The following is a 72,089-nucleotide window of genomic DNA, read 5'->3' as shown; positions in this document are numbered from 1 at the left end:
AAATCCCCCCTTCGAGCAAGAGCATCGGCGCATTTATTCGCCTCACAATAGCAATGCTGAATTTGGACCATAGGAATGGCCCTTAATTCGGACTTATAGTCACTAGCTAAGGCATCAATATAATTTTGGTGACTATCCTCTTTCTGCAAAAGATCCACAATTATCTTAGCGTCGAGCTCAATAATCATGGCAGGTAACTTCAGGGCAGAGCACAACCTAAGACAATCACGAAGAGCCCACAATTCTGCAGCTGCATTGGTGGTATGATCGATGTTTCTCGCATACCCTTTAATCCACACTCCCTTATCATCGCGAATTAGCCCACCACCACCAGCCCGGCCTGGATTACCCATTGACGATCCATCCAAGTTGAGCGTATACCAACTCAGTGGAGGCTTTATCCATCTAACTTGGATGTTTCTACAATTGCAAGCCTGATTCCCATTAATGCCAATATACGCAAACTCCACGACCTTAGAAATGACTTTGGGTTTAAAATTTTTCTGTGCTTTCTCATTCCAAAACAGCACACCATTCCTATCCAGCCAAAGAGACCAAATACCAAAGGAGAAAATAATTCCCCATTTGATGCCCGATGTAGTGTGGTTGTTCATCTTGTAGCAGTTCAAACGTAGCCAGTCATTCAAGTGTAAACCAAAGAACAAAGAGGCAGACATGGGAGGAAGCAGAAAAATCCAAAGGTTTCGTGCAATATGACAATCTCGTAACACATGTAAAATTGATTTAGTGCTTCCCTCACAGAGATGGCACAGTGGAGTGATATGCATCCCTCTAGCAGCAAGTGTGGATCAGACCGAGATGCTATTGTGGTGGCATTTCCACAAAAAGCGTTTAATTTTTGGGATTGTTGGCACCTTCCAAATCTAATCACCATCAAAGTTGCTATTTTACACTCCTTCCACCTCCAAAGCAACTAATTTATAAGCTTCCTTCATGTCAAAATTTCCACTCGGCGAAGAATATCAAGTAATGCGGTCAGAGTTTTGAGCAGAGAAGGTTATAAGAGTGGCCTTGATTTCTGAAAGCAGCCTCTAAGGGAAGGAGAAAGAGCATCCTTGCCAAACCCAACCCGAAAACCCCATCACTTCCTTCAAAGTAACAGCCTCTTCCCTTCCTATTCAGAGGTCCCTCAATTAGCCCCCTAAGAGGTCCTTTATCCATCCATTTATCATACCAGAGAGACAATTCTCTTTCCTTCCAAACAATCCATTTAGAACCTTTTTAAAAAATAACCTCACCTTTGCGAATTGCAGTCTAGGTAATTAAACACATCCTAATGTGAGGGCAAGGACTAAAAGCCCTCTTAGGATTACGGTACTTATGGGAAAGCACTTTGGCCCATAAAGAGGAGGGCTCAGATTGAAGGCACCAATTCAACTTAGCAAGATTGGCAATGTTCTTTGCCTTCGTAGCTTAAATACCTAAACCACCATATCTCTTTGGCTTCTCAATTTTCTTCCAATTCACTAAGTGGATTTTCTTCTTGCTTTCTGTGGAACCCCAAAGGAAATTGCGGCTCAATCTGTCAACACTTTTCAGAATCTTGGTGGGAAGCGCAACACATTGCATGGCATAATTAGGAATAGTGGTGGTCACAGCTTGGGTCAAAACAAGTCTTCCCGCAAAGTAAAGCAAGTTCGCTTCTTGGGGTATGGCCGAGTGTTTGATTGGAAATCCCAAGTATTTCCCCAGGGATGGAGTAGACCGAAACCCCAAGGCATCACACATCTCACTTCTTGCATCAGGTGGTACATTAGGGGAGAAGAAGACTCAGGATTTTTCTTGGCTAACTTTTTGGCCTGATATGTTGCAAAAAGAATCAAGCACTTCTCTGATTGCCACACAATTCTTGCGGTCTGCTCTTGCAAACAAAACTAAGTCATCTACAAAGAACAGATGAGAGAAGGCTAGGCCACCCCGAGAAGCCTTGATAGGGTTTCAAAGTTTGGCATTGCATTTGTCTGAAATGAAAGCACCCAAAACTTCCATACATAAAATGAAAAGGTAAGGGGAAAGGGGTTCCCCTTGCCTTATGCCTCTAGACGGAAGAAAATGCTCCAAGGCACCTCTATTGAAAATGATGGAAATGGAGGACGAAGACACACAACTCATAATAAGCGCGATCAACCGGCTAGGGAATTTGAAAAAAGTTAAAGTATCTTTGATAAAACTCCACTCCTAACAGTCGTAAGCTTTTTTCAAGTCAATCATAATTGCCATGCTCTCACCTCTCCCCCTTTTCCTAGACATGGAGTAGATAATTTCTTGCACAATAATGGCGTTGTCAACATCTTTGTACCCGGGCACAAAGGCGGTCTGGAGAAGAGAAAACAAGCCAGGGAGAAGAGGTCTTAATCTCGCTACAAGAATCTTGGAGACAATTTTATAAACCGTATTGCATAAACTAATTGGCCGATAGTGATTGAAAGCTTCAGGGTTCTTGCATTTGGGAATAAAGATGATAATTGTCTGGTTCATGTATTCAGGTATCTTCCCTGAGGAAAAAAATAATTTTCACTTCGTCTCTCACTGAGTCACCCACCAACAACCAAAAACAATGGAAAAATCTTGCATGAAGGCCATCGGGACTCGGGGCTTTGAAAGCCTTAAGAGACCAAAGCCCAGCTTTGATATCTTCATCAGAGATTGGGAGAGTAAGCTTTTCAGCTTCTGAATGAGCAATATAATTATGCCAAAAAGGCGGATCCCAGTTGGAGCGGATAGCATGGCTCTGGCTAGAGGAAAATAAATCAGCATATCCATTTCTAATAAACTCCGCTATTGCACTTTCCCCTTGATCCAATTACCTACTCTATCTTTCATATAAGTGATCCGATTTTTTCTTCGACGGACCAAGGCCAATGTATGATAGAAACCTGTATTCCTATCCCCTTCCACCATCTAGGTTATTTGGGATTTCATGGTCCAATAATCCTCCTCAGGCTTGGAGATTTCTTGAAATTCAGCTTGTAAATTTTTCTCCCAATCCATTAGGAAGTCATTAGGATTAATGGACAAAGCCATTTGAATACCTTGCAGTCTAGCCAAAACCCTTTTCTTTCATTGAAACAGGTTCCCAGAAACATCCTTGTTCCAAACGTTGGCTTTATCAACAAACTTCAAAGTGGCAGTACATAAGGAAGTAGGACTAGACTAAGCCTCTCTCACAACAATTGGGAACTCAGGGTGGGACAGTCACATCGGTTGAAATCTAAAGTGCGAGGGAGCTTAATATCTTGGTGACGGTCCAAACTTAACAACACAAGACAATGGTCAGAATGAGCCCTTTCAAGGTGTTGAACCGAGGCATCAGGAAATAGACCATTCCACTCCGCATTGACAAAAACTTGATCAATTCTCTCTTGGACGAGGTAAATTAGAGGTCTATGATTGGACTAGGTAAAGCGAGTCCCAGAAAAGCCAATATTAATCATTCTGCAAGTATCAAGATAGTCTTGAAATTAAAAAGCATGACTAATGTTCACAGGCCTCCCCCCATATTTATCCTCCCCCATAAAAATCTCATTAAAGTCCACTGCAATCACCCAAGGGAGAGAGTGGAGCTCGGAGACCGCCATCAAATTTTCCCAAAGTAGGCGCCTTTCAACAAGCCTTGGGCTGGCATAGATTGCGGATAGCAACCACAGAGAATTTGAGTAATTAGGGGTGACCATAGCATGAATTTCCTGTTCCATGGATGACAGCTCAGCTATATCCACCCAAGAGCTATCCCACAACAGCCGTAAACCACCAGATAACCCAATTGTGTTGGCGAAAATTGCCCCATCAAATGGCAACCTATCGGCAATCCTTTTCGCCCTATCCCCAATAGCTTTGGTCTCAATTAAAATTAAAATCGTAGGGGAGTACATGCGAACCAATTCAATAACATTATTACAAAAGGTGGGGTTAAGAGTACCCCTACAATTCCAAATAAGTAAATTCATATTTACAAATAAAGGAAAGAAAGTACCAGCAAATTAGAAGGGATTAGGAGCATTCCCTCCTTCATCAAATTGCATGTCCTTAGCAGGCACTTCAGGTGTCTCCAATGGATCGTAGGGAAGCTCATCACCGGTTTGATCCCCCTCATCCTCCTTACCCAAGCTTTCTAATCAAAGAGAGGCATCAACTCGCTTTAAAGGGCAATTTGAAATATTCGCCGAGATGCTTTCAATGGAGGTAGCCAGTCTTCCATTAGAAACTTGTTGATTAGAGATTTCCATCAGAGGGTGTCGCACCATACATGAGGCCAAAGGCACCTCAGCACCTACTACGCTTTCATCTTCCTTCATAAAAGATTCCACCATCTGATTACCTTGGGCATCACCATCCATCATATTCAACTCTTCCCCATTAGCGCTCGAGCTCGATGCTTTCTCCATAGTAGCAGTGGATCCCCCGGCTTTAAACTCTCTAAAATCAACCATGTCAGAATTTGGTGAGCTCAGAGAGCTCAGCTTTGAACCACACACCAGTGATGTAACAAATAGGTTAGCCACCACTTCTTTCCAAAAGGGGATAGTCTTTTTGCTTGTGTTTTTTCTCCCAAAAGCTTCACAAGATTTCTTTCTATGCTTAGCAGGTTTCGAGCCTAGCTCACTGCCTTTCGCTCCCATCACTTTCACCCCAGGCGTAGGATTGCTCGAGGTCTTGGGCTCTATAGAGTGGTCAGTCCGTTTTACACTCAATTCCAAATTAAAAATGGGCTTTTGTTTTCCCCTAAAATTGTTTTCACCAACTTTATCTGAGCCCAAGGTAGGTCTGTAAGGGCTAGAGACAGCCTGGCTACTTGGGCTTTGGTCAGAAGCCCCTAAAGTGGAAAGTTGAACCTTGTCTTTCATTAGTTTTTTATTGGGCTGTCGTTTTCGTGAAACAAGCACCCAGGGTCCAAAAGCATCACTTGCTTCCTCTGATGGTTTTTGTCCTAATGTTTCCTGGCTTTTCCCACCTCCTTCTCCGCTCCACCTGTCATCAGAGTGTTGATTTTGTAAGGGCAATTCTCCACCTTATGACCCACACGACCACATGCAAAACACAAAGAATGAATCCCCTTATATTGGACTGACTGGTCTATACCCCCCATTTTCAAAAGTTTGATAATAGGCCCATTAAAATTTACTTAGACGCATAACGTCGCAAACCTTCCTCGAGATTCTGCCACCATGTGAGCATCAATCTTGAGGACAAGTCCGATAGCTTCCCCAATCTCCCTTAATGACGAAGGCTCGTAGTACTCTATAGACAGTTCTGGGAGCCGAATCTAGACCACCACAGAAGACAAGTTTGCTGTTGAAGATTTAAGTTAGGCTCCCAACACCTGATGGATAAATAATGGCCGTCGACGAACCATGGGCCTTCTCTAAGAACCTTTGCGTGATCCTCCTTGAGCTGGAATTTAATAAGGAAAAAATCGTTGCCTAAGTCGACACAATCCATCTTTCCTATTGGTTTCCAAAGACTGAGGACACTAGAGTGTAGACAAATGGTAACCCACAGTCTTGCCGAACACCTTGACAATCAACGCATTCACCCATGGTGCTCTAATTTTCGTTTTCATGGTTCCGAAAAATCTCACCACGTTCTCACTGAGTGGTAACTCAGGAAAGTCATCGTCTGAATCCGCTTCTGTATCCATGTTGAACCCAAAGTTGAAAGCTTGCTCAAAAACCCCAGGGATTACCCTGAGCAGCTTTTATTTGTAGGAAATATTTCCTTCCTATGAGGACTGTGGGAGTTCAGCATGGGGGGAACCTAAACTATGGTTTTCTTTTACCTTTTTGGTGCTCCGTTGGAGCTCTTCATCCTCTTCCTTGATCTAATCGCTGTCTCACTCATGGAGAGAAAAAAAGAGGACACCGTTGGCTCTCGTCTAACTTTTAAGTTTTTATATTCTTAAGTTCTTTAGACTATCCAATTTTCAAAATGGGGAAACCTAAGGAACATGGTTGAATCTTAAGAATGGAAACTAAGGAGCATCACCTAAGGTGTTGTACGTAAGTTTTGTCATTCTTCTAATTTCCTATTTTTAGGATCTTACTAGTAAAAAGTTATATATATATATATATATATATATATATATATATATATATCAACTATGATAAAAGAGAAGCAATTGGGGAAAATAATTGTCAATTAATTTACTTGGTACTTATCAATCACCATGGTTCTTGTGTGGCACAAGTTGATTTTTCTGCCCCCTTTGCTAAACAAACTACTCTCTTTTTTTCCCCTTGTGAAATAATAGAATAATTCCTCATATTAGATATTCAATGCTCATGGGTTGAATTTGAATCTTATTCTTCTAGATTTTTTAAAAATAAAACAAATACAGCCAAACTAATATTTTAGTCTGTTTATAAATAACAACTTCAATTTGAAAAATACTAGTAGTTTTTAGAATCTCTAGAAATATATAGTTTAGTAACATAATTCTCTTCAACGGTATGGATCACATCAACCAACAATATAGTTAGGAAAATATGACTATCGAAGGTTTTTAAAAAAAAAAAAAATTTATTTATGGGAATTGTCAAAGGCATAATTCATTCTAGAACCAAAAAGTTAATCGAAATAGCAATTCTTTTCAAATCAAATGTTTGAATTCTTTTCGTGAGAGGCTGTTTTGTCAAGATGCTGAAAAAGAGTGTCTCAGATTTTCATATTTCTTCTAAAGTATCAATCTTGAAACCTAATGTACGTGCTATTGACTGATGTCCTTTCAAGAGGAGGAAAATAAGGTTGGATGGGGAAAAAGACTGAAACTACTATCCAACGAAATTCCTTGGTATAACAAAATTTTTGAGTAATGTTCATTTTCTTTGGTCTAGTATATAAAAGCAATCGGTGCTTCTTTTTTTCTTCTTTTTTTTTTTTATTATAAAAAAAAGATATGTGTTGTGTTTGTAACTTTGTATTGCGTCTAATGCATTGGAGACTACTCTAGTAAATATTAGATAAAAAATAAAAGCAATCGGTGCTTTATTTTATTTTTTTAGATGTTGTCTGTGTTGAATCTAATATATTGGAGATTAGATGCAAGTCAAATTAATTTCTAATTTCTCACTTTTTTTAAGGTATATAGAAATTGTAAAATTTTACAAAAATAAATTGTACAAAATATGTAACAAATTTATAATTGAGTGAGATTTTCAGAGGAATGTAGACTATATATATATATCAACTATAGAGAATAGAGATAAAAGATAAAGACAAATTATATGTGTGATTTACTTAGGCTTGTTTCAAATCAATGACTTGTGAATTGTGATATGACTGTAAGATAACGTGTTGTTGCATCAAACCCATTAACATCTAGCCGCAGACAATTTGGTTCGACTGGGGCCGCCATGTCTTTAATTACTTTTTGAGAAATAATGTCCACCGTCAATGATATCATGTTTATAAATTTAACAAATAATATTAACCTAACTTGAGTGCAATATAGATTTGGTATGTATATCTTAAAAATCGACCGTACTGAATTTTGGATTTTTTTTTTGAAAAAAATTTAAGAGGGGGCTTATTGAGTTATACATTTTTTTGGTTTATCTAGTTTTATTTGTGTGTGTGTGTTTTTTTTTTTTTGGCGAAAAACTAAACAAGTTGGGAATTAGTGAAATGGTCATGTGATTTGTGATTTGTGATTTGTTAGCGAGGGAGAAAAAAAAATGATGGAAAGATGGATGACCAAGGAAAGAAGTTATTAAAAAATTTCTTTATTTTTTTAAGAGACAAAAAAGTAATAAAAATAATATTTAAAAATAAATAGGAGAAAAAAAAACTAAGAATTTGATTTAGTTGTACTTAAAGAAAGGAAATGTTTGAATTCTTTTCGTGAGAGGCTGTTTTGTCAAGATGCTGAAAAAGAATGTCTCAGACTTTCATATTTCTTCCAAAGTATCAATCTTGAAACCTAATGGATGTGCTATTGGCTGATGTCCTTTGAAGAGAAAGAAAATGAGGTTGGATGGGAAAAAAGCCTGAAACTACTATCCAACGAAATTTCTTGGTATAACAAAAATTTTGAGTAATTTTCATTTTCTTTGGTCTAGTCGAGTGAATATTGGATAAGATATAAAAGCAATGGGTGATTTTTTTAAAGATATGTGTTGTGTTTGTATCACGTCTAATGTATTAGAAACTAGTCTAATAAATACCGAATAACATACAAAAGCAATCAATTAGACGTATATTTTGTCACTTTTTAATGTTGGATCAAATATATTAGAGATTAGATGCAAGTCAAATCAAATTTTAATTTCTCACTTTTTTTTTTTTAAGTATATAGAAATTGTAAAATTCTACAAAATTAAATTGTACAATATAAGTAACAAATTTATAAATGAGTGAGATTTTTGGATGAATGTAGACTATAGAGATAGAGATAATTAGCAAAAAAAAAAAAAATTCAACCAAGGAGACAAAAGATAAAGACAAAATAAAAAAGTAGATGTACTTAGTCTTGTTTCAAAACAATGACTTGTCATATGACTGTAAAATAAACGTGGTGTTCCATCCAATCCATTAACATCTAGCCGAAGACAGTTTGATTCGACTGGGGCCGCCATATCTTTAATTACTTTTTGAGATATGGAGAGGGTTTGGATAGACATTATTTTTTCTACGTTTACTCTTTTTTCTTTCTTTTTTTTTTTTTTTTTCGTTTGCTGCTGCGGGGGGACAAATGTACTGTGCACACACTATGCGTGTTGCACTGTTTATGTACTTTTTTTAGCAATTTTTTTTATTAAAAATAGGTTTCGCAATACTATTTACACATTTAAAAATTATTTTGTTACAGTGTTTTCAGTTTTCAGTAATAAGTTCTATCCAAACGGATCCATCACGTCCACCATCGACGAATTAAATCATGTACTTTGTACTTTTATCAGTATCTAGCGTTATCACACGCGAGTCGTGCATGCAACAAAACTTGGTTTTTTTTTTTTTTTAGTAGTTCTATTTTATACCGAAAGAAATGTGTTTTTATTTTATATATAATTTTATATATATAATTTTTATTTTAAAATTTTAATTTATAAGTGGATAAAGTAATTTAAAAACCAACATGAAGGTGTTTCTATTTTTTAGGCAATATTTTAGTAAAATTTAAAGTTGTATTTTTGCCGGATTGTCCTTTAGTTTTGTCTCTACTTAAACCAGTATCGGAGTTAGAATTTTAGTCTAGAGGGGGCAAAATTAAAAGACGACATTAAAAGTGAAATTTATCTAAAAAACATTAATCAACAATAATAACAAAATAAATAAACAATTGTAAGTAAATAGTTACTAAAAAATTTACAACTGATGGAGTAAAAATATGATTAGTGTTACTTAAAAAATATAATGAATAAATGTTTGAAATTATTTTTTGTGATTGGTGACATGCCAATTTATAAGACATAAGTAGTAAAATTTCTAATATCTTTAACATCATTCAAAGATAAAATCCTATGAAAAGTATCATAAATAGTAAAAATTGTGTAAATAATGATATAAAAAAAAATAGTGAAATAGGTGGTTTAGTCACTTTCAAGTTTCAACATGTAGAAGTTTTTTTTTTTTACTTCCTCCATGTAACTACTAATAAAAAAAAAAAAAAAAAAAAAAAAAAAAAAAAAGGAGTCAGGGGCAGGTGCCCCCCTCTGGCTCCGCCAATAACTTAAACATAGGGATGTAGGGGCATTTTAAAACCATGAAAATGAGGAATACAAACAGTTGAAACCCTTAAATAGTAGTATAGATATTAACATTCGGGTTCTAATTAGCTCAATTGATAAAGTTATTGATTGTTCAATAAGAGATTTGAGATTCAATTCTCACCTATACTAAAACCGATTGGTATCCTGGCTGGTGTGATAATAAAGAATTATTATTAGGAGCGAACGGTAAACTCCATAAATTGAAATTATCTATAAAAAAACAATAATATTAACTTTAACTTTTTTTTTTATAAACTAAAATAAACCTAACTTTTTTTTTTTTTTTTAAGAAACAAAATAAACCTAACTTGAGTGTAAGATAGATCTGGTATATATATCTTAAAGATTCTACTGATTTTGGATACTTTTTGTTTTTAAATACTTTAAGAGGTGTTAATTGAGTTATAAAAATATGGATAAAATTTAGTTACAAAATTTGTTGTAGTCTAAAGTTACAAACTTACTCAATAAATAAATATTACAATATATTTTGAAAATCTAACTGTTGAATTGCATGTCATTTATGCTTTTAAAACACATGTCAAATTTTGTATCAATCAAATATTATATACTATATTATCTATAAGTTTATATTTTATGCATAATTTTAAACTACAAAAACTTGCAATTTAAACAATTTATTAGTGACATAGTTATTGATCTTTAATTTTCTAAAATTTTTGCAAGTATGAAAAATATAAAAAGAAGATGTAATCCAATAATAGATTTGTCAAAATTTACTTCCAATAAAAATTTATTGAGTAAAGCTACAATCTATTTTGTTGCTAAATTTTATCCAAAAAATATTTGGTTTATCTAATTTTATTTGTGTTTTTTTTTTGTTTGTTGGTGAAAAACTGAACAAGTTGGGAATGAGTGAAATGGTAATGTGATTTGTTGGCGAGGGAGAAAAAAATGATGAAAAGATGGAAAGAAGTAGTTAAAAAAATTCTTTATTTTTTTAAGAGAGAAAAAATAATAAAAATAGTATTTAAAAATAAATAGCAGAAAAAAAAAACTAAGAGTTTGATTTAGTTGTACGTAAAGAATGGATTAACTACAATCGAAAAAATGGCCTTTTATCTACAATTAGACTAAAAAACTGTTTCAACTGATGTGAGTGCTCAATGTTGCACCAGTTTAAAACCCCCAGATATGTATTTTATTGAGTATTGACCGTAGGTTTGTATCATGGATTCTTTTTTTTTTTTTATAAACAGCATATGCTGAACTTCAAAAAAACAGAAATTAGGTATCATGGATTCATGGGATTGGCATCCATCAATATTAACTGGTACTTTAGATGACTTCATTGCTCTATTTATTTATTATTATTATTATTATTATATAGAAGAACTACTTGATTCTGATAGAATGACAGAATATCTATCTAATAAATTTTGAAATTTTATATGGCTTGATTGCATAATTCAGGCTATACTGTCTACTGAAAAATATTAATTGCTAGTTAATTATAACTAGTGGAAATTTCACTTGGTGTTGTTTTATTCCTTATAATTCCTCTTCGATCTATTTCAACTTATCGTGGATTCACGTTTGTAATAAGCTATTTATTAATTTACAATGGCGATGAAATGGGTTTTACTTATATTATCCAAAATTTAAATAAAAAGCTTACCTTTTTGGGTTTGGAGAACGAGAAGATGAGGAAAATCAAGAGGACAAGAAATCATAGGCCCAACTAGACATACAGATGAGCATGGGCCTAGATTGATCAAGGTTTTTAACTAGGCTTAAAATTGTTGATCTAGTGTGGGTTGCACAAAGTGTTGTCCAAAAATGACCCCAAAAGAAAGGATTGACAATTTGACATACTTATGGGTCCCTTTCCAATGTTTTTATTTTACAAGTTTTCTTCCAATTTCCTACTTTTGGGATCTTACTGGTAAGGAATTATGGGTCTGTTTGATACATGTATTTAAATAATATTACATGTATTTTTATACATTTTTCACCTACATGTATTTCAAAAAAAATACAAATAATATTACTGGAACAACGTTACCAAACGGCACCAATATTTTTGTTTTTTTTTTTTTTCCCTTAAAAAATCTATGATGAAAGAGAAGCAATTGGGAAAAATAAATGTCTAGTTTACTTGGTAAAATATCAATCACCATGGTTCTTGTGTGACACAAGTTGAATTTTCTGCACTTTTTTTTTATAAAAAATTTATAGATAATATAGATAGAAGATATAGGGGAGGGAGAAAGAGAGAGTGACATTTTTTTGCACCTTGGCTAAACAAACTACTCTTTTTTTATACCCTGCGTGAAATACTATAATAATTCCTAATATTAGATATTAAACGCTCATGATTGAATTTGAATCTTATTCTTCTAAAGTTTTTTAAAAGGTAAACAAATTAATACAGCCAAATTAAGTTTTTAGTCTTTTTAAATAAACTTCAATTTGTAAAATACTAGTTTTTAGAATCTCTAGAAATATATAGTTTGGTAACATAATTCTCTTCAACGGTATATGGATCACACCAACCAACAATATAGTTAGGAAACTATGATTGTCAAAGGTTTATTTATTTATTTAAAATGTTATTTATAAAAGGTATCATTCATTCTAGCTAGAACCAAAAAGTTGATTGAAATAGCAATTTCTTTTCAAATCAAACGCGGGAAGACTTTTCATCAGAGGCTGTTTTGTCAAGATGCTGAAAAAGAGGGTATAAGACTTTCATATTTCTTCTAATTAATGTATTAATCTTTAAACCTAGATGTGTTATTGGGTAAGGTCATTTCAAAAGGAGGAAAAAAAGGTAGGGTGGGGAAGAGACTGAAACTATCCAATGAAATTCTTTGGTATAACAAAAACTTTGGGTCATTTTCATTTTCTTAACTTGGTCTAATCTAATAAATACTAGATAAAACACAAGAGCGGTATGTGTTTTTTTTTTTTTTTTTTTTTTTTAAACATGTATTGTGCCTGTGTTGCGACCAATGCATTGGAGACTAGTCGCAACTCGCAAGTCAAATCAATTTTTAATATCTCATGATTTTAAGTATATATAAATTATAAAATACTACAAAAATAAATTGTACTAAATAAGTAATAAATTTATAAATGAGTGAGATTTTCGGATGATATAGACTATATATGTAGTGTCTATCAACTATAGAGATAAAAGACAAAATAAAGAAAAGTAGATTTACTTAGTCGTTGTTTCAAATCAATGACTTTGTTATATGACGGTAAGATAATGTGTTGCATCAAACCCATTAACATCTAGCTAGAAGACAATCGATTCAACTGGGGCCGCCTTATCTTTAATTACTTTTCTACGGAGATATATTATATGTCCACTGACAAGGAAGTCATGTTTACACCTTTAACAATAATATAACCTTCATAGTTGCCGTTGATTTAGTGTGTAAAGTCTTCAATAGTTGAATAAAAAAGCTGAGGTTCAATTTTTTTGTTTACATTAAAAATTAACTGATTAATGTATGTTTTATAAAAATTTTGTTTTTTTAAAAAAAAATTCATAAATTTTTTTAAAAACAATTTACTAACATATGCCTTGCACCACAAATCGACGGGTTAATGTATGTTTTTTTTAAAAAAATTTCATAAATTGTTTTCTAAAATAATTTACTAATATATGCCGTAGTAAAACCCATACCTTAAAAATCAATCATACTTGAATTTTGGATACTTTTTTTGAAAATATTTTAAGAGACATGCCAATTGAGTTATAAAATTATTAGCTTATCTAATTTTGTTTGTGTTATTTTTTAGTGAAAAAGTGTGGAAAAATTGAACTAGTTAGGAATTAGTGAAATGGTCATGTGATTTGTGACTGGTTGGCGAGCTAGAAAAAACGATGTAAAGATGGATGGCCAAGAGGAAAGAAGTAATTAAAAAAAATAAAGAAGAGAGAAAAAATAATAAAAATAATATTTAAAAATAAATAGAAGAAAAGAAAAAAAAAAAACTGAGAGTTTGACTTAGTTGTACGTAAAAAATGGATTAACTACAATCGAAATTGTGGTCTTTCAACTACAATTAGACTAAAAAATTGTTTCAATTGATGTGAGTGCTCGATGTTGCAGTTGCACTAATTTAGAACCCCCAAATATGTATTTTATTGAGTAATGACCATAGGTTTTGTATCATGGGATGGGCAATATATCCATCAATATTAACTTTAGATGACTTCATTGCTCCATTTTTTTTTAAAAATTTTTTAGAAGAACTTCATTGCTCTATTTGATTGTGATAGAATGACAGAATTAATATTTATCTAATTGGCTTGACTGCATAATTCAGGTTATACTATCTACTGATAATATTAATTACTAGTAGCTTATAACTAGTGGAAATTCATTTGGTGTTGTTTTATTTCTTTTAATTCCTCTTCTGTTTCAACTTGTTAACATGGATTCACGTTTGTAATAAGCTATTTATTAATTTACGTACAATCACGATGAACAACAGGACCAATGGAAAAGCTATACATGCAGTTTGCACCTCACCATGAAACTGTGTAAAAGGGATCGTTGATTATAGTACTATATAGTGCATATTCCTCGAATAAACTTTGGTTTTGTTGCAATTCTTATCTATGAACTATACAATGGTGCATTTGGCAGCTACTTTAGCATGCGAACTTTGTAGGTAAGTTAGGTCACGATGCTGCGTCATATGATTGAGAATGTTCACACCGATATATCATAGTCAAGATAACTTATATTTAAATACATTTGTTCTGCAATTTATAAAGTATTCAAGTCTAATACTGCAATCATAATCATCAAGAATCCATCTTTATTACCTAGGTCAAATGTAGATTGAAGTTTTTTTTTTGTTAGATTATATTAGGATATTATTATACGTGGATGTATTACCATAAATATCATATAACATATACCATATTTTATAAAATATCATGAATTATTGTTATATTCAAATTAGAATTAATCATTAATATTGGGTTATTCATCATAAAACAAACCATTAATTATATAGTCACTTGATAACTTTTTAACTATAGATGTAGGTCATCAAATCAAATCACGTACTTTTACTCTCCTACATCATTTTATTTTCTTATTTCTATTTTACCAATGTGAACTTTTATACTTTTAGATTAAAAATTATTATGACAAGAAATACATGAATAATCGATATATTTGATTTTTTTTAATTATTTTTTAGAAGAGATATATTTAAATCTAAAGAATGTAAAACTTAAAGATAACTCTTATTGAACGTGGCATTCTTATCTGCATAACCCATCAGTACTGCATGCAGAAAGTTATGTACCAGTTTTTGGATATTCCATTGTTGCAGCTTTTCCAGTTTGTGGTTGAGCAAGTTTTGTCGGATTGATATAGTGTTTCACATTAACCATGCACATTTTCATGCATGCAACACAAATTGCCAATGTATGTAGGGTATATGATTTTGCATGATTAGCTTTAAAAACTGGGAATTAAATAGTAGGGTCATCTATGCTTGTCCAAAAAAAGAAAATTCCGAATAGAAACAAAATGATATTGGTTGATGAAGATGAAAATCGTATGGTGTATTATTTCCAATATGGAAACGTGTCTTTATTCCATTTAAACCTTATCTTTAGGAGGACCTACTCACTTCAAAATAAAATCGTCTCAGATCTAAGTAGGACCGAAAAATAAATTGGTATTTAATTTAATTGGGTCTAACAATTAATACATAGTTTAACAAGATAGAAAATGAAACACCCAGACATAGCTGTTGAAAGGAAAGCTCTAAGAAATGGCTTAGCTGAAAACTAGTCGTGGATAAGTATTTTGGATATATATATAAAGAGAAATTGCAAACTAGTTTCTTTACACGACAATTCAAAGGACCTAAGTCATGTTGTTATTAGTTGTTAATATGTTATATATACTAGTTGAAAATTATAAAGTGATAGCGCATGCAGAGGAATGTTATTTGGCATTAATTTGTTTTTGAGATATCGGCAAATATTTTAGGTGGCAATCAATTTGTGATTATTTTATTAGTTCAATAATTTTTTTTAATATATGCTTTTCAATATATCAACCAATAAATCCTATATATTACCCCATAATTTTCATGTTTTTGTATTTTTTTTTTTGTTGATAAATTAGGCAGTGATGAAGAGGCTGCTCAAGTGATATATTTCTGAAACATATTTAAAATGTCAATATTCATTCTTATGCTCAATTAGATTGAAATATCTCTCACAATACCTAGCTAAGATTTAAAACCACATAGGATTCAACAATCAAACTTCTTTCTATATTTCTAAGCACAAAGACAATTGGGATGAAACTTTCAGCAATGAAACAAGTTGGTGATGGGACTCATTGATGTTAAAGAAGAGGGTGACATAATAACCAACCATTACGCTTTTTCGTTACTTTTCTATCTCATACTAAATCTGTGCCACACAATACAAATTATAGTGCTGTCAATTCAACATTAAAAATTTAGGCTTGGATATTTGTGACAAACTAATCCATTGAAAAGTTCCATTTAAATACAATTTGGCATGAGAATTAAGAAGCCACCACCACCATGGATGCAAGTTTCTGATAAAATAGGTGCTTGGTGTGCTGCGAAAAATTATGCAATTTTTTTTTTATTGATATGCAAGTCGGAGTAAGTCCCTTTCAAAAAAAAAAAAAAGTCGGAGTAAGTAAACTACAGAAAAGACATGTACGGACCACGTTCACTTGGTGCCAAATTAATACAAGCTGTCATGAAATAAAGAGTTGAAGGACACGTCTGATATTTTATTGATTGATAAGCAGCCAAAATAGAAGAAAAGATGCTTTGTCGGTAAACAGTAATTACGTGCATAATTTAAAAAAAAGTAATTTAAAAAAATTAATTACAGTTGTTTGGGTGGAGAGAAAATTATTAGATAGTCTCCAGGATAATTGATGTGATATATATAGAGAGTGCTATAGTCCGTAGTTTATTTGAAAACAATTTATTTAATTTTTTGTTAAAAATATGTTAAAGTATATTTGTACTTTTAAAAAATTAAGAAAAAAATGTGAAATTTAAAAAAAACTATACATAAAAACTGAGCTTATAAGTTGATATTAAATACAACTTAAGTGTATTACTTTTTTTCTTAATAGATACAAATGATGATGCAATTTTAGTTTATGACATTTAATTTATAATAATTAATTTTTATAATCAAACCAAAATGTCAAACAGTTTCTTTTTCATGTAGGTGAGATTCGATCTTAGATACTTTATTTGACAATAAAACATTTATTAGTTAAACTAATTAAAAGTCACACATTATATGGTGTTCTAAATGATTCAATCTTGTAGCTATGCTGGCCAAGAAACCAAGTAATTGAATTCAATTAGTAAGGTAACATAAGAAAGTGCAGCTAAGTTTTGCTGTTTCTCTTATATTATTATTATTTTTTATAAATCTAAAAATAACGATAAATTTAGAAACGTGAATTTAACAGTGGTTTATTTTTCTCTTTGGAGAAAGTAATAGTTGCAACTTGCACTTGCATTGTTCCAAATAAACTTAAATCATCTCATAGAAACAGATCGCAGCTCTCTTTGTCTCTCCCTTAAAATTTTCTTTTGTTTTGCAATTTCAGTGCTTGTTATAGTGGTTTATTATCCTTTAAAAAAAATTTACAAAAATATAAAAGTAATTTTAAAAATAAGCTAAAAATAAACTTTACAAATTGAGCCGTAAAATAACTTTTTTTTTTTAAATTACTGTTTAGAATAGATAAACGAAATATTACCTAAAAATTTGATAACTGCACGTACTTTTCAAAGAAAAATAGATCATGTGCTATTATGCTCACCGCTGTTTGTCGTCTTTTATATGATCGCACCCACAATATCTTATGTATAGCATCTTATTGAAATGTAGTATTTTATATATAAGCCACTCTCATATCGATTAATCAATCTAGTGGTGGTCATATGTTTCTATAATCTATAGTAGTCTATGTCTCCTAGCTTTGTTTTTAAATTCTGTCATTTTTGTAAAATAATTTTTTTTAAAAAGTCTGTGTCATAATGTCATTTTGCTCACATTAATACATCATTACTTCTTCACTAGACCTGTACATGCAGAAGGAAAAAAACACTCACATAGACATAAAATCTTCTTTATTAAATTGGAGAAACTTTGATACCATTTGGCTCTAGGGATTTGTAAATCTGAATTTCTCCAATTTAATAAATAAGATTATATATATAATATTAAATACACCAAATTATTTCATAATATCAATGATAGTTCATGGGTCGGATGTAGAAAGGTGACAAATAGATGACACAATTCAAAATCAATTGACTTGTGATAAGTAAGGCCAAGCTATTTGAGTATGGAAATTTAGATCTAGGGCCCATTTGGTAATGTTGTTCTAGTTACGTTGTTTGTATTTTTTGTAAATATGTATGAGTGAAAGAGTATGTAGAAATACGTATAATATTATTTAAGAACTGAAAACATATGTTTAAACACATATACTAAACGGCTCCCTAGTCTCCAGCCACACGTACTTGCTTCATGGCTAAGAAGGAAGAACGTGTAAATCAAAAGTCTCAAATCACATGGAACGTTCATGTATTTTTTTTTTTTTTTAAAGTGGGAAATAGAAAACTATAAGGACCAAGTGATATATAATTGTATTTGTTGTTTTATCTGTTGATTCAACTCTATTATCTTAATTTTTAATCTATTTTTTGTTGTTTGAATGATTTGCAATTTTAGAATTTCGATGATTACAATGGAAAATATTTGAATTCATGAAGTATTTGTTTAAAATAAGGAAGTTAATATCATACTGGAGGCCGTACCAGTTTGGCCAGCTGTACGATATATTTTGGGTATCGGTCAATACCGGTGTACCGTTTCGAGTTTACCGCTATTATATATATTACACACACACACACACACACAAAATCTCTTGAGCTATGTTTACAAGATTATCCACTATTCTTTTTCCCCAAGAAGTATAGGAATTACAACACAAAGGAACAACTTTGCCGAGGCAATCCATCATTAGAGAAAAGTTATAAATGTACAACAAGTATAAATTGGTCTCATTTTTCTTTAGTGGAATTAAATAAATATAATGCTGAAATTGCATTTCGTAATGAACTTGTGAAATGGTCTCTCCAAGGAAAGAAACAACCCCCCTTATAACAAATGAAAGTAAACCAAAATTAATTAAAAAAAAACACACAAAAATAAATTTCAAAGTATAGAAACTAAAAAAAAGCAAAAAAACTGAAAAAGAAAATAAATAAATTATATGTTTTGCATCAAGAAATTCTGAAGAATGACATGATGGAACAATTGCAAGATACTCGTATAAAAATGCCAATTTCTAAAACCTTATGCAAAACTTATATTATACAATGACAACGATTTTCAAATTTGATTAAGGCAAAATTGTACCTGAGAGTAAGAAATCGAAACCCAAGACAGAGAATGAAAAACCGAGACATCGCAGAGGGAGAAGTCGAGTCAGAGCAGAGTGAGAGACAGAGAAGCCAAGAGATGAGAGACACAAAGTAGCTGAGAGAGAGCGTGAGAGAAAGAAAGAAAGAAAAAGGGCTGTGCGGCTGGGACTTAGGGGTAGAATTAGGTTTAGCACAATTAACATATTGCCCTTGAAAATTTGTCAAAATTACAAAAAAAAAAAAAAAAAAAAAGTGGCTTGGAGTGTTTTGGCCTAGTACGCGTCTGGTATGGCCAGATTTCACCGGTATGGCCGGTACACGTTCGGTACAACCGGTATATTTTCCGGTACGAAATAGAGGAGTACCTGTTTGTGCACTGGCTGGTACGGTATTTACCGGCCAATACAGCCATACGGTACAGTATTTGCTTCACTGGTTTAAAATATTAGAATATGTCAACTAGTTAAACTACAAATTTTTTATAAATTTCTATAAAAATCAATAGAGAGAAATTACAAATTTTCTTTAATTTTCTATAGAAATCAATCGAGAGAAGAATTTAACAAATATATGTTTCAACAACTTATCACTCATATGGCATCTACGGAGTCATGTGCTCGATCACCAGTACTGCATTGCTCTACTTAAGTTTTATTTATTTTAACAATTTTCAATTCTAATAATTCAGAGTAATTAATTATTAAATTTTCATTTAGTGTTAAACCAAGATTCAATGAAACAGATCCTCCCAAAAAAATAAAAACAAAGATTCAATGAAACATGCAGGACATGTGATAAATTATTTAATAATTAAAGAATTTACTGAATAAGCAGTAGCTAGCACACATCGAAGCCCACTTCAAAAAGTGTAGTATAAAATATTTCCTTTTTGTTTTTTATTAGAGCATGTTGGGGTTTTTTTATAGAGGGAAAAAAAAAATAGTTTGAGACATAAGCAGGCAGGACATGTGATAACTCATAAAAAAGAATTTTCTTGCAAGATTCTGTGAAACAGATATTTCCAAAAAAAAGAAAAATGAAATCAATGAAACATAATGTACTTCTTGGAAAAAGAAAACATGCAGGACATGTGATAAATTATTTAATAATTAAAGAAAATACTGCATAACCAGCACACATTCAGGCCACTGCAATAAATATGAGAACATTGAAAGAAAAATTGTTCACAACATTTTTATAAGTTGAAACCATTTAAAAAAAAAAAAAAAAATCCAAGGTGCTTCCCCAAAATTAAAAAAACATTGTAACTTTTCGAAATAAATATTATATATATATATTTTTAAATGAGTGTATTTATTTTGACAAGTTAAAAAAAAGTGAGTGCTTTGAAAAGTAAAAGAAATAAATGAATAAATAATATTTAAAATAGAGGATAAGTAATCGACATTTTGGAAAGTAGTTAGATAAAATAATAATTATAATAAAAAAAATTAGATTTTTACTGTAAAATAAATAGGAAATTTTGCTAAAACCAATGCAAATGCATAACCATATCATATACTCTCTCTTTTCTTTCTCATTCTTTTTTTTCCCTTGGAATCTACGCATAAAACGTTCACATGATCATTACGTCCAAAACTGTAGTTAGTCCCATATGCATTATTTACCTAGGTTCCAAATCAACTGTCTTGATTTTATCATATTTTTGTATTCAGATTATTATATCAAATGGAAAAGAACTATATGGTTACTAGCTAGTACCATTATTTATCAACAAGTTGAAGAAAGCTTCTTGTTCTAGTTGAAATTCACTTGATATCTCTTTAAGAAAAAAAAAAAATTAGCCACAAAATAATACATGGTCATAAGGTCACCGTTTTTAATTTCACCCATTTTGCATTATGATTATAAGTGCGAAAACAAACAACTAGACATGGATTCTATATTAAGCACTTGACATATCTTGTTTTGAAACTCAAGAAAAGAAATAATAATCATTGTCATGTTATGCCCAATATCAATATTTTTCTTCTTCCTTTTGCTAGCACTATAATTAGTGGGTAGACTTAACTATACATTTTAAAAGAGTAAAGCTTACGTTTTTAAATATAGTAACTTAAATTTTCAAATATTATATGATATATTAAAATGAAACCTCAATAAAAAAAAAGTTCACATTAGATTCTAATTGTACTCCAATTTTGTAACAAGTCTTTTACAATTGAATCAAAATCTGATGTCGAAACTCGAAAGTGTCTTTTGAAATTCAATTTACTCCATGTTCATGCTAAGTATCCTTACAATTATATACAAATATTAAAGTCAAAGCACAATCAAAATTCCAATTAAATCCAAATTAACTTCTAATTGTGGTCAATTTTGCTCGAAGTATTCATTTTAATTTTCTTAAAATTTGAGACTCAGTGATACATTCATAATACTCAACACAAAAGCCAACTTTACTCACCTAGGAAAGAGTAAGATCACTTTATGATATAACAAGTAAGTTGTGTTGTGTTTTGTAAGTCCTTTGGCTAATATATATATATAATTGTTCATATGAACCATGCATATATATTTTCATGCATGCAACACAAATGGCTAATGTAGGGTATATGATTTGCTTGATTAGCTTTAAACCTGGGAACCAGTAGAGTCATCCTTACATGTCCAAAAAGAAAAATCCAAATAGAAACAAAATAATATTGCTTGATGGTCATGAAAATCTTGTGGTAGATATTTTCCAATAAGGAAACGTGATTTTATTCCGTTTTGGAGGACCTACTCACTTCAAAATAAAATCATCCCGGATTTAATTAGGACCGTATATTAGTTTGATTAATTAGTATAGTCGTCAAATCTGAACCATTTTGTGTCACAACTCTTATACATGTGACGGATTGTGAGTAATAGATTCAACTTCAAAACTTGCTAGACCCCGCTTACCTACATGACTATACATACTTGTACATACTTGAACCAGTACTCCAAATGTCATAGATGTTTACACTTAGGGTATGTTTGTATACCGCTTATTTTAGTGAAAATTGAAAATTAAAAATATTATAGTAAAATAATTTTTAAATGGGTAAATAGTACCGAGAGACCCATTTTCAATAAAAATTTTGTTAAAAAAAGAGATTTGTAAGTCCCGTAAATAATACACAGAACTCACTGAAGAGTGCAATTTCAATAAAAATTTTGCTGTCAAACAAATAGTAGGTGTCATGCACAGTACATTTAACCCGCTGACAAACAACCTCTCGCGTGATGGATACAGCTTATTGCTGAAAACTGAAAACTGAAAACTGAAAACACTGTACCAAAATAATTTTTAAATGTGTGAATAGTGCCGTGGGTCCCATTTTTAATTTAAAAAAAATCTGAAAAGTGAAGTTTGTGGGTCCCGTGAACAGTACACGGGACCCACAAATGTGCTGAAAAGTCAGCAAAAGCGGGCTACTGTTCATGCACAGTGCATGAACAGTAGCCGCTGTCCCCCTGACCCGTGCATCAGCAGAAGAAAAAAAAAAAAAAAAAAAAAACGCAGAAATTTTTCATCAAAACGCAAACGCCAAGTTATCCAAACACACGCTTATTGTGGTGCAATGTGCATTACCATTAAAAAGTTTTTCTTTTTTCTTTAATTGTCGGCATTCAACCATTATTAATGATCATACTACTACCTATTCAAAAGTAGTGCTAGGGGATTTGCCTAGAATATTATTAGTTCATAATTTCTATTTTTTAAAAAGTTTATTATTTATAAAATATGATACGATTTTATTACTTCTAGAATTTACTTTTCTATAAAATTAAATTTATTAGTTTTTTTAGAACCAATTTATTAGTTGGTTTAATTATATATTAATTAATTAACTTTTTTTTTTGAAAAACACACACATATACATTAATTAATTAAATAATTAATGTATAGTCAATCAATAAACCATTAGTTGAACCAATAGACCAATAAATTATTGTCAACCTCTATTTTGGTTTTGATAACTATTTTATAGTTAAACAAGAAAAAGAAACTGGCAAACATAAATGTTGAAAGCAAAGCTCTAGGAAATGGCTTAGCTTAAAAACTAGCCGCAAAAAATATTTTGGATATGTAAGTTAAAATTGCAAGCTAGTTTCATTAGATGGCAATTAGAAATATTTCTGCTTTCTTCAATTCTTTGTGTGTTGTTAGTTGTTACTACTAATTTTTTTTATTTAATTTCTATTAAAGGGATATTTATAATTATAAACTGATCACAGCGCATGCAGGGGAATATTCTTGAGCATTAATTTATTTTCAGATATCGACAAATATTTTTCATGGAAATCAGTATGAGATTATTTTTTTTGTTCAGTATATAATTGATATAGATTTTTTTAATATATTCCAATATTTCAACAAATAAATCCTATTATATATCACCCTATAATTTTTCATGTTTTTGAATTTGATTATTTTGCAATTATTTTTGGTATTTTATTAAAATTTTATGACACATTAAGTAATACATTTCTGAGACATATTTAAAATGTTAAATATTCCTTCTTACACTTAAATTGAATCATATATGGATTTCAATTGGAATGTAAATTGCAATATTGCACCAATAAACTTTTTTCTTTTTTGAGAGTAGCAGTGAACCAAGTTGGTGATGGGACTTATTGATGCTAAAACTAGAAAGTTCGTATAAAGTAGGCTGGAAAATAAGCAGCCATTGGCCTTGTTCATTACTTTTCCATCTCGTAATCCGCATGTGTTAGAATAAAAATTATAGAGCCTTGAATTCAACAATTCAGCCTTGAATTTTGTGATAAAGCCATTGAAAATTTGACCTTTTGCTGCTGCAAGTAGTCTGCTTAATTTGTGCCGCATAAAATGATGCATTTTTTTTTTTTTTTTCTTTCTGTTTTTTGATAAGTTGCAAGTTGGACTAAACAGACTACAAATAGACATGTACGGACCACGTTCACATGGTGCCTCTGCCAATTACTATAGAAAAGTGGAACAACATCTGATAGTTCATTGATTGATATACAGCCAAAATAGAAAAATAAAATAAAAAAAAGTGTTTTGTTGGAAAACAATATTACGTGCATAATTTAAACAAGTAATTTTTTTTAAAAAAAAGAAGTTAATTTGCAGTTGTTTGGGTGGTGGGAAAATTAGTACCACAGTATAACTACACTGAACAAAATCAGTTTTATGACTTGCTTTTATTAAAATGGAGTCCAATATGACCGAACTTCAAATGTATTTATTTCTTTTATTAAAAAAAAAACAGAAGATAAATTTTTAGGATCTAACTTACCTCTAATAATATTTTAACTATAAATTTCGTTAATTTCTCTTGAAAATAGAATGATGTGTTCAATTAATCTCTACCAAAAGTTTAGTTAATAGGTGATATGGCAGTTTCTCGTTAAAATAAAATTAGGTGTTCAATTAAAAAAACTACTTGTAGCAAACAAGGTCCAACATTTGATCTATGGTGTACTTACTCTATAATAATTGGTTTTTACTACCAAAGCAAACTATCAAATAGTTTCTTTTTAGTGTAGATAGATTTGATTCTAAGTTCCTTATTTGATAACAAGTTATACTTGTTACCTTAATGGTTAGGTTTTTTAATTATTTAATTCATGTTGCTATATTGACCAAGAAACTAGGTAGTTAGTTCAATTCAATTACGAAGTAAACTAAGAAAGTAGCTAAGTTTTGCTATTTTTGAAAAAAAACCTTCTAAAAATGACAATAAATTTAGAATTGTAAATTTATAACGGTTTAATTGTTTTGATTACATAAAGAACAAGTTGTATTGTTTCAAACAAACTCAAGTCATCTCTTAGAAACAGATTGTCTCTCTCTCCCTCCTTTAAAACTTTCTTTTGTTTTTGTAATTTTAATGGTTTATATATTAAACTGTACCAAAATGATATCTAAAAGAAAATATAATGTTTTAAAAATATTGCACATAAATCAAATAAGTTAAATAAGCTAAATAAACTTTTCAAATAGAGCTTAAAAAAAAAAAAAAAAAACTGTTTGAGAGGCTGTCAACTTGTATTATCTAAAACTTCGATAACTACAACTGCTTTTCGAGGAAGTGCAGATCATGTGGGCTGCATATTTCTTTGATTCCATTCGTACAAACTTTTTGTTTATCGTTTTTATATTACGACAGGCTGTACAATAACCGTACCAACTATATCTTATGACAGGCTGTCAACTTGCTTTGTTTTAAAAATCTCTGTCATACTCATCATGTCAATTTGGTCACATTATTACATTATTAATTCTTGATTAGACCTGCTTAGTTATAGTTTTTTTTTTTTTTTTTTAATTTAAATTTTCCACGACTTGGTAAAAGATAAAGGGAATTTTTTTTTTTTTTGGTGTGTGGAAAGAGTTAGTGTGATTTAAGATTTTCTTAAAAAATGTTATTCTTTAACAAAAATTAGTTTTATAATTTTTTTTGAAGAGAATTAATTCAATAATTTAAAATATAATTATATCTAAAAAAATAATTTAAAAGTTAGGTATATATAAAATAAGAATGAACATAAACAAATATTGTAAATTAGAACAAAAGGGCCTTTAATCAAATTTATAGCCTTTAAGGTGATCTTAAAATTTTTAAGATTTTTATTTAATCAATTAATTAATTAATTAAATATATATATAGGGGGTAGGGGAAGAGGGTTTTAATTTAACACTATTTTTCATCCGAATACAAAAGACATCTAACATGTAATTAGGAAGGCTCCATGTATTTAACGTGGAATTTCATATATATACAAATCTTGCATGTTGAATTAAATGTTTTATACATTTTTAACATGCACACTAAGTTTTCCTCAAAAAAATAAAATAAAGATATGCATACTAAATTTTGTGTCAATTGAATACTATTTATTATTTGATAAAAAATCATATTTTTTATATAATTTTAAAGAAAAAGTTAACAGATATCTTAAGCGCATTTTTTAGCAAATATTTTTAGAAATTTGTTATGAAAAAAAAAAATACTATAATTGAATTTTTGATAGTTTCTTTTCACATTTCTCATAGAAATGGTATAAAAAAAAAATTTCTAAAATAATCAATTAACAAATACCCTAAGAGCATCTGTTAACAGGAGTCTAATTTAAAATACAAAAATTTGAAATTTAAAGAATTGATTAAGACATAGTTATTGATCTCAAATCATTTTGAAATTTTGCAATCATGTAGAGTATTAGAAGAATGATGAAATTTTGCAATCATAAAATTTTGAATTAAATATCTAATTCAACAATGGATTTTAAATTCATATTCAATAAAAATATATTGAGATGTGTAACATTACTTAAAGTTACAAATAATGTAACTTGAACCCCAACCCTATATATATATATATATATATATATATATATATATATATATATATATATATATATATATATTGAAAGACCAAAAATCATATAACAAACTTAACAACCACAACAACGTTTTATGACTAAAGATTCGGATACAATGAATTTGTAGAGAGGGTAGCAACAACAAAGCTTTTCGTCCGTCACCCCATTTCTTTGTCTTTCATCTCTTATTTATACCTGATAGGGTGCTGATTTAGCCTATCTCCAAGTCGTCCATAAAGGTCGTCCATAACCCGGCTACCATCGTAAACACCCTCAGGAACTTACCCAGAATTACCTCGTCCTTGTAAGAAGAGTTCTGGACGAGGTAAGCATCACCAGAAGGATACACTCGTCCAGAACGCCAATAACCTCGTCCTGAAGGAATTCGTCGGTTAGACGAAACTGCCCCTGCGCATACCAGCACACATTCAAGGTGTCCCAGGACGAGGGTACTATACTTCGGCCAGGACGAGGGTACCATACTTAGGAAAATCTCCGAGCATGGCGTGACAATCCCTTATCCCACGCATAACGCGGGTATCCAGTTTGAGCAACAGAAGCATAACTCCCAAACGGTTATGCAAGTTACACTTGATTCCTACCTCTCCTCGAATCTAGGAGAAGTTCCAATCTTGATAACCGCTTGTAAGAACACTATAAAAGGGGTTGTCTCAGACAAGGCCAAGGTACGTTCATTTTGACACCAAGAAAGTTGGAACTCATAACATGGAGAGAAAAACTAACTTCACCATCGGAGGGCTTTCGGCCGGCAGCCCCGGTCGCCTTTGATTTGCTTTTCTTTCTTTTTTCAGGCCGCAGAAAGAACCAGTAGTCCTTTCAAGTCCGAAGCATCCAGCCTTCGCATCATCAATACCCTTTGCCCTTATCATCTCAGCCCTACACCTCTCCATCTACTCTACCCCCTTCTATTGACACCTGTCCATTTCTTTGTAGTCGGTAATGGAGAGAAACTTTAGCTCTGTGCGTTGTACTGTTCAGGTCATTTCTGCATTAATGCAGCGGACAAAGCTGGTACTCCCTATTCAATACGGCCAGAATGGTTGGTACAGGACATTTAATGCGACGCTCATAGTTATCCAGCCACACTTAGATATTTGCAATATGTCTCCTACATCATCAATCTCTTTTTCTTCCTTTACCCGCCCATTCCACTTCATCCTCGGGCCTATTTCTTTATTCTCCTCTGCTCATTAGACCTTTCAGTATGTCTCCGGGTCTTCGGCTCTTTGGACTCTCGGGTCTTCGGATCTTCGGCACCTCACAACAAGGACTAAGGTCAGTTTAACACTTGTATTGGTATAAGTTGTTAATTTCTCTTAGACTTGTGGCCCGAGGAGCCGAACATGATCTAAGAGAAATTAACAACTTATACCAATACAAGTGTTAAACTGACCTTAGTCCTTATTCGGCTCCTCGGGCCACAAGTCTAAGAGAAATTAACAACTTATACCAATACAAGTGTTAAACTGACCTTAGTCCTTGTTTGGCTCCTCGGGCCACAAGTCTAAGAGAAATTAACAACTTATACCAATATAAGTGTTAAACTGACCTTAGATCTTGTTCAGCTCCTTGGGCCACAAGTCTAAGAGAAATTAACAACTTAATAAACAATTCACGTACGGCTCCTGAAGTTATAAGCCTAAAGGCTAATAGCCTCCCAAAAGAAAAGATAAGTGTTGACTTAACGCAGTCTAGGTTTTTCTTTAGGTGTGTTAAGTTAATCTTGCTTCCTACTTTGTTTCTCAAAATTATAAGTATAAAAACAAACACCCTTTACTGGTGGCTTATATTACAACTTTGGTTGGTATGATCCAATATATGGACGTATGAGAATTTAACATTTGAATGGCAAGGCATGATGTTTGACAAATGCATAATAATAAAATAGATATTGGATTCTTGTAATATATTCACAACAAGCAAAAAAGTACAGCATGGCTGTCCCTCATGTCCATTCCGTTATAAAAAAATAAAAAAAATAAAAAGAGAGAAAAAGAAAACAACAAAACTAACCACGAAAACAACAAAGAAATAAGTGAAACAAAAAAAAACAACGAGACTAAGCACTTGGTTGCTTGTCTTTCTTCTTCTCCGGTTCTTTCTCTTTCTTTTTCTTCTTTGCCGGTCCTCCTTCATCAAGGTTGGCTCCTCCTTCATCAAGGTTGGCTTCAGTTACTTCATCCATGGGCTTGGCTGGAGGAGAGGGTCTTTCAGTTATTTGCACACCAGACGAATCAGGATCTAGAATGGGCGCAGCTGAATCACTTGTAGGTTTGGGGGGAGCAAGAGCTAAATGCAAGGCAACAGGGTAGTAAACACTGTCAGGAGCCCGAAGCTTAGAGTCAATGGATACCCTAGTGGCATCTAAAGCCCGACCCCACACCTCTAAACAGAATGCTCTGGCGACCCCTTTGAGTTGGGCGGTCAAGCTGTCAACTGCCTTCTTCATCCCGGCGTCATATGCTGCTTGCTCAGCATCAGCCTTTTCCTGTTCCTTAGAAGCTAGCTCCCTATGTGCTTGTTTAAGCTCAACAACAGTAAGAGCAAGTCTGTTTTGAGCCTGCTTCTAGGCCTCAAGAGCAAGATTCGCCTGCGATTCATAACTCTGCAAGGTAGATTCGGCATTTTTATGAGCTTTTTCTACCTCGGCTAAGCGAATGAGGGTCTCCTTCAAGTTTTGCTCAGCTTCGTTCTGAGCCCTCACAGCCACCTCGGCATTATGTTCAGCTTTCCTAGCTAAGTCCAATGAATGGTCCACCCATTCCTCAACCATGAATGAAGCCTGGACCGCCTATAAAGAATATGAATTAAGAGAGTTAGATAAATTATGCTTTTCATCAAAATAAAGATAGAATGTTAAAGACTTTGGAAAATACCTTAGCTAAATCCTGTTTCAGGGACAGGAAGACTTCTCTTTTACGGAAAGACCGCAATTCAGCCATATCCTCGAGAAGACATAGAGCCTTCTCCAAGCACTCAGCCACCAAGCTTGAGCTTCCCTTCTTCGGGTCCTTAAGATTGGCGTCATCCAGAATGGGGCTGCCTGAACTAAGGGTGAAGTTGGGTCGCCAAATGGATGCCTTCCTTAGTGGCTCACTACTGGTGTCCTTGGAGGGTCCAGTGTGACTAGGTTTCTTGGAAAGGGCTTTCCCAGCCCTAGTATCTTTAGAAGAAGGGTCGGGGTTCTCCCCTTCTTCGATTTCTATGATGTTTTTGCTGCTTTGACCCCTCTTTCTTTTTTTATCCATGACCTCGGAGGAAGGCGTACGGGTCACGGCTGGGGTGATTGGATGAGGAGGGACAATCACCGCAGGGGAAGAATCGCCTGCATGTGCTTGTAGCAAGGCCAGTAGGTCGGGTTCTTTCTCTTGGAAACCGATTGTGCTGGTTGAAGGATGCGAGCTAAAAGGAGTGTCTTTGCGGTAAAAAACTTCGAAGTCTTTTTCCGTCACCTCGGGATGATTAGGCTCGGGAGTTGAGGATTTTTCTTCTTCTACCACAAGATTAGCAGATTGCTCTGGGGGGTAAAGTAATCTGGCTGTAAGAGAGGCGGGAAGTTGTGCGTCCTGAGTTCCTGCGGGAGGAGGTGTAGGTAGTACAAAACCAGGAACTGCAACGTCGATCCGCGCTAGCCGAAGATCCTTGGCTCGGATTATGTTCTTTGGACTTTGAAATCGTTTGGTAGAAGGGGTGTAGCCGAGGATGACATGGGCTGCTCGGAGTTGTCCGTCTCTGTGTAAGAATATTTATGATCGAAGAATCCTGTTTAAATCTTGACGATTCACAGCGGCTAGATTTGGAGCAGTGTGGTAGTTGTCTGCAATAAGGAGTAAAATCGTTAGAAAGAGTTAATCAATGTTAAGGACATAAACGGAAGACGGTTATTCCTAAATATTTTGTCGGTCCTCGGGAACCCTACCTGACACCCCATCTTGGGTAGGGCAATGTAAGCCGTCATGCCAATTCCCCGATATGATGAGGTAGTCCCTTCCATTCCTTTGCTTGAGTTAGGTAAGTAGGAGATCAGCCTAACGGCGGGGACCCTACACTTCATATAGTATTTGGTTCTATCCCCTTTTTGGCAGTTGTACACCCAGTTTACATCATGCCAAGTTAAATTGGTTCCCATTTTTTGATTAAGGGCATCTACGCATCCTAAAATCCTAAGGACATTGGGGGAATATTGTGCTGGGGTAAGCTTATAGTTTATAAGAAAATCCCGAGTCACTCTACCCATGGGAATTTCCATTCTGCTTCGATAAAAGCAATCATGAGAATTAAAACTGACTCGGGTGGCCGTGATATGAGTAGACACTCTTCTTCCTTGCAATACTGAATGTCTACATCGTCAGGGATCCTATATTGTGTTTTAAAGGCGGCCTTCGCCTCATCCGTTTTTACTAACTTAGCGTATCTACCCATTAACCCTTACGACAGGAGGAGAAAAATAAACAAGCAGAAAGAAGCAAAAAGAGAGCGGACACACCTCTGCTTAAAATTGTTCCTCGGGAGCTCTCTTTTCCTTTAATCCTTCAAAACGCCAAAATGAACTTCAGCCAGCCTGAAGGTTTGCTTTTATAGGGGTGGGAAAACAAAAATAATGGTGGAAGGGCGGTAACTTTCCCGCTCATAATTAAGATCGCCATCTGAGCTATACGATATTCATCCAACCGTAGAACGTGCGCAGGAAAGGAGCTGCCTGACACCATAAATGCTCCATCGTGGACTACGAGGCGCCAGAAGCGGGTCATGGGCAACGAAAAGACGTCTGCACGTGTGAAAGCAGAAGGCACGTAAGAAGCGTGCCCGAGAAGTTAAATCTAAGGCGTCCGTACATGTGGAAGCAGAATGCACGTAAGAAGCATGCCCGAGAAGTTAAAACTTGGTTATTAATTCATGGTTAATAACTCAAGTGTTGAGGGGTTTGTTGTGAGGTGCCGAAGATCCAAAGACCCGAGAATCCAAAGAGCCGAAGACCCTGAGACATACTGAAAGGTCTAATGAGCAGAGGGGAATAAAGAAATAGGCCCAAGGATGAAGTGGAATGGGCGGGTAAAGGAAGAAAAAGAGATTGATGATGTAGGAGACATATTGCAAATATCTGGGTATGGCTGGATAACTATGAGCGTCGCATTAAATGTCCTGTACCAACCATTCTGGCCGCATTGAATAGGGAGTACTAGCTTTGTCCGCTGCATTAATGCAGAAATGACCTAAACAGTACAACGCACAAAGCTAAAACTTCTCTCCATTACCGACTACAAAGAAATGGACAGGTGTCAATAGAAGTGGGTAGAGTAGATGGAGATGTGTAGGGCTGAGATGATAAGGGCAAATGGTATAAATAAGAGTGGAAAGACACAGAAATGGGGGACGGACGAAAAGCTTTGTTGTTGCTACCCTCTCTACAAATTCATTGTATCTGGATCTTTAGTCATAAAACGTTGTTGTGGTTGTTAAGTTTGTTATATGATTTTTGGTCCTTACATATATATATATAATTTTAAGGAAAAAATGTAAATTTGCATCTTCTAAATTTGATCAAAATTATTTTTAGATATTTAACTTTATTTTTATTCAATTGAGTTACTTAAGTTTCAAGTTTATTCAATTAAAACATCTCTCTCAACTTCTGTTAAATGTTACAAATTATGTGTCTATTTGTTTTCCAAAATTTTTAATTAAAAATCCAATTAATTATTACAAAAATATTTTCTAAAAAAAAGAGCATTAAAGCATTGAAAGCTCTGTTTGTTTTTAAAATGATTTTTTTTTTTTTTGATAACATTGTTTTCAAATGATTGATACGTAGGCAATTCATCTGCAATAATCATGTACCATCATTGGGTAGGAAATAACATCAGTACTTAACCCCTTTCAACCACAACATAAAAAAGACTGGTCTTTTGTCATATCTCCAGCCTCACAAAGAGCAGCTAAAGACTTCATACTGAAGATTATTTTGCCTGGTTTTACTGAATAGTTCTGCACATTATTTTTATTTTTTAATAAATTAAAACCCCTTGCTTTGACACTCTAAGAAAAATTTGGACACTTAATAACAATATTTAACAAAAAATGATGAAAAAATCTTAATTAAATAAACTTACAACTTAAAAATTTTAATTGAATGAAAATAAAGTTAGAATCTTAAAATTAATTTTGGTCATCATTAGAAAGTACAAGGTACATTTTTTCCTAGTTTTAAATAAATCTTTCTTGAGGTGGTCGCATTTAAAAAAAAAAAAAAAAAGAACTTCTGGAGATATATCACATAATGTTTCTCAACAATTTATTACTCAATTTTGAACAACCTATCATTCATGAAATCTGAGATCATGATCTCCCGGTGGCTAAACGCTTCTCAAAAAAACTACTTAATTTTCAACAATTTACTATTCAATCATGTACGCACCACTGCACTGCATTCCTTTGCTCTACTTTTATTTATTTTAATAAATATATAATTCTAAAATTAAATTTCTTATTTTCTCTAAATGAAATCTGAAGCTATGGTTTTAAAATAGGACCGGACTGGTTGGTTTAACTGGTTCAATCGGGAATTGAGTATTAATTCGGTCTAGTAAAAATGCTCAAAACCAGTCAAAAACTGGCCATAATTGGTCAAAAACTGGAAAAATCGGAAAGTAGACGCAAAATATTTTGCTCCTGGTCCGATTTTAAAAATCATGTTCGAAGCTACAATTTCCATTTAAATAAAAAAATTCTAAGGTACACTGAAACATTCAGTGCATGTGATGAATTAAAAAAAAGAAAAAAAGAATTTACCACATAAGCACACATCCAAGCCCACATCAAGAAGTGAACTGTAGAAAGTGTTTAAATTTTGGTTTTTGTGTCAATTTTTTTATTATAAATAATCTAATTTAGATTTTAATTTTTTTTCGAACATTTAATATAAAAATTACAAAAATTATATCTTTTGGTAAACATTATACAGATAAGTTATCAAAAATTGTGAGGCACCTAAGCGATTGTATATCTATGCTTAACCTCTTATTTATTTATTACTCTATTCGTCCTAATTTGTTTGTCCTCTATCCATTTTAGGATCTCCCAAAATATTGTCATATTTCTAAAAATAAAAGTTATTAATTACTAATGTTCCTATTATACCCCTATTTTATTTTCAAAACTATTTTTTGATAAATTTATTTAAGGGTAATTTTGGAAACTTATACATGTTTATAAAGCAGTCAAGACAATAAATGATGTTCCCTTAAAAAGTTTGACTTTTCAAACAGGACAAACAGAGTGAGACGGAGGTAGTAATAAATTGTAACGAATCTCAGAGCAACCTAACTTCACGCCTTTATCCAATTCTTTATACGGCACTATGGCAGCACTCATTACAAAAAAAACGTTCTATAGCCGCGTTTTAAAAATGCGGCTATAGCTTAGAAAAACGTGGCTATAGCCTGATTTGGCCTAAAGCTGCGTTTTTTTAGGCCGCGTTTTCAACCATGGCCTCAAATCCGTAACTATAGGCCTGAGGGGTCTACGGCCACATTTTTTCAAACGCGGCTATAGGACCGGCCCAATGGCCGCGTTTTTATAAATGTGGCTATAGACCCGCGTGTTTTGTAGTGACTATGCCTGTATGTATTTATTTTTTGTCTAATAAGCCACGAAAGAAATCAGTTGATAAATTTTATAAATTCTGATGTCAAAGCCCACATCCAAATAAAATAGTCAAATTAATGGGTGCTCTTTAGTTTGTAAATTTGTTAATCCATTTTAAAAAAGTTTTAATACTATTTTTATAAAAAATATAAAAAGCTATTAAAAGAGTTGGTTACTGTATTTTTTTTCCTTATAATTAAAAAAAAAAAAAAAAACTTCCTAAATCAATAGCTTTAGCCTTTCGATTATCTTTTCCCTGAAATAAATATTCTAATTTGAGTGTCGTTTGACTTTGAACACTTCATATGCATAGGAATCATCTTCATTGCATGACATCTCAATATCTCATATACCATTTTTCTTTTGGTATATACGCATCATATCATATATTATCCAAAAAAGTTACCATTCGCATGAATTGCATCCAATTCCTCGTTAGTCATATGAATAATTTACAAGTGGAAAATAATGGTTACTGGCGCCATTATTTATTTTATCTTTATATTCAGATATTATATCAATTAATCAACAAGTTGAAGAAAGATTCTTACGCCAATTGAAATTCACATCATATCTCTTTAAAAACAAATCAAACAAAAAAAATACTCTGTCATATATAACTCATAAGGCCCACCAGTTAATTTTTTTCATCCCATTGCAATATGATTATTTTTTTTTTGGACAGAAATTGCAATATGATTGTAAGTGCGGAAAAGACTTGACAAGGATTCTTATATAATGTTTCGCACTTGAGAATTCTGTTTTTAAATTCAAGTGTGTGTGTGTGTATATATATATATATATATATATATATATATATATATATATATATATATATATATATTTATGATGCCGAAAAGATTACCAGTAAGCTGCATGCACTCCCAAATCGAAACAACACCTACAAAACGAAAAAAGAAGACCTAACAGAGAGCATCGGTGTAGTGTTGGCCAAAAACCCTCCGAATATCAAGTTAGAGCTTTTCACAACCTAAAGTGACAGAGTTGAGTCAATTATGCGTACCTCGATTTATGAGAGTTTTTAAGGTATTTATAGTAGTGTAGGGTTTTAACTTTCGTGCTTTGTTCATGAAATCCTTTCCTTGTAGAATTAGAACTCTTTCCTTTTACACACCTCCCAGAATTCTTTTCCTTGTAGGAGTCCCTTGATCAAGGCTAAAACGTGTGACGTAAGGATTATTCTTATGCATGTTTTCGCAGAGACCAAGCAAAACCATACCAGATTTAGTCGTAAAGTAAAAACCCTATTCTAGAATTAATGGAACCAATGGCTAATGTGTTATATCTATCCGTCCACTGTGGATCCGAGCTCCTTTGCTGTTGACCATCAATCCATCATCCTCATGTCGTTACATCCACCACGTAGACCCGTCGCGTTCATTTTTATTCCTCTTCAATATATATATATATATATATATATATATATATATATATATATATATATATATATATTTATAGCTTGGTCCTAGTTATTCTTTTTCTTCTCGTTTTCTCCCTTATTATTCAAACTTATCATATTTGTTTTATGATAATTGCCTTTTATTATTAAGTTAATAAAATTTTCTTTTGCAAGATTTAAATTTATACCCCTTATTTAAAATATATATATAAAAAACTTTATCATAGGAGCCACACTAAATAGTAACAATTAGAGGGGTATGCAACAAACTATATGAGCTTGACTCATCATTACTTTTTGTTTTCATTCATATTATTGTGAGGTGAGGAGAGGATTAACTCTAGTACTTGTGCATTAAATTTATTAAAATGTGAACACATGACAAATGTTTGATGCGAGTTTGCAGTTTGCATTCATACGATACACCCAAGTTGGTTTCTATGTCTTCCAAATGACATGACCTGTGAGTCTGTGACCCTCACCCAATGCAAAACTTGAAAATAGGAGTTGTTTCTATTATGGAAAATCTTAACGGCAACCATACCGACACGCCGTCTTTGATGCCGTTAAGCTACGTTATGCACACAAGACAAGCCCCAAAAAAGAAAAAAAACTACAGCTTGTTTGCTACATCACGCGAAATGGCCGCCCTACTTTCCTTGTAATATCCATCACTTTTATTTTGGTTCTTGCTTTTGCTTTCTTGTCATACCTTTTTCCCGAAAAACAGTTTCCGGGAAATAGGATGGAATACATAGAGTATCGAAAGACCTTTTGCTCATACCAAAAATAAAAAAAAGTAGAATAAAAGAATTTGTAATGTGCACGCGGCGTCGGCATGCCTACCCTTCTTGCCAATCCAATTTTCGTAATTCATGCAAAAGTGAAGAGGTGCCTCATCACACGTGCAAAAGGAGTTGATACTTGATAGATAAATAATTATTCTTTTAATGTTGTATTTGGATAATGGATTTTGAGATGAGATTATTCAAAGTCGTAAATTGGGAATTCCCAAGTTTATTTTCTTTGTTTTGGTGAATGAGTGAGTGAATTCAAAAATTAGGTGAAATTTGAACTAGAATTACGCGATCAGAGAAGTTCAAGCTACTTCATGGGTTGCGAAGCAAAGGAGAGACCTCAATACTATCATTCGGGAATTTTCATTAAATTTTTTTGTCAAATAAGGGTTTGACACCTAATAAGGAATATATATATATATACACACACATATAGTGGCAATTTTAGTTTAGGAGGGGCAAGATCCAAAGACAATAATAAAAAAATAACCTAACATTATTAATTGATATTTGTAAGTGCACAATTGCACCTGGCCCCAAGAACAGTTACGGGCTCAGGCCCAATGAGCCTTAAACAATGTAATTTGTAGAGTGTGGGCTTGAAACCCAGGTTAGAAGTGTTTGAGGATTAAATGACAAGCCAAAGATTATAAACACTTGAAAACAACAATGAATACTACAAATCAACCTGCTCGACGTGCAGAACTGTTCTTATATTATTTCTCTCTCTCTTTTTCTTTTTCCTTTAGATTACAAAGAAGGGATCCCCCTTTCTGTTCTAAGTTGCTCCTTAAATACTACTCTTCTTTTTGATGCCCTGTACACGTGTTGCCCCAAACTCCCCCTTAGCCTAGATATTTCTTTTCTCAGTGCCTTTGAATAGTAACCAGAAGTTTCCCTTCCACTGTTCAGGTGTCACTTCCCCATTAATGCGGCCAGGGTGGTAGGTGCAGGGTCTTTAATGTGGAGGTGACAGCCTTTATCCTTGGTGTTTCTCTTACATCGGTGCTTCCAGGATATTCAAGGGTTTACCCCTTTTATCCACTGGTTTTAACCATGTCATTGCCTAACGTTTATCATGAAGTCCCAGGTTCTCCGGTGTCCGTCCGAAGAGAAATTCACCCTCAGCTGGATCCTCGGATCCTCGGCGTATGGGCCGACCCGTAGTACTAACAAGTTCTAAACCCAAGAGCAAGTCGGCCTTCCCTAGCATGGCCCAAAGGCCCACATCCCCATCAGGGTCTTTTTACTCCCCACAATAGCCCCTCAAAACACTAATTTTCAACGTCCGAGGAGAAAAATAGGGTTTTGATCTGACAAGAACCTACTCCACACACTTTGTGAGTGATGGCATGCGCGGAAATCGTTTAGCGTCCCAGAAGATGCCACTTGGCGGTTTTATTTTAAAAAACGTGCGCATTTATTACTGCAAGTTACACTTTGTCCCCCACGTTCAACGGCGAGATGGGCATCCAACGGCTCTTGTTACTCCACGAAAATTTGGGCGGGACAAATATAATTTCGAGACCGCTTTTCCGCACGCAGTGACGCTTCGGGAACCTGCGCCTTCATTTAATTCACCAGGGGTTAATCCCATCAAAACATCAGCCATCATACTTTACCTGCAGAAAACCGTGGAAATTTGCACACCTTTATCTTTGTAAGTTCTTGCTCTCTCTCTCTTTAACCTTTTCTCCTCGGATATAGTCCTCGGCTATCCTTGTAGACATTCTCCCTTTTAGAGTTTAGCCTTTCGTTCTTTTATGATGGGTAGATTTAAGTGTCTAGTTGATACCGCCACTGGAATGGAAGGCTTTAGAGCCAAGTATCACATTCCCGGCGATGTAGGTTTGAAATACTGCCCGGCAGAAGCCGTGGCCGGTTCTAGAAAGGAGGGAGAGGTTATCATCCCAATGATAGCCTTTATAGAGGGTGGGATGACCCTCCCAATGAGGCCTGTAACTAGGGAGTACCTTCGCAACCACCGTTTGTGCCCCGATCAATGCCTCCCAAACGTTTTTAGAGTTTTGGGTAGTGTCGATGCTCTAAACGAGCAGATGGGTTTAAACCTCACCTGGCACGATGTTGTCTTTCTGTACGAGTCCCATAAACTTTCCAAAGTAGGTTATTACATTAAGTCTCGCTCCAGTGTCGTTAGGCTAATCTCCTGTCTGCCCAAATCCAACAAAGGCATGAAGGATGACTACTCCTGTCGTCTCGGAACCGGCACGACGGCCTCCATCGCCCCGCCGGGAGTGGGGAGATCCAGGTGCGACACCTTAGGATTAGCCTTCCTTACCCCGCACAAACTCCTCTAATATTTATAAAAATACACACTCACATGCATTCACGTTTATTTAGGTTCATCAGGTATTGCATGAATCTGACCATATTAGTCTGATTTGGTGTCTTCCTTCGCAGATAAGCGACACGTGCGCCCACGCTTAAGCCACTGCAACGTTGCATCTTAATCCGGCATCGCGCTCCGAGGTGTTTGTCGGGCCGAGGACCTACAACTCGCAGCGGCTCATCGATCTTAGGGTACACTCCCATCTCCTCGGACTTCCAGGAGATAGAAAACGCCATAGTAGCCGGTGACCGAAGGCGAAGGAAGATAAACGTAGCCCGGCCCCATTTTTTGGATGACCACGATCTTCCTGACACCCCTGACACCGTTCTATACGGACAGCCCATTGCGGCAACCCCCCTCGCTGTGCATTCTCAGGCGACTGTTGTTCCAGAAGAGCAGGTGTCTTCTTCGCACACGCTAGACGAAGAGATAGATCAATTCCAACTAGAAGACACCGAAAGACCTCAAGGGACTCAGTTCGTCGTACTTTCTGACGAGGAGGAAGAAGCCACCGAGGCCTCTGGAATTGCGGGTTCATAGTTGCCCGACCAGAAGACGCATCCGAGGAAGATATGGATAGGATGCAGGATCTTCTAACCAAGAGAGGTGCGAAGGTCGCCGGGAAGAAGACGGGGGCGTCCCAAGTTCCCCCATCTTTGCCACCTCCCCCTCCTCCAACTGAGCCAAAACTTCCAGCCGAGGATCCCAAGAAGAAGAGAAAAGGGGATACTGAGGGGACGATCGCCAAAGGACCCCAAAAAACCACGACAACACACCCCAACGGGCTCGCAGCAAGGTCGGACAAAGGCAAGGGTAGGTGCTCCGAGTGGAGAGTGGGGAGATCAGGGATGAGGCCGAAGTGCGCCGAGCACCGGTCACCTGGTCCCCTGACTTAAGATTGGACGGTGCTTCCATCTCCTGCCAATCCAGTATAAGGGCGGTTCAACAAGGCCATGCCTACCACTTGGCCGAAGTGTTGGAGCGCCCTCTTCTGCTGCCCAAGGATATGGAGACCTTGGAAAAAATGAGTCAGCCACAACTATTCCTTTCTTTGAAAAGGGACCTAGCGCTGGTAAGTTTTCCCCCTTTTTAGGAATATTCCATTTCTAACAATATTCATAAGTTTTTTACTATTCCTAACTCCCTCATATTTTGTTACAGGCCATTCAGGAGGTCTTCGTAGCCGAGAAGTTCATAGAAGACACTCGGAAGAAGGCCAGAACTGAGCTGGAGATTAGGATGGAGACTGAGAAGTCCTTGGGCACAGCCCTTGCTGAGAACGAGAAGCTTGTCGCGGAGGTGGCTGATCTGAAGAGAGAAAAAAATGGGGTGGAGTCTAATTTGAAGACCATGAAGACCCAGATAGAAGGGCAGCGCAAACTCCTTCGCGAAAAAGATGACGAGCTTTCCCGAGGCCAAAGGGAACGCTCGGATTTGGAAAAGGAGCTTACGCTAATGAAAGAAGAAGCCAGCTCATTCCAACACTCTCTACAGACTGCCAAGCAGACGAGCTACGAGGAAGGGGTAGCAACCACCGAGGAGCAGCTGACAGAGGCCTTCGCGCTTTGTGCCGGGAGTACTGTCAGAAAGTCTGGGGGGAAGCCCTAAACGTGGCTGGAGTTCCTCTTTCCTCGGATCTGAGGAAGTCCGAGAACGTTTGGCTTCCTCTGGAGATACAGGAGATTGAAGAGGCTCCTGCTGCTACTCCTACCCCTGAGTCAGCTCTCCCTGCCCTGCCTTCGATAGTCCCACAACTGATTCCAGATCCTACAGAACCTTCAGGTTCCAACAAAGAGAAGGAAGAAGGAGGAGATGCAGAGAAGGATTTGAGCCAGACAGTGGAACTCAGCGTCCTTCCAACGAAGACAGTAGACAAAGGAAAGCAAGTCCTGACTTCCTTTGAGCTGGAGTTGAAAGAGACAGAGGGAACCAGCACTTCTCAGCAAGATCCTCCTCCAAAAGCTTAGGACCTAGCTTAGGGCTTCTCTTTCTCCATGTTCAGCCTTTATATGTAATGCATGTCCAAATGATTAATGAAGAACGACTTTACTTGATTTTTACTTGTGTTGCATCTGTTTTTACTTTATTCTTTTTATATTTATCGCAAAAGTTTCCCATTAATACATAACAAAAGTTTCTCAAAGTAAACAAACCTAACTCCAAGGATTGCACAACCATAATTTCCACATAATCATGCGCACACTATTAAAGATTTGACAGAAGGTGATATGGTTGAGATACTTAAACAATGCCTTTGATTAAAAAAGAAGAGAAGATCTTGTGTAACGATTAAACACTTGTAATGTACAACATCTTTTCTAGTAGGATGTAAGGTCCGAGGACCATTTCTTACACAAATTTGCTCAACACTTAAAGATATGAAACTTAAGATCCAAGTTAATAAACAGCAACACATTGACACCCAGACATAATAAGAAGTTAACTTTGATCAAAGTCGTGGTCCGAAGATAAGACTTAACCAATTTTTCGTTTGATTCTCAAAAAATTGTAATTTCAAATGTTAATTTTCCCAAAGCAGGAGGTCTGAAGTCCCGGCATAACTAAGGTTTTGTTTAATAAATGACAAGACATCAATTTCCACAAGGTTTGTGGTCCGAGGACTGCACTTAACCAAGTTTCTGTTTGATTCTTAAGAACAGTAACTTCGAATGTTAATTTCCCCAAAGTAGGAGGCCCGAAGACCCGGCATAACTAAGGTTCTGTTTAACAAATGACAAGACATCAATTTCCACGAGGTTTGTGGTCCGGGGACTGCACTTAACCAAGTTTCTGTTTGATTCTTAAGAACAGTAACTTCAAATGTTAATTTCCCCAAAGTAGGAGGCCCGAAGACCCGGCATAACTAAGGTTCTGTTTAACACATGTCTAGACATCAATTTCCACGTGGTTTGTGGTCCGGACCGCACTTAACCAAGTTTCGTTTGATTCTTAAGAACAGTAACTTCAAACGTCAGAGGTAGTCATAACTTTGAAACGTTCACCGATAAAAGCACATTTTATTAATAATAATATCTTCTAAGATTATTTACATTCCATGGGCGTGGTACAATTCTTTCATCTAGGTCGGCTAGCCGATATGACCTATGCACTGCTCCGATACAATGCGGTAGGGCCTTCCGCTGGGTCCTAACTTACCCCCGAAGCTGGGTTCTTAGAGGTGCCCACAACTTTTCTTAGTACGAGATCACCAGGTGCAAGTGGCCTTAGCCTCACGTGGGCGTCATAACCCCGTTTTAGCTTCGTTGATAATAAGCCATTTGGACCATCGCGCCTCGCGCCGTTCCTCAAGTTAAATCTAGGCCTTTCTCCGAGTCCATTGTTATTCTCCCGGCTAAAGGAGAGCTGGTCTTTAGGGTGGGAAACCGTATTCCGGAGGTATCACCGCCTCGGCTCCATAAGTCATGTAGAATGGAGTTTCTCCGGTGGACGCGCGGTGTGGTCCGGTGCGTCCACGTAACATGAGGGAGCTCTTCTACCCATCTGCCTTTCGCATCATCCAACCTTTTCTTCGGCCAACGACAATGACTTTGTTAACGGCCTCGGCTTGCCCATTTCCTCGAGGATAAGCAGGGGTGGAATACCTATTTATAATACCCATGTCACCACAATACTTCCTAAAAGCCTTACCGTCGAACCGAACACCATTGTCTGAGATGAGTGTGTGTGGTATGCACCGAATCCGGTAACGATGTTTTTCCGGACAAACTTCTTGGAGTCAATATCTCTTATATTTGCTAAGGGCTCGGCCTCAACCCATTTAGTAAAATAGTCTGTTCCCACGAGAAGCCATCTTTTATTGCCTGTTGCCCTCTGAAATGGCCTAACTATGTCTAGTCCCCACTGTGCGAAGGGCCAAGGACTAGAAAGGGGGTTAAGAACTCTTCCAGGTTGATGAATATTAGGAGCAAACCTCTCGACACCGATCACATTTCTGGCATAGTCTTGGGCCTCTCTTTGCATATTGGGCCACCAATAACCCCCGAGTCGAGCTCGTGGGCTAAGGATCTTCCCCAAAGGTGGCTGCCACAAAATCCCTTCATGCAATTCTTCTAAAAGCCCTTCCGTTGAATCGTGGTGTACACACAACAAGTACGGTCCCCGAAAATGATCGTTTGTACAATTTGGTCCTCGATGACAACCAACGTGGCGCCTTTCGGCGTATCTTATTTGCTTCAGTTGTCCTCGGAAGGACATCATTTCTCAAAAAAGATATGACTCGATCCAACTAGGTCCGTGCCTTATTAGATAGATGCGAGGCGCGTTGGTAATGACAAGAGGGTTCTAGTAAATCCTCAGCGAGGATAACCCTAGGTAACCTTGAGCCGAGGACGTTGCCGCGTGGCTAAGGAGTCTACATGGGTGTTCCGCTCCGAGAGATACGAGTTAAGGCGAAGGAGTCAAATTTGCTTGTGCACGCTTAATCCGCTAAATATTCCCCGCATCCTGGATCTCTCAGCCTCCATAGTTCCCGTGACTCCGGCCACACCGCCTGAGAATCCGAGAAGATGTGGATTCCCTTTCCACCCATCCTATGCACCATTTTCATGCCTACCAAGACCGCTTCGTATTCGGCCTTATTGTTAGTAGCCGAGAACGCCAATCTCAAAGATTTTTCGAAGACAATTCCCTCCGGGGACGTCAGAACAAGTCCAACACCAGATCCTCTCTGATTAGCCGCCCCATCCACATACACTTTCCAAATCGGAGGCATGGCAGCTGTAATCACGCCAACTGATTTTTCGTCCATGTGTGCTCCTTTTAGAGTTTCTTCCAGTAAGGGCTCGGCAAATTCCGCCACCAAGCCGCCGAGAACTGGCCCTTCACCGAGGTGCGAGAGGCTTGTACTTAACGTCAAAGCCCCCAGGATAGTCCCCATTTTGCTATCCTTCCCGAGTAGTCGGCGCTACGCGGCACCGCCTTAAGGGGCAATTCGGGGTCGAACCACCGCGTGGGACTCGAAATAATGGGGAAGCTTTCGCGCGGCATGAACCACGGCCGGGGAGCGCTTTCTCTAAGGTTAATAACGCACCTCGGCCTCACCCAAAGATTTACTAACGTAATATACCGGTCTTTGCACCCCATTATCATCTCTTATCGTGACCGAGGCTAACCGCGTGGACGGCCACCGCGATAAGCAAACAAAATCTCATGCGCCTCGGGACGGAACGATGTAATGGGTGGCCGGGAAAGATATTGCTTGAGCTGTTGAAAAGCTAACTCGCAGTCCTCGGTCCATTGAAACCCTTTCCACTTATTCAACAGTTGGAAGAATGGACGACACCGGTCAGCTGACTGAGATATAAACCTGTTCAAAGCGGCAATCATTCCTGTCAACCTTTGAATTTCTTTTGGGTTCCGAGGAGGCTGCAAGTCCTGAATAGCCTTAACCTGCATTGGATTTACCTCTATGCCTCTATGAGTAATCATGTATCCCAAGAACTTTCCAGACCCCACGCCGAAAGAGCATTTTGAGGCGTTGAGGCGCAACTTGTACCTTCTCAGTATCTGAAAAGTGTCGGCCAAATCTTTCACGTGTGAGGGTATTGTTTTGCTTTTCACCACCATAGCGTCAACGTATACTTCAATGGTTTTCCCCATTTGCTGTTCGAACATTCTGGTCATCATCCTTTGATAGGTAGCCCCAGCATTCTTCAGACCGAACGGCATGACCTTATAATGGTAATTCCCCGTCGGTGTAATGAAGGCAGTCTTCTCCTGATCCTCTAGCGCTAAGGGAATCTGGTGATACCCCTGGAAGGCGTCTAAGAAACTCATCCGAGGATGTCCGACAGTGGCATCCACCAGTTGATCAATACGTGGCATTGGGAATGAATCTTTAGGGCAGGCCTTGTTCAAATCAGTAAAGTCCACACATACCCTCCACGTTCCATTTTTCTTTTTAACGACGACTGTATGGGCTAACCACTCAGGGTAGAAAACTTCTTTGATGGCCCCAGCCCTCTTGAGTTTAAGCACCTCTTCCTTCACAGCCTCGGAATGTTCCCTAGAAGAGCGCCGAGGTGGCTGCCTTCTCGGAATGATAGCCGGGTTGACATTTAGGTGATGACAAATGAAGCCCGGATCCAGGCCTGGAGCTTCATAAGGATCCCACGCAAAAACATCAACATTATCCTTCAAGAACTCTAACAACTCCATCTTCTCTTGGTGCGGCAAAACTGAACAGACTTGGAAGAATCTCTCCGGGACATTGGCCACTGGAAACTTCTCTAATCCCTCGCACTGAGTCTCATCTCCTGTCACCACTCCAGATGAATCAGAGCCGTTAACTTGCTATAAGTCTTTGTTGATCAAAGCCGAAGACTCGGCTTCGTTCGATGCGCATCGAGCCGATACGCACCTTGCCCGGCTGCGATTGGCTGCCGAGGATTTCCTCAACACATTCCCTCGAGGGGAATTTAACTTTAACATGTAAGGTAGAGGAGACGGCTCCAAGCGCATGCAGCCAAGGCCTGGCAAGGATGGCCGTGTATGGAGAGTACGCATCAACCACGATGAAGTCCACCTCAACCGTTTCTGAGCCGGATTGAACGGGCAAACGGATCTGTCCCTTCGGTACAACGGCTCTCCCTTCGAAGCTTATAAGTGGCGAGTCATAAGGAGTAAGGTCTTCCAACTTCAATCTTAACCCCTTAAATAGATCAGGGTACATGATATCCGCACCGCTGCCCTGATCTATCATCACCCTTCTCACGTCATAGTTCCCAATTCTGAGGGTAACCACAAGAGCATCGTCACGGGCTGGATAGTCCCTACCTTATCCTCCTCCGAGAAATCTAGGACGGGCAAAGTGCCCTTCAACCTCTTCGGCTCGTGACCCATATCCTCGGTCCGTGGATGGGAAACCGCCATCACCCTAGCGGGACTCGAGCCGGTCTGCTAGGGGCGTCGAATAACATTAATTGTTCCCAAGGCTGGCCGAGATGTATTGTTCCTCCTGGTTGTTTGAGCCTACTTGACCGACCTGCCCAAATGGGCCGACACAAAGCCGCTTAACTTTCCCTCACCGACGAGCTGCTCCAGGTGGTTCCACGTGTCCCGGTTCTCGGTAGTGTGGCCCACATCCCGATGGTACCGCAAAAGAGGTTGTGATTCCTCTTCGCAGGTCTCTGTCATCTTATCGTGCCATTTAAAGAAGGGTTCCTTGCGAACTTTCTCCAACAACATGCATGTGGTTCCCGAATACGGTGTTCACGCCCGAGGTGCCGCCGAGGGGACTCGTCCAACGTAATCTCTCCTCGGCCGTTATTGTGATATCTCGTCCGACACGAAATCCCTTCTCTCCCTGCGGGATAACCTTCTCCTTTCCCTTTCCTTGCCGTTGGTCTTCCTCCACTCTCTTATATTCGTCAATACGGTCCATGAAGCGATGTACACTTTGCGAATGTGCTTTTAGTCAAAGACTTTCTCGTGATCGTGATCGTAGGGAGGCCCACCTTAAAGGTATTAAGTGCCACCTCATCCAAGTCGCCATCTATTTCATTAAACATCTCCCCGCAACGATCGGAGTATGCTTTCAACGTCTCCCCTTCCCTCATGGTCATGGATAACAAGCGAGTCCAATGGACGAGGTACTGCTACACGTGATGAACCGTGAAGCGAATGCCTAGTAAGCTCCCCAAACGAACTTATAGCACCCCGACTTAAGGCCGTTGAACCACCTCATAGCAATAGGTCCGCGGTGGCGGAGGGGAAAACTTTGCACATCGTGGTCTCGTTGTGAAAGTGCACCGCCATCCTCTGGTTAAAGTGACTCACATGCTCCACCGGATCAGTCCGGCCATTATAGATGGTGAAAGTGGGCTGGGTAAACCTTCTGGGAAGCCTTCCTTTCTCAATCCTCCGTGCAAATGGAGATTTGGAGAGCTGGTGGAACGCCCTACTCATAGCATCGTTGCCTAAGCCCCTAGAACGAGGCTTCTTACGTCTGCGAGTTGGCTGGTCGCCCTCCTCACTGGAGGATGTTGCACTGGTGGGAGAGCGCGACCTTGAGCTGTGGCTAGCTCCCCTATCCTCCTCTGAGGAAGAGTTAGATGAGGACGGTGAAAACCTACGCTTAGCGCGGCGTTGCTTTCTCTTTAAACGGTTGATTTCCTTCTGCATGGATTTAGAACCCTCATCGTGGGTGGTGCTACCCCCTTCATGAATATGGCTAGCACTTGGATATTCTGTATGGACACTCCCCTCACGATCTCTTCGATGTTCAAGACGTTCAAAATGATCTTCCGGCTGTGATCCCTGTGACTCAGCATGGTGAGCACCTAAGCCTGCCATAGTATCCCTGTCCCTTCTAGACTAGATTTCCCACAGACGCACGGGCGCCAATTGTAAGTGCACAATTGCACCTGGCCCCAAGAACAGTTACGGGCTCAGGCCCAATGAGCCTTAAACAATGTAATTTGTAGAGTGTGGGCTTGAAACCCAGGTTAGAAGTGTTTGAGGATTAAATGACAAGCCAAAGATTATAAACACTTGAAAACAACAATGAATACTACAAATCAACCTGCTCGGACGTAAGCCGAGAACTGTTCTTATATTATTTCTCTCTCTCTTTTTCTTTTTCCTTTAGATTACAAAGAAGGGATCCCCCTTTCTGTTCTAAGTTGCTCCTTAAATACTACTCTTCTTTTTGATGCCCTGTACACGTGTTGCCCCAAACTCCCCCTTAGCCTAGATATTTCTTTTTCGGCCTTTGAATAGAACTTAAGTTTCCCTTCCACTGTTCGTGTGTCACTTCCCCATTAATGCGGCCGGGGTGGTAGGTGCAAAGGTCTTTAATGTGGAGGTGACAGCCTTTATCCTTGGTGTTTCTCTTACATCGGTGCTTCCAGGACATTCAAGGGTTTACCCCTTTTATCCACTGGTTTTAACCATGTCATTGCCTAACGTTTATCATGAAGTCCCAGGTTCTCCGGTGTCCGTCCGAAGAGAAATTCACCCTCGGCTGGATCCTCGGATCCTCGGCGTATGGGCCGACCCGTAGTACTAACAAGTTCTAAACCCAAGAGCAGGTCGGCCTTCCCTAGCATGGCCCAAAGACCCACATCCCCATCAGGGTCTTTTTACTCCCCACAATATTAATAATAAAATTATAAACAAACAATAATTGTCATACAAAGCGTATTAAAATTAAACAATTGTAAAATAAATAAACAATTGTAAAACATCTAATTCATGGTTATTGATGATCAATCCTCAAAGTAAGAGATTAATCTATGTACATAAGATTTAGAGATCTAATTTGATTCCTCAAAATAAATTGAGAAAATAAATTTCATCTTTTCTCTATTCTTTTAATTATTTAAAATTTTGGATTTATGGTAGAAACTCAAATTTTGAAACTATGAAAATGCAAGAGATGGAGGAGGAAAAAGTAATGGACATTTTAATGCTTTAGTACCATACAAGATATTATTAGGTGTAATTAGAGCTCCATAGGCAGAACTTCAAATGAGAAAAGAAGGAAATTTGGGTAAGTGAAAAAAGAAAATGATAAAAAGAGTAAATATTGGTCAAAAGTGTAAACAACTTTAACAAGTTTAGTTTGGTGGCATTTATTTTGTGTCAGATTGTTTAAAGTGGAAGGAGTTGTTTTTGTAACACCACAAAATCTCACATTATTTTTACAAAAAATTGAGGTGTTCGTACATCATTGGTCAGAATAAAATAAAATAAAATATTTTGAGTTTCATCTCAACTAAAAATAAGAGTAATGTGAAAATATTTTGAGATTTTGTTTTGTCTCTAAACTTTCTCAATTGAAAAAATTGTTATTTTATTATTTATTACATGTCATGTACAGTTTGTTTAGGTAAATTGTTTCTTTGTTTTTCTATTCTATGTTAGAGCTAACTCACTTTACATAAGCGCGCAAGCGCGCGCACACACACATATAATAATAGATTTTTTAGGACGAGTCAGGGGGCAGGTGTCTCCCTCGCCCCCCTCTGGCTCCGCCCCTGTGTGTGTATATATATAGATATAAACTCCCGAACCAACATCTTGACCCAAAAATTTGGGTTTTTTGACCCCAAATGACTCATTGATTCGGAGTTGTTCGGTGGGTTTTAAATTGGATCAGTTTGGGTGGGTAGGTTGGGGCATTTATATAAATTTACTTGCATGCCCTTATTAGATAAAAAAAAAATGCACATTATATTTTTACTAAAAAATTGTATATAAATGAACATTTCATTAAAAAAAAGAAGAAGATGAGCATAGGAACCCAAAACAAACGATAAAGAACGATGAACCCAAAACAAAAAAAAGAATACAAAATACAAGCATTTACCCAACCAACCAAAACAATGAAAACAAAGGCAGGAAACATGTATAGTATAGTGTACACAGTTACCAGAAGAATCATGTAATATGGGCATTTTTGTTCAAATATTTTAGCCCAACTTTTTCCCCAACTTGGGGAGGTTGTGTTTTGATGGTTCTCAACCAAATAATCAAAAACATTATCTTCTCCCAACTTTTCTCTTTCCCATTTTTCATCCTCCTATAATCACTCCAACTGAATGAGTCCAAAAACATTATTTTCTCCCCAATTTTCTCTTCCCTATTTTTCATCATTCCAATAATCACTCCAACCAAATGAGTCCAAAGGGATTCATTCATGAATACAAATGCTTTGTACCACATTATACTTCACTAATCACAACTTGTTATATACTGTGGGGGGTAAAAAGACCTTGATGGGAATATGGGCCGTTGGGTCTTGCTAAGGAAGGCCGACCTGCTCTTGGGTTTAGGACTTGTTAGTAGTACGGGTCGGCCCATACGCCGAGGATCCGAGGATCCGGCCGATGATATTTTTCCCCTCGGACTGACACCGGAGAACCCGGGACTTCATGGTAAAGGTTAGGGAATGACATGGTCAAGACCAATGGTTAGAGGGAGTGAACTCTTGAATGTCCTATAAGCACCGATGTTGGAGAAATATCAAAGATAAAGGCTGCTACCTCCACATTAAAGACCCTGCACCAACCACCCTGGCCGCATTAATGGGGAAGTGACACTTGAACAGTAGAAGGGAAACTTCTAGTTATTGTTCAAAGGCACTAAGAAAAGAAATATTTAGGATAAGGGAGGAGTTGGGGCAACACGTGTATAAAGTATTAAAAAGAGAAGTATTTAAGGAGGAACCTGGAACAAAAACAGGGACGGACTCTTTTGTAAGAAAAAAAGAAACAGAAACAGAAAGAAAGAGATAATTTAAGAACAGCACTTGGCTTACGTCCGAGGAGGTTGATTCATAATATTCCTTGTTGTTTCCAAGTATTACTAGTCTTTGGCTTGTCATCTAATCCTCACATACTTCTAACCTGGGTTTCAAGCCCACACTCTACAAATTCATATTGTTTAAGGCTCATTGGGCCTGAGCCCATAACTGTTCTTGGGGCCAGGTGCAATTGTGCACTTACATATACTTTTTTTTTTTTTTTTATTACTTTTCTTATAAAAATAAATGAAGTTTAAAATAAAAACAAAAAATTAGACACATGACATGTCACAAGTGGTAAAAAATAAAGTGAAATTCAAAAAGTGGTATAAATAATATGTATTGATGGTAATTATATGGTGTGTATATGAGAATAATGACTACATTCATTCCGAAATTAGTTAAATGTTCCAATAACTCTAAACACCCACAATATATACCAAAAAAAAAAAGAATAAAAAAAAAGACTTAACTTTTTCTTTTCTTTTTTTTTTGAGAATAAAAAAAAATTACTTAACTTAGAAGAGTATAAATTTAGTATTTTTATTAGATAATATATAAGTTTAGTTGTCACTCCAATGGTAGACTACAAAATTCTTACCATCTCCTAATTATTTTCATAAGAAAAAACCATTTTACACCTTTGTAAAAAACGATGCTAATAAAGAATATTGTAGATGCAATGAGGCATTATTCTTAATTTAAAATTTAAAATGTGAAATTAGGGAACCGTACACTGAACTCCTAGAGAAAAATGGAACAACAGTGTTGTACAAAGTTGCTGTCTATCGTCGGTAAAAGGTCAAAGAGACCTACTTCATATGCCACTAAGTTACCTACAGCAACAAAGCCAAAGAGCTACGTGTCGTTTTGGGACTCTACTATTCAATTCCCCAAAATTCTTTAAATACACACACACCGCCTCACATGCCTACCGACCTTTCAATCTCTCTCTGTCTCTCTGTCTCTCTTTTTCTATCTGTTTTTGCTGTTTTCTCTAAGAAGAGACTGTTAGTTTCACACTTCCATGGGCTTCTTCGAGCTCTCCTCCTATTCTTCCAAATCCTCAGTCACAGCCCTCAAATGGCTTGGCTTTGTCGCTGCCATATGGGTCCAAGCAATCTCAGGCAACAACTACACCTTCTCAAACTACTCCGATGCCTTAAAGTCCCTAATGAACCTAACCCAACTTGAGCTCAACAATCTCTCCGTGGCCAAAGATGTGGGCAAGGCATTTGGGCTTCTCGCTGGCTTTGCTTCTGACAAATTGCCCACCTGGGTGATCCTCCTTATTGGCTCGGTCGAAGGCCTTGTTGGCTATGGGGCTCAATGGCTTGTTGTCAGTGAAACAATTAAGCCTCTCCCTTATTGGCAGGTACGTACACACCCACCAAATCAAAACCCAAAAGAGTCAAAAACCCTTAAAAACTCTCTCTGTATTTTATAAGTAAAATGCAGCTGTAATTGTACTATACTTCTAAACTACTTTGAGTAATTTGTAAAGAAATATAAATGAAAAACCAAACCCCATACGCATAACATTCTCTGTTTCTTTGTTTTCTTTATTGTCTTGTACAAAAAACACACACAATCTAAGCATGTTCACTCTCACATTTTTTAAACCCAAATACCAAATTTTAAAAAAAAGCTAACTTTTTTTTCTTCTTCATACAGATGTGTATATTCTTGTGCATGGGAGGAAACAGCACCACGTGGATGAACACGGCAGTGTTGGTGACGTGTATAAGGAACTTTCGAAGAAACCGAGGTCCGGTGTCCGGAATTCTCAAAGGCTACGTGGGGCTCAGCACCGCCATATTCACCGACGTATGCGCCGCCCTCTTCTCCGACGACGCAGCCTCCTTCCTCGTCATGCTCGCCGTCGTTCCCTTCGCCGTCTGCCTCGTCGCCGCCGTGTTCCTCCGGGAGTCCCCTCCGGCGTCCACTAGCTCCGAGGAAAAAGAAGAGACGCAGTTCTTCTGGGTCTTCAACGCCGTCGCAGTCGTCGTCGCCCTTTATCTTTTAGCCTACGATTTCATCCCAAGTCCCAGCGCGGTTCTCTCCGAAGCCTTCTCCGCCATTCTTATGGTCCTCTTAGCTTCTCCGCTGGGAGTCCCGGTTTATATCTACTTCAAGAACCGGTCTCGACCGGGTTCAGACGTTGAAGGACAGGTGGGCGAAAACACTGAACCGTTGCTGTTGGCTGCGGCGGTTGCGGCGACGGAGGGTGAGGATAAGGCGGCGGTTGCTGTGGAGGAGGAGGTGGTGGTTGAGGTGAAGAGAGGACAGCCGTTGATCGGAGAGGAGCACACGATTGTTGAGGCTTTGAAGACCATTGATTTCTGGGTTCTGTTCGTGTCGTTTTTGTGTGGGGTCGGGACTGGTTTGGCGGTGCAGAACAACATGGGTCAGATAGGATTGGCTCTTGGGTACACTGACGTTTCCATATTCGTTTCGCTTATCAGTATTTGGGGCTTTTTCGGGCGAATCGTCTCGGGTACTGTTTCGGAGTACTTCATCAAGTAAGTCGTTTTTTACACTTGTACTTACCTTGTTGCTTAAGTCTCGGTATTTGTTTTAAGAGCTATGCTAGGATTAAGAGACCTGTCTTTAATTTTTGTTTATTAATTAGTAATTACCTTTAGTCATGGGTTAATTGAAAGGTCTCAAATTCAATCCATTCTAGACTCAACTTGGACCCTACTCTAACTATTAGCAAGGCTGAATGTCAGCCGTGCTTTAAATTATTTTATTTTTTATATGTTAATAATTTAATGATGATATTTTTGACAAGCAAATGTCCACTAAGTCTTACTTACTAGCCTCTTGTGAATATAAATATCACTTAAATCTTTTTTGAGTTGTGTGATGGATCTTGATCATGGAGTTTATGTGCATGATTTGATGTAACCACATGATGTTTTTACAAATAACTTAATAGGAGTCGAATCCAATTTAAAATATTGAGTAAAAATATTTCTTCCTTCGTGGTTAAGTTACTGACCATGACCCTTTATGTTTATAAATAATGCAAGGGAAATTGTGATGTCCACTCCAGGTTCACATGAATCTGAACCTCCTAGAAATTTGTAGGGGTCAACATATTTTTTTATTTCCTTTCCCAAAATAACTCTTTAAATACGTCAAGCTTTGTACCCTTTCCAAGATCTATAGTGCTTTTGACATCTTCCCTTTAAAATATACATTATATTATAAAATTATTTGGGGGAGTACTTTTTATGAGTGCCGAATAAATTGATGCTTTTTTTTGTTTTTTTAATCAAGTTGTCAACTTCCTTTAAAATTTTCAATTCTTCTCTAAAGTTTACTTTCCAATTTATTATTTCTTGGGTAGAAAGATTATTAATGGTGTAGGTAAGCATTTGTTGGGTTGCCCTTTTCAGTTCTATAGGAACAGGTTGAATTGAGCCTACTTGTTTATCAACAAAGTGTAAAAGCAGGTAATAGCTAGGGGAAAGTTTTTTCTTTTACTAACTTCGAATTATTAATTTTCATTCTCATGCCCCACCACTCTACTAGTCAGTCTAGTCTAACCCCTGGAATGGGTAGTGGGAAAGTCATTATCTGGAAATTTTTTTCCTCATAGGAGGTGATATCTTTTCTCTCCTTTTGTTTGAAGAGAGGGATTGAATTGTGGAAAAAAGAGATGAAGAATGGCAGTTGAATTACAGTATATTTCAATCACCTATCATCCTTTTGTCTCTACTACCCGCCACTCAACCAAAATCCAACCTCTTACCTGATAATAAGTTAAGGATGGCTTCAATTGGTTGCTTGGTCAGCCAATAGTGAAAGAGGGTGAAAGGGTTCACTCCTCTCGACGTGATCGGGTTGAGTCATGGCTTGATGATGATAAGCCTAATTTCAACAACCCATGATCACCTCTACTTGTGATTAAGGCACATCGTCCTTACGTTCTTTTCTTCTCTAATTATATAACCTAACAAAAAAGGAAAGAAAATAGTGTTACTCTTTGAAGCAAAGGGTTGCTAAGATATTTCATGTGTGGATGATGGACCACGTTCCTAGGGACCATTAATTTGGTCCTCCACTATGATGAAAGAAAATCTCTAGGATGTTACATGTATGGCCATTTCTTCTCTTTCAATGGATATAAACGTTGTGGGACATAATTTTTTAGGGGAATTTATCATCTTTTAAACTTTGATAAGTATAAAAAAGCTGTCTAATTTGATATTAAACATGTACAAAAAACGAATTTGAGAAAACAAAAACTACCTTATCTCTATTACTACTAGAACGACTTACAAATTCTAATGGTTTTTAAGAGCATCATTGGACTAACTCAAACATTTGGGAGGTCCAACTTCTATTTTTGTAGCTAGATGTTTAAAGTTTTTAATACTTAAAAATAATATAAAAGAATTTTTTCATGACCCCCCAAGCCTTGCTATAGCTCTGCCCCTGCTTAGTGGGCTCAAATGTTTAAGCCATAGGATCACAATTACTATGCTTGTGAGTGAGTTAAATTTCAAATATGATCATGTAAATCAAGTGGCCAAACTCATCTTAGTAACCTATTGGCTTTGGATAAATGACATGATGTAAGATGTCATGTGCTGAAACTCTGCTAATGCTTAATGGTGTCACTTTGCAGTGGGCAGAAATGCAAGTGGGTTAACTCCTTGTCTTGTTTAATTTCTGTATCTACACGTTAAATTCTTGACAGTGACACAGTTGTCCCAAGTCTTCACCATAGATTTATGCTCGGCTACCATCTTCTTGGTTTTGGTAGGTCTTGTAAGACATCAGTCAAAAGATAAAACATAAAAAAGCTAGATCTTTTCTGAGTCCTTAATGGGTAGTTAAGTCAAGATAGGTAGGTCTCACTGGCATCAATAAATCCAGTGGGCTACCATATTTAATTTAGAGAGTGGAATTCATCTCATAGAGCTCTTGGTTCATGCAAAATGATTTGTGTTTTTTTTAAAAATAGTTGTTTTGGTTGATTGGCTGAATTACTAATTGGCTCAAAGTGGGTAATAGTATAGTTTTACCTAGAAAACATTAAAAAGCTATACAGACTTTAGAGAGTGAATTTCATCTCATAGAAGTTTTTGTCTATGCAAAATTAGTGTGTTTGGATTACTTTTTGTGTATGCTGAATCACTAAGTTGGCAAAAATACAATTGTATACAGAAAAAGTAAGATTTTAAAAAAGTGTATAAGCAAATAATTATGATACAATACTTTTCAAAAAAAAAAAAAAAGATACAATTAAAAAAACTAAACCAAAACATAGATTAGAATTTAGATTTTTAACCAACTTTTTTTGATGACTTTTTTTTTTTCCTTTATATTTTGTCCTAACAGGAAAGCTGGAACACCAAGGCCTCTTTGGAATGCGGCTGCTCAGATTCTAATGGCTTTTGGTTTCGTTATTTTGGCCCTGGCTGTGCCTGGTTCCTTGTACATTGGTTCAATCTTAGTAGGAATATGCTATGGGATCCGAATAGCCATTAGTGTCCCAACAGCTTCTGAACTATTTGGTCTAAAATACTATGGTCTCATATACAACATTCTAATCCTCAACCTTCCCCTAGGTTCCTTCCTCTTCTCTGGTCTACTTGCCGGCATTTTATACGACATGGAGGCTACTCCCACTGCTGGAGGCGGCAATACTTGTGTTGGAGCCCATTGTTACAGGACGACCTTTGTGGTCATGGCTGTTGCATGCATTATTGGGTTTGGTCTAGACATTTTATTGTCTATTAGAACCAAAGCTGTTTATACCAAGATTTATGCGAGCAAGAAATCAAAGAAATCCTCGGCACCATCTAATGGCCGAAGACAAATACTAAATTGAAGACAAACAATAAATTGATTGAAGATTGGGAGGACAGGAATTAAAGGATTGATGAGCTTTTATGCTCTGTGATATCCTACATTCAGCTTAGTTTGCTTGTCATTTTTTTTTGTTAAGAAAGGCATTGTATTAGCTTATCATTCCATATCTATAAGATTATATGGTTTGATATGCATCCCAACTTTGTACTTGTTATTTCATTTTGTAGAGCTTGTGTGTGCAATTCTTTTTTCCTAATTAGTAAAACTAGCATGTAACCTACGTGCGGCTACAATTCTATGTACACTAAGATTTGAGATCATATGTTTACCTATGGTAATTTATTTAGTTTCTATTTTTTATTTTAAGTTTCTTTACTTGTTATTTAAATTTCATGTAATTTTTTGTTAACACTTATTTTTAACATTCTATCATACGGTTTTAAGGAGGTGTTTCGATCCTAATTAACTTGTATATATTTACAATTTAGTCAATAAAAAATATTAATAATTTTTTTTGGTTAATAAAGAAAAACTTATTAGTTACCCATATAGTGTTTTTAGTATGTTACATAGTCCATAAAATGCCACATATTATTCAAGGATCAACCTTAAGGTGGTTGATATTGAGGAAGGGTTTATCACTTGCTCCGCGATACTAACTGCCGCATGCGGTTTTGGTGTTGGCGTGTGAGTGTATTTCTTTATCTCAGTCCCCTTCCCCTATATATGTGTGTGTGTGTGTTTCTCAAAAAAAAAAAAAAAAAACCTTAAGGTGGTTTAGATCATAGGTAACTATACCCAAAAAAAAAAAAAAATGATTAAATTAAGTCTATGATTGGTTCTTTTTATCTGGTTTATTTAATATTAGACTCTTTGTTTTTTTTTTCAATGAATAATTAACTTGGTACAAAAATTAAAAATCTTAAGTTAGATATGTTGTGCAAGACCTCAATCGAAATCCAATTTAGAATTTAATTGGATTTTCTCCCTCACTTTATATATATATATATATATATACACACACACACACACACACTAGCATTATTCCCGAGCGATGCACGTCTATCATGTGTAAATTAATGAAAAAAGAAATTATTTTAATTTAAAATAGATAGTAAAAATAAAGTAATCTTTTACTTTTATTTTTAAACGAAGTAACATTTTATTTTATTTTTTTTGAAAAGGGGTAACATTTTACTTTAAGTAATATAATGAATGCATATTGTGTAAGATTAAGTTTTTATTTAAAAAAAAAAAATCATATATAGGTCCAAAATTAATTGAATGGAATATGGTAGATAGCTATGCAACTAATATAAAAGGAAATGCCAAAAAATTATAAAGGGAGTTTGCATAATTAAAGTGCATATTTAAATGAAAAACCTTGAATTCAATCTCAATGTAATAGTTCTTATAAAAAAAAAAAAATCTCAATGTAATAGTTAAGAATTATGAACAACCCAAATTACTAAACATTAAAAAATAAAAGTAGATAAACTTACATAAGAATTGAATTTTTGTCTTTGAAAGTGAGAGAGGAGGTACTGACTTTCATCCTATTAAAACTAAATGTGTAAATATAAGCTTCAAGAAATCTTTTTGAGAAAAACTCAATACCAAGAGTATTGTTTTATCAAGTGTTTCAAAACCTCAAGGGAACTCCCTGAAAAAAAACTTGAATAATAAAAAAAAAATTGGGAATTTATTTTTTGAATTTGAGAGAAAAACAAAAAACAAATAAGAAATAACCCTAAAAAATGATGGATACTTGGACATTCAAATATTAATAAAAAAAAATCATGAACTTGGCCTTATTATTTATATTGACCTGAAAATTTAAAGTTGAGAGTCATAGTATAATAAAACTATCGTCCATAATCATTCCTATATTTATCCAACAAACAAAATTTCAACCACAATAAACTTCAACCCAAAAAAAAAAAAATTTTTTTTGATAAGAAGTTGTTTCCATTTAAAACAATAGTTTTAAGTTTTGAAGAAGTTGATATAAGCAAAAAAAAAAAAAAAAAAAAAAAAAATCAAATACCATAAAAATCAATTTATTAATGTTAATTACAATTTTTTTTTTCCCTTATACCATAAAAATCAAGTTGTTATTTGTTAATGTTATTAGATTTTTTTTTGGTTATCCAAAAATTTGACATTTATCCAAAAAAAAATTAAAACAAAATACATTTAAAAAAAAAGAAAGTAGATAACAAATCCTCCCCGTGTGTATATCCTCCCAATAAAATGGGTTTATTTATTTATGTATTTATTTATAATTCATGGTATTAGATATACTTCTACGTCACAACTAAACATTTTAATAGTTTATGCTTTAGATTTTTTTTCTTTCTATCCAACTAAATCTACCTCTCAAAAAAAAAAAAAAAAAAAACTAACTAAATAGTGTAGTAATAAAAAATAAGAAAGCAATAGAAATTTTTGTAATACGTGGACAACAAAGCAAAAGAATGAAGGTAAGGAAAAAAGGTAAGTAAAAAGGTAAAGGAGGAATAGAATTAACTAAAATCAGAGTGAAAGGAGAATGGAAGCAAGATTGTCAATCATAATTAGAAAAAGAAAATTACATTATCGAGTGCCGCTTTAGAGTTCTTACACTTGCTCAATGGCGCGGAATAAAACTGGGTACGTGAATATTTTTTATTCCAAAATATAAACCAAAAAGGCATAACCGTATCATCAAACCTAGGACCCCTATGAGTAGAAACAAGTCCCACATCTGCATTTAAATCAATTATGTCAAGAATAAGATCAACTCTGCAGTATAATATGCTATGTATGCTTGTCCATGAAATTAAGATAGACAAAAATAGACAAGGCAAAAATATTAAAAACCTCATATATATATATATATATATATATATATATAAAAATAAAAAAAATAAGAACATAAAGGGTCTGTTTGGTAAATTTATTCTAGTAACGTTGTTTAAGTGTTGTAAAAATACGTGTAGATAAAAAAGTATTGTGGTTTGAGTATTTAATGAAGGATTAGTGATATTCTCTGTAATATGAATTATGGTTTGAGTATCTCATCCCCCTTATTAGATTATGTTCTCCTTAAGGGAAGTTAAGTTGGGTCACTCTACTTTAGATTGTATTTGTTGGAAATATATTTTTGTCTAATAAGATCAATAAATATATTCAAATTGTATCAATTTAATGAATTGCAATTTGTGTTCCTTGGGCTTGCGCAACACATATAGGATGATGGTTTCTAATGCCAAATTTGAAGTAGAGAAATTTGATGGAATGAATAACTTTGACATGTGGCAATGTGTAGTTATGGATGTCTTGGTCCAACAAGAGTTGGATATTACTTTGGAAGACAAACTTGAAGAGATGTCAGATAAGGATTGGGAAAAGATTAATAGACAAGCTTGTGGCACTATTCCTTTGTGTTTGGCCAAGAATCAAAAGTATTTTGTTATGAGGGAGGCGGATGCTAAAGAGCTTTGAAAGAAATTGGAGGACAGGTATATGACCAAGAGTGTGGAGAATTGTCTCTACTTGAAGAAGAAGCTCTTCCGTTTCCAAGATTGTGCAGGTATTTCTATGTTTGAGAACTTGGATGATTACAATAAAATACTTGCTAATTTGCAAAACTTGAAAGTTGATATTAGCAGTGAAGATAAAGCTCTCTTGTTGTTGAATTCATTGCCTAATACTTATGATTATCTAATTACTACACTGCTGTATGGAAAAGATGAAATTAAGTTTGATGATGTGTCTAATGCTTTGACTAATAATAAGTATCGTATGAAAGATAAGCAAGCTCAAAGGGGCACGGTGACTGAGGCTAGATGGAATTCAAGCCATCGTGGAGATTTATAGAATATGGCTTGAATTAGGAGTTCAACTCCTTGTTGGATTTGGATAAGGAATACATTTTATTCCTTTTGGGTTACTATTGTTTGAAGTTATCAAGTTCTATTTGAAGTCTTTTCTACTACTTGATTTGGAATTCTTTATGGAATAGGAGTGATTCTCCTTTTGTGTGTGGAAAAGAAGTCTTGTTCTTCTTGGTTTTGGATATACTAGTCGACTCAAGTCTCCTATATAAGCATAGTGCACGAAAAATTAGAGAGAAAGAGATAAGGGGTGTGAGAAAAAGAGGCTTTCTCTTGGTTTGGTTATTTGATACTTGTGGGTTGCAATTTGGAATAGTAAGAGAGGTTTGTTGCCACTTGGATTTGATTTGTGGCTCTCTCTTTGGTTTGTGCGCAATTCACATTTGGTATTTGGTATTTGTAAATCTTTGGTTCTTTGGTTTTGTATTTGTGAGAGAGAGTTATTTTGGTATATTTGGAATTTGGGTTTGTGAGAGTAACTCTACACCAATTTGTATTATCCCAAATTTCTTATAGTGAATTTTGTTTATCGTCGCCTGTGAATATAGGCTATTGTTGAACCACGTAATTATTGGTATTTTTTGTCTATTTTCTTTTGGATTAATTTTCTTTGTTCCTATTGTTAGTTTGGAGATCCTTCTCAGGCCTAAAATATTTTCATAATCAACCTTGGTAATTTGAGCTTCTGCTATTTTACAACACATATTTCACAAGTGAACATTAGATTACCTTGCCCATTGTGGGCTGTAGGCATATTTTGCGCATATAATTCTAATTCTGTGTCTCACTCATCTTCTTGATCTTTTTGCTGCGTGTTTCCCATGCCTTGAAACTTGAAAGTTGAACTACTATAATGTTTAATTTTTCTATGAGGTTTCTTATTGCTTTTTATATAGATATATGTATGGGTCGGTGAGTTGTCCTTTGCCTAGTTCTTTTAGATATAAAATTTAGTGTTTTAAAAGCAGAAACTTTAATACCAATTTGTTGAGAATAGCAGAAATGTAAATATTTATTTGTTGTGTGTATCCAAATAACAATGAGTTTACACAAAATAGAGATTGAAAACAGAAGAAACAATTACACGGGAACATAAAGATTTATGTGGTTCGGTTTTTGGCCTACATTCACGCATGGCGTCGAGGAAAAAGTTTCACTACCAAAAGAAAGCGATTACAAAGGTGGTACCAAAACGCTCTCACAAACTCCAAATACATCCAAAGAGCTCTCAATCACCAAAAGCATGTGACTAGAGAAACCTGAAGATCTCTAGAACAAAGTCACGCCTTACAACTCTATACAAAATACCAGAGAATAGAGAAACCTAATCTAATAATGCAGCACTAATTCACACTCTACAATCGACAATAGCTGTATTATATATGTAAGCGCACAATTGTACCCGGACCAAAAAATAAGTGTTGGGCTCAGGCCCAATGAGCCTTATGCAATAAAATTTGTAGAGTATGAATTTGAAATCTAGGTTCGGGATGTTGGAAGTTTGATTAACAGGCTAGAATGCCACTATCTATGCAAATGATAAACGAATATGACAAAGAGACCTCCTCGGACGTAAGCTGAGAACGAGTTGTATAAATATTCTCTTCTATGCCAAAGTTTACGATTCTTAATTCTTATTTTTCTCAGCAGAAAGTGCAGATCCCTCTCTCTTCTCCTTATATACTTCTTCTTCTTCACTGGTTTATCCACGTGTCGTACAAATCTTTCCCTTGGATACTTGTCCCATCCACCGCCTTCTTGAAGTCTTCAAACAATAGCAGGGAGGATGAATTCTACTGTTCATAGGTCACTTCCCCATTAATGCGGCCAGGGAGGTAGATGCAGGGTCTTTAATGTGGAGGTAGCAGCCTTTTCCTTAGATATTTCTCTCACATCCTTGCTTCTAAAGGGTGCTTGGATCACCCTCTTACCCATCAGTTTTTTCCAGAATTCTGTCTCTAACCCGTTTAGCAAGTCCCAGGGTCATTGTTGGGCCTGTCCGAGGAGACATTCCTCCTCGGACAACTCCTCGAACCTTTACAGTGCAGACTGACTTGTGGGCCTAGAGGTCCTAATCAAAACAAACTGATACCAGCCAATCAAGCTCAAAGCCTAAAATGTTTATTCAAGAGTTTTTACCCCCCACAATATATATGTTTTACCATTAAGTCTTGCTACACTACAAATTCTACACAAATAAACATCAAATGCTATGATCCTGTGTGGCACAAATCAGTGCACCTCAAATTCAAGCCACCAATTATAACATTAAGAGACCAGATTGGACTTTATTTGGACTATGGTATTAGAATGGCATTGAGGCGTGGCTTAGCTAGTGTCCCAATTTGATCATGACAAGGTATGCTAAATATATATGGGTCATTCTACTGTACCCCTGTTTTTTTTAGGGGGTACGGTATCCACGTAAGTCTTAGCCATTATATTTACTTGTTTTAATTTTAGCTGTTTGTATAATTTTAATAGAATATCAGTTACCGGTCATTCAGGTTAACGTATAAAACCAAAAAAAAAAAAAACAATACGATTCTTCTTCTCTCTCGCACCGCATCTAATCTGAAGCAGGTTCTAGTGGGTTCTTCGCTTTCGTTTGATGAAATTCTTCTATGAGCTTGGAATTCCAGGAGCTACTTGTATGAGTCAGTGGTACAAATTTTTAAAGCTGTAGCTATAAAAATATGATGGTTCCATTGTCATATTAAGTAGTAAAAATATTTGAGGGTGTATCAAAATGTGAAAAATGAACTATCTAACATGTACATGTTTGTCTAACAGTGTTATAACACATATATTTACTTCATATAATGTTTAAATGAAATGTCTTTCAAAATGAACAGATCTTATTTGGTAATTTTGAGGTGTGGATGGAATATGTATACGTTTGAAAGAAGGAAGGAATAAACATGTAGAAATATACAAGGGTCGGGAACTCTTTTAGATATATACAGATACATCCTTGATCTGTTGGTAAAGTCCATGTTAAATTTGACATGTGATTTAAATTATTTCAAAAGAATAAGCTTCAGAACACAAAGCTTTTCACCTGGCTAGGTTAGTGAGGACATCATACAGGTGTTTTGCAGTTTTATGAGATGTATATTGAACATGACCCTAGTGCTCGTGAGCTTACACCAGTTGATCATCCTTTAGAGTTGTTTGGCTTTGTGAATGAGGTTTTTCAAAATTTTGTAAAGGAATGGACAGCTGAAGCTCTTTCCAGAGAACTTGATTTTGTGAAACTCTTGGCTTCGTGGTAAGTCCTTTACAACTCTGTTGGTAATATGAGTTCTTTATATTGGGTTACTGTTTTTTTTTTCTTCCTTGTATGATTATGAGATCGTGTTAACTTAGCAACTTGTCATGGACATATCTACTTGAGATTCTGTACCTGTTTCATGGCTTGGAACTGCAATATTTGCTTCATTGCTGTTCAGAGGGCAATTTTATGTTTATAAGATCAATAAGGGTTTAATAAGGGGAAAAGTTATTTTTTCTTTTTCTAAGATATTTGCATCAGGTATTGGAATGCGGAAGGGGAAGATATGTCAATTTTTTTGCATGGGTTCGAGTGTGATAGACCTACTGCCATCAAATGAATATACTGTAGTGTTTTCTTCTTTTCTATATATCATTCTTTTGAGGTCTCAAGCTGAACCACGAGGTTATAATTCACATCCTTTAACTGTTATTGCAGAAACCGAAACTCCCAAGTTAAGCAAGACGCCAATCTCATCTGGCAATGAACAAGGGAAAGAAAGCAATGGGATTGCTGGGACGAGCCAGGATCCCAGTTGGCTAAAATCTGTTTATTCAGAGAAGGCCCCTCAGTTGGACAGGGCACCTATTGTATTTCCTCGATTCACAAAGTTGCGTTTGGCTGAGGCTCAAGAAATGCTTAAACAAAAATACGAAGAGGTCCAGGCTTTAGACAGAGCACATTGAGAGTACTATGATATGAAGATGAGGATGCAAGCAGATATTAAAGTTCTATTACTGAAAATGGAAGCTACAAGACAATCTTGAATAGTGATTAGCCGATCAGTATTTTGTAGAATTGTCATCTTCTCAGGTAATTGTACCCTTACTGCTGAAGGTTCTATGTTGTATTATAACATCATGTGTCTTATCTGTTAGACTTCATGATCAGTAGGTGAATTTTCTGTTCTAGGTTCTGTTTTTTTTTTTTTTTTCCAGCTGCTAACCAGAATCTGTACAGAGATTGCAACATCTCTTTATATCTCTTTGTATGATGAAAGGTTTCCCTTTTAGTGAAGCAATATGAAAGAGATTATTTTACATCAAGCCTTTATTTCCTGATGGAATTTTTAGTTAAAGAAAAGGATTTCGATTTTAAATTTTAGTTTGAAATTACTTGAGGCTTGAGCAAAATTTCCAAAGATTTCAAACAGTTTTTATTAACAATTATTCTTTAAATTTGTTTAGATTTTAAATCCTCAAACTCAAAACACAACCTAAAGGGATTTATTGTAATGGTTGAGACTTGAGATCTGCATTTTGGACTAGCTTGATTGCATTTAGGATTGGCAATGAATTGACATTTTGTTAAACAAAAAGTACTCCTCTAAGGAGTGAGAAAAGGAAAAAAGTACTCCTCTTGTGAGCTATGAGGTTATGGTTGTACTCTTTCCACTACTACAATTCACTTTCCTTTTCCGTTAACTGTCAAATTTAAAGAATTTTCCTCTTTACTGAAGTTCAATGTGCTTCTATATTTTCTTCATTAATGTGTGCAACTGTTGTGTTTTTCAGTTTGTTCTGGCTGCAGCTTGCTCAGGCGCTGAGTAGGATAATTTCTGTCAGGCAGCTGCCTCACCTCAAAGGAGCAAAAGAATAAATTATGAAAGTAGTGTGTGAATGTACAAAATTCTATAATAATCTTTATTTTCTGATGTGCTGTAGATGGAAGAAACCACTTTTATTTTGGTAAGTTTGTCTTGTCAATGGAATTCTCCTCTGTTGAACTCATGGAACATTAGGAAATGTGTTCTAAAATACTGTTGGGCTTTATAGAATTTCTTAGGTATACTTATCTTGATTTGTGATCTACTTGGAATGGTTAGATACCATGCAGTACTTTGGAATATGTGCTTGTGCTGCACTATAGAAGCCTAAATAGCTAAACATTTACTGGCTGCAAGTGTTTCCTTCTAATTTACTTTGATGTCATTCAATGGCAGAGGAGATGCTTGAATCAACAAAACCGAGGATGACTAGCAGCTTGGCTACTCTAGCTTCTACTTAATACATTCTTCAATCTCTTTTTCATATGTTGTTGTTTCTTTTTATGTGGCATGGTTTTTAACAAGTCTAATGCAGGCCTGACGATGACTTTGTGGAGCTAGTATGGGAAAATGGTGAGATTCTTAAGTGAGATCGATCAGGCAAAACTCAAAAGGGTCATTCATGTATTGGGTATAATTTATACCCTTCCAATGCTCAGGTGGAGAATAGAGCACACGTGCATATGAAGAGAGCAAGGTCAGGGAATGAGTCCTCATTCTCAGATTTCTAGTCTTGGACGACACTATAGACAAATTGGAGATAGTCTAATTTTTGGTTCACCATCATATATAAATAATAAAAATATAAACATTAGGAAAATGACCTCAACTATATTATTTTATAGGCAGGTATGCCCTGAATGTGATGGAAGCTACCAAGGGAGATACGTAAGAAGTTAATTGGTATATTCAAATATTTGTGGAAGAAACCAAGATAATTCTAGCTTATTTTTTTGTGAACAAGAGTAATTATTGTGGTTGGGCTAATTTCATGGGATGTCTTTTTTTTTTTTTTTTGGTTTTCGATTTTAGTTCTAAATTTTTAAATAACTTTAAAAAATTATTATTGTGATGAGCGGTTATTAATAAGTAAAAAAGTGACCTCAGTGATAAGCTTAAATGTAAAATTATGGTCAGATGTAATATTGGTAGTGCTTACTGTGACGATTGAACTATCAATTGTAAGGAAAAAAATAGGGTACCACCGAATGTGACAAAAGTACGGTCAGAAGTAATATGGGTACCGCCCAATGTAATAATGGAACGGTCAAATTTGAGAATAAAAAAAATAGGGTACCACTGAATGTGACAAAAATAGAGTCAGATGGGATGTTGGTACTACTTAATGTGACACTGGAATTATCAAATGTGAGAAAAAAGTAAGGGAACCAACTAATGTAAGAAAAGAACTGTCACATGTGATATTAGAACTGCACAATGTGAGAATAAAATCGTCAAATGTGAGAAAAAAAAAGTAAGGAAACCACCAAATGTGAGAAAAAACATGTCACATGTGATATTGGAACTGCACAATGTGAGGATGGAACCGTCAAATTTGAGAAAAAAGTAAGAGAACCACCAAATGTGAGAAAAAAATTGTCACACGTGACAAAAGAACTGTCACATGTAACAAAAATAGAATAGATGTGATGTTGGTACTGCTTAATATAATAATAGAACCATCAAATTTGAGAAAAAATAAATAAATAAAGGAACCACTATATGTGACAAAAGAACTGTCAAATATGATATTGGAACTACAAAATGTGATAATGGAACTATCAAATGTGAGAAAAAAAATAAGGGAACCATCACATGTGAAAAAAGAACTGTCAAATGTGATGTTGGAACTAGACAATGTGAGGATGGAACCGTCAAATATGAGAAAAAAATAAGGGAACCACCAAATGTGACAAAAGAACTGACACGTGTGATGTTGGAACTGCATGATGTGAGGATGAAACCATCAAATATGAGAAAAAAAGTAAGGGAACCACCAAATGTGAGAAAAGAACTGACACGTGTGATGTTGGAACTGCACGATGTGAAGATGAAACCATCAAATGTGAGAAAAAAAGTAAGGAAACCACCAAATGTGAGAAAAGAATTGTTACATGTGATGTTGAAACTGCACAAAGTGAAGATGAAACCGTTAAGTGTGAGAAAAAAGTAAAGGAACCAACCAATGTGACAAAAGAACTATCATGTGTGATGTTGGAACTGCACAATGTGAAGATGAAATTGTCAAATGTGAGAAAAAAGTAACAGAACCACCAAATGTGAGAAAAGAACTATCACATGTGATGTTGGAGCTGTACAATGTGATGATGGAACCGTCAAGTGTGAAAAAAAAGTAAGGGAACCAACTAATAACAAAAGAACTGTCATATGTGATGTTGAAACCGCACAATATGAGGATGAAACCGTCAAATATGAGAAAAAAGTAAGGGAACCACCAAATGTGAAAAAAAAAACGGTCACATGTGATATTGGAACTGCACAATGTGAAGATGAAATCATCAAATGTCAGAAAAAAAATAAGGGAACCACCAAATCTGATAAAAAAATTATCACATGTGATGTTGGAACTGCACAATGTGAGGATGGAACCATCAAGTGTGAGAAAAAGTAAAGGAACCACCTAATGTGACAAAAGAACTGTCATATATGATATTGGAACCGCACAATGTGAGGATGCAACTGTCAAATGTGAGAAAAAAAGTAACAGGACCACCAAATGTGAGAAAAGAATTGTCACATGTGATGTTGGAATTGCACAATGTGATGATGGAACCGTCAAGTGTGAGAAAAAAGTAAGAGAACCAACCAATGTGACAAAAGAACTGTCATATGTGATGTTGGAACCGCACAATGTGAAGATGAAACCATCAAATGTGAGAAAAAAAGTAAAGAAACTATCAAATGTGAGAAAAAATATCACATGTGATGTTGGAACTGCACAATATGAGGATAAAACTGTTAAATGTGAGAAAAAAGTAAGGGAACCATCAAATGTGAGAAAAGAACTGTTACATGTGATGTTGGTACTGCGTAATATGAGGATGAAACCGTCAAGTGTGAGAAAAAAGTAAGGGAACCACACAATGTGACAAAAGAACTGTCATAGATGATGTTGGAACCGCACAATGTGAGGATGAAACCATTAAATGTGAGAAACAAAAGTAAGGGAACCACTAAATGTGAGAAAAGAACTGTCACATGTGATGTTAGAACTGTACAATGTGAGGATGAAACCATCAAATGTGAGAAAAAAGTAAGGGAACCACCAAATGTGAGAAAAGAAATGTCACATGTGCTGTTGGAACTGCACAATGTGAGGATGAAACCATCAAATGTGAAAAAAAAGTAACCTAGTGTAGTAGGTTACCTACTAGTGGGTACCGTACCTCTTTTTTTTTGGGGGTATGGTAGAATTACTCACATATATATATATATATATATATATATATATATATATATATATATATATATATATATATTTCCAAATTCAGCTTCTTAATTGAATGAGTAAAAAAATTACTTTTAAAGGTAAATCTCTTTGGTTAATGAACCTATTTAGAAGCCATGGTTTGTCAAAGTCACTTCACCACTTTCTTTTTTCTCCTATAATTTTGAAGTTGATAAAAATCTTAATTTGATTACAAAAATCGTGTAGCACACTCTATTTTTTAGATAACACCTAGCACCACTCTTTTTATTCTTATCAATTTTTTAGGAGTGCAAGTCAAATATGATATAGACTTTTTTAAAAAAATTATATCAACGTACAAATCAAAAAATTTAAAAATTAAAATAAAAGAGATGATATCAATTTAGAATTACATGGAAAACACAAAGTGATTTGCTAACATCTTTTTTGTTGTTTTGATAATCCACATAAGAAAATTATAATTAATATATATATATATATATATATATATATATATATATATCATATCAGAAACTATATAATCAAAGTTGACCTTAGAAACTGTGGTTGCACCAAATTGAAGAAAAATTAAAGAAAATTTTAAAATAAAAATAAAAAATAAAAAATTATTCATATCATTATATCCTATTATAATTAGGATTTCTAAGTAAAGTGTTTGTTGTTATCCATTTTATTTAGGATTTCTAATGAATGTGTTTTGTTGTTATCTCATGAAAAATTGGAATAAAAATCTTAATTTGATTATCTTCTTCATCTAATCCTTTACACGTTTTAGATTTAGATTTTTTAAAAAATAGATATAATTTTTTTTGTTCTTATCTTCTTCTCCTTTAATTTTTAAGTTGATAAAAATCTTAATTTGATTATCTTATTCATTGAAGCTGGACTTAGAAATCGTGGTATGTACAAGTTGACTCTTGCTATTTTTTTTTAAAATTTTATTTTTTATAATACACCATACATAAAAAAAGAAGAAGGATTAGATGGATTAGATGAAGAATTTGGATTATATTACACCACACTTAAAAAAAATAAGGCTTAGATGGATTAGATGAAGAATTTAGATCGTAATCAAATTAAGATTTTTATTAACTTAGAAATTATAGGAGAATAAAAAATGATATATATTTTAAAAATATAAAAATCTCAAAAAAAATTCTACAATTTGGTGAAGTCACCTAGCGCAACCATGACTTTTAAGCCCAACTTTTATTATATAGTATGTGAGATGATATATATATATATATATATTGATGATGCCGAAAATCGTTAGTAAGTCACACGGTCCTCACGTGCTCTCGATGAATAACCTGCACAACACGAAAACTGAAGACCTTAAGAGGAGTACCGGTGTGGTACCGGCCAAATACCCTCTAACGGTCAAGTTAGAGGAAATCTCTTATTCGCAACTCTAAAGTGCTGGAGCTGAGGTGAATTATGCGCACCTTAATTTATGAGAGTTTTGGAGTATTTATACTAGTGTAGGGCTGAAATCTGCGCCTTGCCCAAGGAGTACTTTCCTTCTAGGAGAGTAACTCATGGATTTTGCGTATTTCCTAGAATTCTTTTTCTTATTGGAATCCTTTTAATTAGGATTATGTGTGTAGCGCAAGAACTCTCTTACTCACGTACGCGTGGGAACCAAGCAATATTATAGACGGGTTTGCTTGTCGTCTTCAGCCTTTGTTCCCGTCAGCTTGCCGAGTCGTCAATTTTATAAGGTTGTAAGCGTATGTCATTGCTTCCTGTAAGGTTGTCAGCCTACAACCTTCAGCTTCATGTCGTCAGTTCTCTCCCTTTAGCTAATGTCATCAATTCTCTCCCTTTAGCATGATGGGAGTGTTGTATTCGTCGCCTTTCATTCCGTCATGAGTTAATTATAAAATTATCCTCATTATATATATTCCCAGGTCTATTATTTCATTTTTCTTTTCAGTCCTGCATCAAATTCTGGATTTAGTTTGGGCTCAGCATTTTAATTTATTTTTAAGACAGCCTTGATTTTTGATAACTGGCTCATCTAAACTTTCATATAACTGAACCCAATTCAAAGAACAACATTTTTCTCCCCTTCTTGTGGGCCGGAAATTAAAGTATACAGAAATGGCAGAAATATGGTGTCATTTTTCTAGAGGGCATTTTAGGCTCCTTTACATTTTGGGCTCAACAGGTTGCTTTGGATATTGGCCCATTGGGCATTGAGCAGAACATCTGAATAAAGGGCTACCACGCAATTGCAATTGGCAATAGTTGGCAATTGAGTTTTGATGAGCACACTTCTAAATTTTGAATCCATGTTCCCCAGTCCAATTGTGAGCAAGATCATCTGCATTCACAAGAAATTTAACAAATCAGGAAAAAAAGGGGGAGTTTTTAATTTATTGTTTTTTAGTAAATTTTATTCCAGAAAATATATTTTTTGAATAATACAACATCATAACATAAATTGGCAGTTTGGGCACTCTCTTTAAAAGGCGAAATTTTTGTATAAGTAGACTCATGTGTCCTATGTGTGACTAATATGTGGGTCATATGCCCGTAAAGTAGACATGTATATGAAGATATGAGTTACCGACACTTTGAACATAAAGACTCTGTGAAGCTTTGCTGTTTCCTAGAAGTAACTTGGGGCTTCTGCAGCTTAGATGGAGGGCGAAGAAGGTCTCGTTTAGTGTGATACCACTTTCTAAGAGCTAGAATTAGTTGGGTGGTCTTGTAAATTGCAATTCTCTGACATATAGTTATTGGATGCGGTTTTTTTTTTTTTTTTTTCACTTCTTAAAATCCTCCGAATCCTTCCTACTTTCTGGTCAGTTCTCATACTTTTCTTCATTGAATCTTAACTACACATCAGATATTAGAATAGTTGTTCTGTCCAAAAATTTATTAAGAATGTTCTTCTGACCAAGGAGGGAGTGACAAGAAACATGTTGGAAGGTAGACCAACTAATCCACAAACATTAAATCATTTTTATTATAATTGCACGAATTTCTATAAGTGAAAGGTAAGTCATTAACTTTTTTTAGCTATGTCTAGCAAGCAATAAAATTTTATGGCCGGTACAGCAAGCAGGTCCAAAATTCATGTATTTAGCCTTGGTCCCCCAACTACTATCTTCATCTCATGACTCATGCTCGCGTGCGAGTTCTAGTCATGAAATCTTTCCTGCACGCCCTTTGGACACACGGGACTAGAAGTGTAAGCAAAGCAGCCTTTGTCTTAGAAAAAATCTATTACTTCAAACTATTACATAATTTCTTTGCTACAACTATGATGAAGCAAAGTATGAATGATGAAGAAACACTAGTAGATTCGTGTATAAATGATAGACAACTATTCATAATTTGTCACGTCAAAATTGTGACAAAAAGTCATAGAAACTATTTATAGTTTGTCACGTTAAAATTGTGACAAAAAATTGTGAAATAATTTGTGGCGCTGGAACCACTCTCCTTTAAGAAAGCACCTTATATGAACCTCTCACACGAAGGTCACTGTCATTTACTGTAGACCATGAATGCACCATCCATAATGGAGATTTCTACTACTTTTTTCATTAGGTAAAACTTTTAAAGCCATACGGCCAAATAAAGAAAAATGACACAAAATAGTGGTTTGGACAATGTTAGGTGTATTGTGTAATTAAGCCCACTATGCTATGTTCCTTACATTTATTAAAGCAATGTATAGAGACACAAGTTTGAGATGTAATTGCTGTCAAAAAAAAGAAAAGAAAAGTTAGAGATGTAATTAAGCCCACTACTATATGTTCCTTATTTACATAAACTAACTATTCGATACTATTTTTATTGTAAATGGATTACAGTATCTCAGCTCAAAAGTTGAGAATTTTTGTTTGTCATTAGACTTACCATGTTTGTAATAGGCCATTTGTGAGTGGTGCTTTTATTTTGATTAAATAAACAGACTTAATAGAAGTTCCATTACCATTATTTAAATTAATCCTTCCAAATCTTAGATTAGGAACACTGATTTAGCACTTAGCTGGTATCCAAATTCTCATCCCATTAAAGCAATGGGGAATACAGAATAAGTAAAGATCGATAAA

At 35.5% G+C, this 72,089-nt stretch overlaps 1 protein-coding gene and 1 long non-coding RNA gene across 2 annotated transcripts; both read left to right on the top strand.

Moving 5' to 3' along the window:
* The first annotated feature begins 50,970 nt into the window (after window positions 1-50,970).
* LOC142642533 (protein NUCLEAR FUSION DEFECTIVE 4-like) lies at window positions 50,971-56,190 on the top strand. The gene is made up of 3 exons (XM_075816914.1): window positions 50,971-51,416; window positions 51,716-52,563; window positions 55,397-56,190. Exons 1-3 carry the CDS (start codon window positions 51,069-51,071, stop codon window positions 55,887-55,889), a joined length of 1,689 nt encoding a protein of 562 aa, XP_075673029.1. The 5' UTR covers window positions 50,971-51,068; the 3' UTR covers window positions 55,890-56,190.
* Window positions 56,191-62,622: 6,432 nt separating this feature from the next.
* Window positions 62,623-65,481, top strand: LOC142643659 (uncharacterized). Its single transcript, XR_012845896.1, has 3 exons — window positions 62,623-63,019; window positions 63,461-63,835; window positions 64,537-65,481. It is a non-coding gene; the product is annotated as an uncharacterized LOC142643659 (long non-coding RNA).
* The last annotated feature ends 6,608 nt before the right edge of the window (window positions 65,482-72,089 follow it).

Source organism: Castanea sativa, chromosome 7, assembly GCF_040712315.1.
Source record: "Castanea sativa cultivar Marrone di Chiusa Pesio chromosome 7, ASM4071231v1".
In the NCBI taxonomy this organism is placed as follows: Eukaryota; Viridiplantae; Streptophyta; class Magnoliopsida; order Fagales; family Fagaceae; genus Castanea; species Castanea sativa.
Note: the sequence above shows the minus strand (reverse complement) of the source record. Positions and strands in the feature narration are given on the sequence as shown.

What these genes read in the sequence shown, in the direction of transcription:
- LOC142642533 (XM_075816914.1), top strand. Translation starts at nt 51,069, where the DNA reads ATGGGCTTCTTCGAGCTCTCCTCCTATTCTTCCAAATCCTCAGTCACA. An exon ending in AGCCTCTCCCTTATTGGCAG is followed by an intron (nt 51,417 to 51,715) that starts GTACGTACACAC and finishes TTCTTCATACAG; the next exon opens with ATGTGTATATTCTTGTGCAT. An exon ending in GTTTCGGAGTACTTCATCAA is followed by an intron (nt 52,564 to 55,396) that starts GTAAGTCGTTTT and finishes TTGTCCTAACAG; the next exon opens with GAAAGCTGGAACACCAAGGC.